Raw genomic sequence first — 72,089 nt, forward strand, 5'->3', positions numbered from 1 at the left:
GTTTTTATAAAAAGTTTCGCATTTTTTTATTTTTTTCGTAATTTTTCATATTCAACAATAGTTATTTTAATTTTTTTCTATTAAAAACCTATTCTTTTTGCACATTGTTTTAATAATAATTTTATAAAGACAAAAATGAGACTTTACTTGTTAAAATCGGTTTATATTCGAAAAAGATCAAAAAAATTTACCTTGTAAATTAAAAATTGTACAAACAATTTTTTTTGTGTTTTTATTCATATGCGCTGAGGGAGAAAATACTATAAAAGGTATTAATGAAAAGTTGAATAACTTTTACAATTTTCATCCGATTAAAAAAATTAAAATACTGTTTTCTTAAGACCTAAAATTACTTTATACATAGTTATAAATTTTTATAAGCTATCATAGCAAAATAAGCAATGAAAAGCAACTAAAATCAAAAAAGTTTATATATTTTTTTTTTAATTTCTGAGTTGCTCAACATTTTTGCATGCCAATTGTTTATAGGCACAAAAAGGCAGCTAATTTTCGTATATGTATCTTTTAGATAATAAGTTGAACTTTAATTCTATGTTAAAACTAGATCGGCGACAAACGGCGTCAATAGTTAAAATCCTAGTCAAAGTTGCGTAAGTAAGCCAAAAACATTATATATTTTAAATGAATAAATTTAAAATCTGCTAACAATATATACAAAACTCTTTACAAATCTGTGGTCACAAGCAATAATCGCCTAATTCAAAAAACATGTTTTTGAGAAAAAGCAATTTATAGTTATAAAAGCGTTTCTGAGAAAAATAAAAGAATGCATTAGAAAAAGTAGAATGCAGAATCAAAGTTTCTTACCCTTACAATGATAAAATGAAAAATTATAACAAAAGCTTTATTTATTAGAGAAATATTTAATAAAAACAAATATCATCGCTTAATGCAACGCAGAAATACTAAATTGAAAGTGCTAATGTCTGATTAGGCGTTTGTTGAAAACAAGTGTTTTGATTGTTGCTTGGCATATGTTGAGTTAAGCTGTTATTACATATTTAAATATTGACATGTCAAGTAATTAAGACAATTTGCAATAATCGCTTATCTTTAGTTTGGCTATTATTTATGAAAATTTATTTTGTGAAAAATAACAATAACAACTAAAGTCTTTATAAGCTATTTAAACAAAATAAAATATAATTGAATGTTTTCTTAAGTATATTTTGGCGTTTATTGTAAATGCAATAGTCTTCCTTAGAACTTAAGCCAATATGTTTCTAATTAATAACTTTTTAAATAAGAAAGTTAGGAAGGTAGGGATTTCTCGTATACATACAGTTCTATGAACAGTATAATGTAGCATATATAACTCAAATCTTTCTTAAGTCGACTTAGGTGGTTATTGCTTATGACCACAGAAATATAGAATCTGGACAAGATACCCTTTCCAACAAGGTATAATAATCCTAAAAAATAATTATAAATATTAAAAATACACCCTTGAATATGGTATAATTTTAACACCCCAAATTTTTAAAGTCAAAAGTAGAGTGTTGTGTCGCCATTTTCGAATACTTCTTGACATAATAACTATAATTTCTGCAAATAATTATTGCTTGACATCTTAACTTTACGATAGAACTTGTTTTATGGTTAATTTCAATTATTTTCAGAAATGAATTATGAGATGCATACTTCTTATATAATCCACTTTGCAACATGTTGAGATGGGCATATACATATATATACCCGAAATGGACATGAACAATGAACTCGAACCAAATTAAACTTACTTTCAAATTATAAAAACAAAAGTTCGAATAATTACAAAAAATCTCTAAATAATTTTTTATTACGTCGAATAAATCAATCAATTTTAAAATAATTACTTTAAAAACATATTTTTTAAGCCTAAATATAAGAGGAAATAGCCTATGTTTGATTAATTAGTTTCGATATGACAACATTTAAAATACAAAAATCAAATCATGTCTCCAAATAAAAAAAAAAATGCTCTATAAAAACACCGCCATGCTTCATCAGAGATATCAGTTGAGTTTTCAATTCTTAGCAAACATAAACACCATGAACTTCAACAAATATTTCGCTTTCTTGGCCATTTTGGTCTTGTGCATTTTGGGTCAACAAGCTACCGAAGCTCATCATCATCGTTTTGGAAAAATCGGACATGAATTGGTAATGATATTAAAAAATGTATTAATGAAATAAATAATTAATTCATTTGTATTATTATATATTTTTCTACAGGACAAGGGTGCCAAGAAGGTAGAAAAAGTAGCTTCCAGTGTCAATAAAGTGAAATCTGTGATTGCTAATGGTAAAACTGTGATTGAGGCTGGTGCCGCTGTTGCTGGAGCTGTGGCAGCTGCTTAATTTCAATTGGGAAAATCGACATTTATTTTAGATTATTATACAAATAGTGGGTAAATTGTGAAAAATAAAAATAAGGTTATTATTTTAACTTTAAAAAAGTAAAAATTTGTGTGTATCAATTTTTTATTTTTTTAATAATTTAAAAACTAGGCCCCTTTTTCAAAACAACAAGTGATGAAATATTCCTTATAGATTTTACACACAAATTAGTTAAAAGTTAGTCTTTATATTTTAAATTGCCTATAGATTCGATATTCGGAAAAGTGTGGCACAATGTGGACTTAAACTGGCGTCACCTAAAGACAGCTAGCCTATATGCAGTTAGTGACAATACAAAGCAGTATTTTTTTTGAAAACTATAATCCGTTATTTCAGTTTTCAAAAACTTGACTTTTTACCGAATAATTATGCATACATATTTGAAAAGCTAAAAATTTACTCAAAAAAGGGTAACGCATATTTTTAGCACAAATTCATTTGCAAGTGTTTTGAAAGATCAAACAGCATTAAATAAAATTAAATATTTGTTTTCAATTGTCCTAAGTAAAAGGAGTTTTTTAAATAAATAAAATAATTGAAATATATTTTATTTAATGGTTACGTTTTTTCGTCAAATATTTGCGATGTTATAAATCTTTTACATTTTGCCAATGCAAATTTAAACTGGTGAGACAGATTAAATAAACTGTCGTCTTTTCGGATAAATCAAATTACAATTTAAAAGGCATTAAAGGGAGACCATTTGGAAGACGACCAAAAAGAAATAGACTGCACTCCAAGTACACAAATGAAACAGTCAATTTTGGCGGTGACAATATTATTGTGTGGTGTTCATTTGCAGGGCAAGGGATGGGTCCAATTCATATCTTCAAATATACTATGATTTTAATCCGATACAGATCTACATATTTAAACGATGTTATGTATGTAATTTTTTGTCTTACAAAAAAAATTTCTAGTCTATATCTCAATTAAATTCAAAAATATGCCACTTTAAAATTAAGTCCTTCAAAAATATTCCACATTTCCTTCGGGGCTAGAGAAATACTTTGGGGATGAATAGGGAACACATCAAAGTTTCCAAAGCTGCTTTCCGTTTTCCAATGGTAAAAAAATTGGAATTTTTTTATACCAAAAAGGTTTTTTTTAATAAAAACAAGTAAGAAAGTATTGTCGGTCAAGCCCGACCATATAATATCCTACACCAAGTAAATGAGTAAAAATATTTTTCTTTTAAAATATCAATAATTTATATTTTTGAGTGATTTTTGGAAGTGGGCCTTATATGGGAGCTCATGACCAATTATGGACCGATCACCATAAAATTAGGTCGTGTGATTTATGTCTATATGAAAGTTATTTATGTTGAATTTTGTTAAAGTGATTTTCGGAAGCGGGTCTATATGGGAGCTATGACTAATTATGGACGGATCGTAACAAAATTTGGTGACATGAATTTTTTATATATAAAACTTATTTGGAGCGAAATTTGTGTAGATACATATATAAATTAAAGATTTATGACCGATAAAGTCCAATTTCGAGAGGACATTTGTATGGGGGCTAGGTGAAATAATGGACCGATTTTAGCCAGTTTCAATAGGCTTGGGCCGAAAAAATTATATGTATCAAATTTTATCGAAATATCTTCAAAATTGCGACCTGTACTCTGCGCACAAGGTTTACATGGACCGCCAGCCAACCAGCCAGACGGACGGACGGACATCACACATCTGCACAAACGTATAATACCCTCCCCACTATGGTGGTGTAGGGTATAAAAAGAGTTAAATCACCTTTCCGACAAAAAAATATAAAAAATCTAAAATTTTTTGAATTTTTTAATTGAAAATCTATTTTTGTAATCATAACCAATATTGCTCTAAAGTCTTTTGTTTATTATTGTTAATTTAGTTGTCTAACTAACAAAAAAATCGAAAAATTTTAAAATTTCAATTTTAAAATGACTATACTCGGAAATTATAAGAGATAAATAGCACAAGATCTAGCTGAGCGCTTTCTAAAAATATAAAAATCTTTGAAATCGGTTTGAAAAACAAAAAAATGGCACGTGTTTGAAAATTTTGTATGTTGAAGGTATCCTATTTTGAGCACCCATAGCGTCTACCCTGGAGAATTTGTAGGGCCCATTTTAATAACTTAAACTCAACTACTCATTGGCTACGCTTACGTCAAATTTTATCCCGATTGAACCAGCCGTTTAGAAATGCCAGAATTATTCCCAAATCTTTTTATTCCACAATCATTTTAATATCCTATACACTTTGTCAAACGTTTCTTTAATTTTTTGTATCCCTTCCAAAATTAATAAGATATGTCGAGGTCATATTTGTTAAGTTTCATTAAAATTGGCCCAAAAATATACAACATTTCGCTATCTTTCCAAGAAAAATTCCAAATATTGAAAAATTTTACCTTTGACCTGAAAGTTTAACGTTTTCCAGAGTTAGTAAAACTTTCGTAATATATTTAGAATTATCTGGACTATAATATTCTGAATAGGTTTTACTTAAAATTCATAACAGTAAGGAAATATACATAGCTCATTCGCCAAAAGATGGCCAAATAATTTTTTTTCTCGAAAATTTCAAAATTTAAATCGCAGGTACGGAAAAACTATAAGAGATATTTTCATAGTTTTTCCACATTTTTATTCCCTATTATATTCTCAAGAAATCCCAATGAGATGTTCAAAAAATTCTGAAATTTGTTTACCAAAATTTTTAAAAATCTGAAAAAAATGCATTTTTTCCCTTTATAAATGCATCTTAAAACTTCAGAGGGCTTGCGGCACATCTTAACCCCTTAAGAATGGCCAAAATCCTTTCGTTTATTAAGGGCCACCCTAGTGTATAGACCTCAACTGGGCGTCCATTTTCGTGCTTGAACGTACACAATGAAATTCAGTAAATCAGTTTTTTACCATGGAAATTTATGGTACAATGTTCAAGCTTAGCCTTGGTTTGAGTGATGGTTTTTTCCCGCAAAAAGTAATGCTTAATGACCAGGCGAAATTCAATTTTTCCATTTTCTCCTCGCGTCACAAGGTAGTCTACTATCAATGGCTGTCAAAAACAAACGGAACGTCGCAGCTTTGGCCTTTCAGTTAAGAGGCAGGAAATTCCAAAAGTCACGGACTAAGCAAACCCGAGGGTATTTATCCCCTTTTATGATAGGTTGCCAATTTGTCTTTGTTTTAAACTCAGGTATCAACTTAAGTCAAATTTGACTCCACAATGAATTTTCTGATTTGTAGAGAATTTAAAATGCATTACTTGTATTCTCTGTCAATATTTCTAAATCTTTAAGGAAAAAATTATTAAATTTCGTCACAAAAATAATAAAATTTTTTCAAAATCTTGTACAAATTGGTTGTGTAATATCAAGAATTTTTTTATTGCATAGATATGAACATGTTTTATTTTGGTCTGAATTAGGTGCTAGGAACAAAGTCGCCAAACCGCAAATGAATTAAGGCCACAAAATTTTATATAGAAAAAACCAACAACGAAATTTAGGGACTTAGATAATTTTTTGGGGATTTATTTCATTTCTAAAATTGGGGATTTAATAAGACCTGACAAAGGCCGACAATGCAAAAATAATTTTTCTAGACTAAGCCGGTTTTTGATACACCCCAGTGGAGAAAACCTTTGCGCCCGGCCGAAGGCCTGCAATGCAAAGAGTTTTTAGTATGAGAAGCCGTTTTTTTAATTTTGGTTTAGGTTTTAATTCATAATGAATTAAGCCCCCATTTTTGGGGACTTTGTTCGTAGCTCCAAATTATTAACCTTTGTAGAATTGCATTCAGTCAGAAAAACAAAAAACTTTAAAAGTATTGGACGTGAGGAGTATTTCTGTCATTGTTTTAAATTTAAGTCATTACACTTATAGCATAATTGATTGTTTTGAAAATTAAAGGTAATTAAGAGCCTCATGTACTTACTACCCTTTACAGAGGCCATACATTTCGTATAAGGGTGAATTGGAGAAAATGTTTTCTTTTAAATATCGAAAATATCTTAAGTAACAACAATTCTATTTCATTGCGACGACTAAATCAATCAATTTTAAAATAATTATTTAAAAACATATATTTTAAGCCTATAAGATTAATTAGTTTCAATATGACAACATGTAAAATACAAAAATCAAATCAAGTCTTCAAATAAAAAAAAAAAATGTTCTATAAAAACCCCACAATGCTTCATCAGAGATATCAGTTGAGTTTTCAATTCTTAGCAAACATAAACATAATGAACTTCAACAAATATTTCGCTTTCTTGGCCATTTTGGTCTTGTGCATTTTGGGTCAACAAGCTACCGAAGCTCATCATCATCATGGTTTTGGAAGAATCGGACATGAATTGGTAATGATATTAAAATAAATTTTATTAATGAAATAATTAATTAATTTTTATTATTATATTGCATATTTTGTTACAGGACAAGGGTGCCAAGAAGGTTGAAAAAGTAGCTTCCAGTGTCAATAAAGTGAAAACTGTGATCGAACATGGTAAAACTGTGATTGAGGCTGGTGCCGCTGTTGCTGGAGCTGTGGCAGCTGCTTAATTTCGATTGATAAAATGGAAATTTATGTTAGATTATTATAGGAATAGTGGATTAATTGTGAAAAAATAAAAATAAAGTTATTATTCTAACTTTAAAAAAGTAAAAATTTGTGAGTATCTGTTTTATATTTACTACACACAGAAAACAGATCAATTGGAAATCGGTTGTGATTGAAAATAATGAATATGATGAACCGAATTTTAATTGTTATATTTAAAATATTATAAATTCAACAGATTTTCTATATTCATAAGTGTTAAAACATAAATGTAATCGAATTAAGGTTGCAACAATTCATAACTTGGTTATTATAACCGATTTGTACATATTAAAATTGTATCGTATTAATTCGGCAACGAGAACAGAATTGAATTCAGCATTATAGTCTTTAGTTCCAAATATTAATGATACTAATCGAAAAAAATACAAATTCAGTGCACTCTACCGACAAAAAATTGTGTGTTGATTGTTTTGGTTTGACATTGATAAATAAATTATTTAAATAAAATTTATTCATTATTTTTTCAAATAACAAAAATATAATTAATAATAAACATATAAAATTAGTGTATTAGCAGATGGAAGAAAGGTAATACCAAATATACATTCTCAAAATATTGTGTCAGAAATAAATACGAGTTCTACAATTTTCATTGGGTTCTTAACAGCAATTATTCTGATACTACAGAAAGTACATACTTTCAAGGAAAAAGGAACTATGTACTCTGTGCTATCATCCATTCTGGATTGGTTTCTGTAAGTAAAACTATATGAAAAAACTACATGCATTGTTCGAGTAGAAAGTAATTTCTGATATATTATTATCTTATATCTCAATACATCTAGATTTGCCTTAGTTTTCACCATGACATTTCAAACCAGACAACATAAGAGACGTCATTCAAGATTATTCAAGCTATACCTTACAAATTACTATTCGCCTAAATGTATTATAAACTTTTGGTACTAAATATTTCTTTTATTGCAAATAAATAGTAGAAAAAGAAAAAATAGCGTTTAATTTAATGCATAAATGCAACAAAATATATTAATTATCCCTACTGAGAGATTCAGTTCTTTCTACCGAATTAGTATTTTTAAACAGTTGAGTGAACCATAAATTCAGCAATAGAATTGTATGAGTACCACATATTCAGTTATTGTAATCGAATTTAGTGATAGTACGTGTAACCGACAGAATTCGATTGGTGACAAATTCGGTTGTGAACACGAATCTGTTTTCTCTGTGTAGTAATTTATAAACTAGGAAACTTTTTCAAAACTAAAAGACAAACTCTAAACAACAAGTGAACAAATATTTCTTATGACGTTTCATACACAAAGTTCTTCTCAGCCGTACCCACCATGGACGCTGTAAAATGTCCCCCTAAAAGGCTGATTTTTGCGAAACCGAATTTTGCTAAATTCAACATACTTTTTATATAATTTGTATTTCTTTTGTAGTCCGAAATAAATTTATTGAGGAAACGATTCACTGCATTTCTAAAATCTAAAATTGTTGAAGAACAATTTCGGGAATGGTTAAAATAACATGGAATTTTCCCTTATGGCGGTAGAAGATTTTTACGGTTTGGTTGTGTTGGAAAAAATATGAGAAAAATATAACATAAAAAAGTTAAGGAACATTTTTAGAAATGCTATTTAAAAATAATCTAGTATTTGTCGTAACTTTAGAACATCGATCTTTAGATAATGTCACTTATGGATTGATTTTGTAAAGCGGTCAAAAAAATAATAAATTTTTATAATAGAATTTAAAAGATATTTAAGGTATATCAGAATGATGGCTTATAATCAGGAATATAACACGATCTTCTCAAACTTGTATGGAATTCCAGTAAATTTTTCGATGATATATGTTTTTCGCGAGTGTCATTCACAGATATCTTTAAGATTCGCTATAATATCTCGTAATCGAAATTTATTTATAAACTAGTTGACCGGGGCGGTAGCATTAACTAATGTTAGTTCTTCCAGTTTCTCGGAATTTTTGAATATTTTTCTTTACAAACCATCTCCTGAAAATTTCGTATTGTGATGCCATTATATACATGGACCATTTCATTATACCCTACACCACCATAGTGAGGAGGGTATTATGCGTTTGTGCAGATGTTTGTAACGCCCAAAAATATTACTCTAACATCCACCTTAAAGTATACCGATCGACTTAGAATCACTTTCTGAAACGATGTCCGTCCGTCTGGTCGGCTGGCTGGCTGTCCATGTAAACCTTGTGCGCAGAGTACAGGTCGCAATTTTGAAGATATTTCGATCAAATTTAGTACATATTATTTTTTCGGCCCAAGGACCAAACCTATTGAAACTTGCTGAAATCGGACCATTATTTCACCTAGCCCCCATACAAACGTCCTTCCGAAATTGGACTTTATCGGTCATAAATGTTTAATTTATAAATGTATCTCCACAAATTGCGCTCCAAATAAGTTTTATATATACAAAATTCATGTCACCAAATTTTGTTACGATCGGTCCATAATTAGTCATAGCTCCCATATAGACCCGCTTCCGAAAATCACTTTAACGTGCATAAATCACTTGAAAATGTTGGTATACTCACAAAATTCAACATAGTAAACTTTCATATAAACACAAATCACACGACCTAATTTCATGGTGATCGGTCTATAATTGGTCATAGCTCCCATATAAGGCCCACTTCCGAAAATCACTCAAAAATATAAATTATTGAAATTTTAAAAGAAAAATGTTTTTGCTCTTTTACTTAGTGTAGGGTATTATATGGTCGGGCTTGACCGACTGTTACCGCTAAGTTTGCGTTACCGAAAACTACCGTTACCGATATTTTATAAATAACTTTAAATTTAAAAAAAAAACAAATTTTTGATTTCAATAATTGAGTCTATTAAAATCCTCAAAATTTAAAATATAATAAAATACCACCCTTGTAAACTTATTTTTAATTTTTATAAATATTGTTAAGAATTTACTTCAGGATGTAATTACCGTTGTCACTAAAAAACCGCTAACGAACAAAGTGCAATTACAGTTACAGCTAAATTACCGTTACCGAAATAATCCAAATAATCTTGTATCCGTTTCGAATCGGTAGCCAACTTTGTTGTTAACCCTTCGTTGCAAGAAAAATTTAAAAATTGTCTAGTTTCGGCAGTATTAAATATATTAGCTGTGATAAAAACTACTGACAATAAACTGAGAAATTGGAATTTTGCAATTAAATGCATAATCCAGTAAACAGATTAAACTAGAAAATGGTACTCAATTAAGAGCTCAACTTCCGGTGGATTTTAAAACAGTAAACAGTTTTTAACATCTTCTTCTATATATGTATGGGGGATTTCAAGTCAAGTGAACCAACTTTTAAAATCAATGTCTTCCGATCGAAATGAAATTTGCACCAAGGTTAGACCTATTGGATAGTAATTCAGACACAATTTTTTAAAAACAAGATCGTACAAAAACTCTCGGAGTGATTTTTCTCATCCATGTAACTTATTACCTATTGTTCTTAGCAAAATATGTCCCACATAGTTTGGATAGTTATTTCTTCAATCTATCGAAAAAAAATATTTAGAGTTTGTCTTTTAGTTTTGAAAAAGTTTCCTAGTTTATAAATTACAAGTAAATATAAAACAGATACTCAAAAATTTTTACTTTTTTAAAGTTAGAATAATAACTTTATTTTTATTTTTTCATAATTAATCCACTATTCGTATAATAATCTAAAATAAATGTCCATTTTATCAATCGAAATTAAGCAGCTGCCACAGCACCAGCAACAGCGGCACCAGCCTCAATCACAGTTTTACCATGTTCAATCACAGTTTTCACTTTATTGACACTGGAAGCTACTTTTTCAACTTTCTTGGCTCCCTTGTCCTATAACAAAATATGCAATATAATAATAAAAATTAATTAATTATTTCATTAATAAAATTTATTTTAATATCATTACCAATTCATGTCCGATTCTTCCAAAACCATGATGATGATGAGCTTCGGTAGCTTGTTGACCCAAAATGCACAAGACCAAAATGGCCAAGAAAGCGAAATATTTGTTGAAATTCATGGTGTTTATGTGTGCTAAGAAATGAAAACTCAACTGATATCTCTGATGAAGCATTGCGGGGTTTTTATAGATCTTTTTTTTTTATTTGAAGACTTGATTTGATTTTTGTATTTTACATGTTGTCATATTGAAACTAATTAATCTTATAGGCTTAAAAAATATGTTTTTAAAATAATTATTTTAAAATTGATTGATTTAGTCGTCGCAATGAAAAAGAATTGTTATTGCTTAAGATATTTTCGATATTTTAAAGAATAAATTGTATCCAATTCACCCTTATACGAAATTTATGGCCTATGTAAAGGGTAGTAAGTACATAGGCTCTTAATTATCTTTAATTAAGAAAAAGAAAAATTATTTTTGCATTGTCGGCCTTTGTCAGGTCGTATTAAATCCCCAATTTTAGAAATAAAATAAATCCCCAAAAAAATTATCTAAGTCCCTAAATTTCGTTCTTGGTTTTTTCTATATAAAATGTTTGTGCCTTAATTCATTTGCGGTTTGGGGAACTTTGTTCGTAGCTCCTAATTCAGACCAAAATAAAATATATTCATATCTATGCAATAAAAAATTCTTGATATTACTCAACCAATTTGTACAAGATTTGGAAAAAATTTTATTATTTTTGTGACGAAATTTAATAATTTTCTCCTTAAGGATTTAGAAATATTGGCAGAGAATACAAGTAATGCATTTTAAACTCTCTAAAAATCAAAAAAATCACTGTGGAGTCAAATTTGACTTAAGTTGATGCCTGAGTTTAAATCAAAGGAATATTTACATCTTTATATATATAATTCTTCTGTACGTGTGTTAGTAACTGAACTCCTCCTTAACGGCTGGGCTGATTTCGGTGAAATTTGTTGTGTGTGTTTGAGTGGGTTCCTGGATGTTTTAGATTCACAATTGACCTATATAGGAACAATGGGCATGGCACCTCCCATACAAAGTAAAAATTCTGGAGTACTATTATAGTGAGAGTCTTCAAACTTTGTGTGAGATATGGCAGAACAACGTTTGCCGAGACAGCTAGTATTCCTATATATTCCCATACAAATATGAAGAAAATGACCTTTATTTTCCATATTATTACGATACAAAATATGTAACGTAATGTCTTATGTGTACAATGACATTCGGTATTTCTAATTAGAATGATGAGCTGAATCTTTTCAGTCTTTGTTTCGATCGTCATTTTATTTGTACGCTGACCATTAGGATTTTCACTTCTTATACACCTGCATTGTATCATAGGTATGTGTTATTGTTGCTGTTAGAACGGTACTTTTATGCAAACGATTAAATTTTTGATTTACTAATGACATTCGGTCTCTCTTATTGGAACGTTAAGCTGGCCACAATGTTTTTTTATATCTCGCTCGAATTCCTGTTCAACCACCTTGAAGGCAAAACAAAGTTTGCCAGGTCAGCCAGTTTTCATAAAAATTCCACGTTCCTGAGATATAATTTTTAATGAAAACATAAAAGTGGAAATATCTCGAAAACCAATTTAAAAATATTTGTGTTTAATGTGCCAAAGTTCTATAAAAAAGATGTGTTTTGCCCGAAGAGCTCTTTTTGGCTGTCGATTAGTGTTAGTGATAGTTTTTATTTATATTTCTAAAAAAGAATGGGGGTATATTTATGTTGACATTATTTTTGTAACATATGGAAATATATTGGTCGTAGAACCAAAAAGTGTAAATAGTATGGGTCCTTATAGAATTCTAAGACGAACTAACTATGTCAGTTCGTCTGTATGTTGTTGGACCTCCATAAAAGGACGAATGAGGATGATTTTTTTGAAAAAAAATTTTCGTTTTAAGACAGAAATGTTTGGTATTAAAAATGGATAAAATTGGACAAGAGTCCACTTCCTAAAATTACTTAAATACGAATCTCTTACAAGTATCTTTATCAGGTTGAAATTCGAAAATATCTAAGTAACAACAATTATTTTTCATTACTACATCAATCAATTTTAAATTAATTATTTTACAAACATATTTTTAAGCCTATACGTAAAAAGGTTTGATTAATTAGTTTCGATATGACAACATGTAAAATACAAAAATCAAATCAAGTTTTCAACTAAAAAAAATTGTTCTATAAAAACCCCGCCATGCTTCATTAGAGGTATCAGTTATCTTTTAAATTTTGACCAAACATAAACACCATGAACTTCAACAAATATTTCGCATTCTTGGCCATTTTGGTCTTGTGTATTTTGGGTCAACAAGCTACCGAAGCCCATCATCACTTCGGTAAAATCGGACATGAATTGGTAATGATATTAAAATAAATTTTATTATTTAAATAATTAATTTTTGTTGTTATAAATTTTGATACAGGACAAGGGTGCCAAGAAGGTTGAAAAAGTAGCTTCCAGTGTCAATAAAGTGAAATCTGTGATTGCTAATGGTAAAACCGTGATTGAGGCTGGTGCCGCTGTTGCTGGAGCTGTGGCAGCTGCTTAATTTCGATTGATAAAATAGACATTTATTTTAGATTATTATACAAACAGTGGATTAATTGTGAAAAAACAAAAATAAGGTTATTATTCTAACTTAAAAAAAGAAAACATGTTTGCGTATCAGTTGTATATTTATTTGTAACTAGCTGACCCGACAGAGTCCAAGTTAAAAAAATGCTTGTGTTCGATTTGTGAATTTGTGAGAAGCGGAGAAGGACATAGAATAAAATATACATAGAAGCGCTACTGAGAGACAAAAAACCTAAGTTTGTTGTCAAAAACCTAAGTTTTGCAATCAACAGAGTACATATAACTCACAGATCGTGCTCCTTTTCTTGATTAAACGCTTATTGGCCAAGTTATTAGCGAATTTAGATATTTTGAGTTTTTATATAAAAAATCGATTTCTGGTCAGAAATATGAGTGAACACAGATCGAGCTGCTTTTCTTGACTCAACGCTTATTGGCCATTTGCGTTTTTCTGAAAAAATCGATTTTTGGACAGAAATATGAGTGATCACAGATTTTGAGTTTTTATATAAAAAATCGATTTTTGGTCAGAAATATGAGTGATCACAGATCGAGCTCCTTTTCTTCATTAAACGCTTATTGCCCAAGTTATTAGCGAATTTAGATATTTTGAGTTTTTATATAAAAAAATAGATTTTTGTTCAGAAATATGAGTGATCACAGATCGAGCTCTTTTTCTTGATTAAACGCTTATTAGCCATAAGTTTTGAAGTTTTTATAAAAATCGATTTTTGGTCAGAAATATGTTTGATCACAGATCGAGCTGGTTTTCTTATTTAAACGATTATTGGCCAAGTTATTAGCGAATTTAGATATTTTGAGGTTTTATATAAAAAAAATCGATTTTTGGTCAGAAAGCTCCTTTTCTTAATTAAACGCTTATTGGCCAAGATATTAGCGATTTTATATATTTTGAGTTTTTATATAAAAAAATCGATTTTTGGCCAGAAATATGAGTGATCACAGATCGAGCTCCTTTTCTTGATTAAACGCTTATTGGACAAGTTATTGGCCAAGTTATTAGCGAATTTAGATATTTTGAGTATTTATATAAACAAATAGATTTTTGGCCAGAAATATGAGTGATCATAGATCGAGCTCCTTTTCTTGATTTAACGCTTATTGGCCAAGTTATTAGCGAATTTAGAAATTTTGAGTTTTTATGTTAAAAATTGATTTTTGGTCAGAAATATGAGTGATCACAGATCGAGCTCTTTTTCTTGATTAAACGCTTATTGGCCAAGTTATTAGCGAATTTAGATATTTTGAGTTTTTATATAAAAAATCGATTTTTGTTCAGAAATATGAGTGATCAGAGATCGAGCTCCTTTTCTTGATTCAACGCTTATTCGCCATAAGTTTTGAAGTTTTTATAAAAATCGATTTTTGGTCAGAAATATGAGTGATCACAGATGGTTTTCTTATTTAAACGATTATTGGCCAAGTTATTAGCGAATTTAGATATTTTGAGTTTTGGTCAGAAATATGAGTGGTCACATATCAAACTCTTTTTCTTGATTAAGTTGGCCAATAAACTTATTTGCGAATTTAAGCTATTGTGAGTTTTTGTATAAGTAATCGAATTTTGGTCTGAAATATGATTGATCACTAGAGTGCTCCAAGATTGTATGGACGAAAAAAACTTTCTAGGTACCGGCCGCACAGTGCTTTGTTCAATGGACAAAAATCAAAAACAAGATCATGTCTTTGATGTTAATGAAATTTATATTTTTCAATAGACAACTAAATAACTCATTTATGTAAAAAATACTTTTTTATAAATATCTTTTTTTGTCGTCACTAGAGGTCGCTAAAGTTAGTACATTTTCAACATAAATTTTATGGAGAAAAATATATTTTTTTTAAGGTTAACTAAAATCATTGTTAAAAGTTCGTTTAAAAAGATATAAACTCGCGATTGGCTGCAAATAAAAGAATATGAATGTAGAATTACGGAAAATTACTGCTTTTGTCAAAAAATGTTGAACAGTTTAATCTGCGCAATTTTTAATAATTAACATTTTTTTTATTGTAAGCCTGAAATTCTAAAACTTTGTTGGAATATTAGTAAAATACGTGTTAATCTATTTTGATTATGTTTTACTATAGAATAGCCATAAGTATTATCTATAAGAAAATGTAATCATTAGTTGTCCTTTCTCATGAAAACTATTAAAATTTTGTTTTTGTTTAAATGTATAAATTACCATTTCGTAAATTTTCAATTTGATGGTTTTGGGAAATAGCTCCAGATTTTTGGGTTTTTAAAAAATAATACCAGTTTTTTCTTTTAAATAACTAAGAAATATTGCGTTATTTAAAAAAAGTAGTTTAATGGCATAAAGTGTATTAATAGGTCTTTATTTGGTTCTTGATGTTGTATGTTTTTTTGCTGAAATCAAACAAAATTCCAAAGTTGGATTTAATTTTGAAAAAAAACGTGTTAATCCATTTTAATTTTTCTTTAATTTTTACTAATGCCTATCTCTTATTTATTATAATGTGAAATCATTATTTGTCCGTTTTGACTAGAACTTTAAAAAAAAATTGTTTTTGATGGCACCCATAAATAATACATTTTTACCGTAAATGTAAGTAACTCAATAATTTAATATAACCTACATATCCTTAGATTTAGATATTAATATGAGCTTCTGCTAATATTAGGAACACTTAAAGTATAGTCCAACATCCAGTTTCTAATATTACAGCTGAACCATAAGGCCATCAATATTTGAAAATGTCCGTCCATCCGTCCTTCCGAATTTAGAAAATATATAAAATATTTCAGTATTTTTTTTTTAAAAGGATATATGGCAGTTATGTAAATCCTTGCTAGAATTGAAATGTTAATAACTAAATTAATCTGATATTATAAGAGAACAATAATTTCTGAAAATTAATAATTTTATTCAGGTTCATAGGTTTTTTAAGGAAAAGGATGTATGGCAGCCACCCGAATCCTTGCTGCGATTGTAATAAATATTTTCACAAACAACAATAACTTTACTAAAATGATTATAATCAAATTGGTTCCAAAATAAGAAACGATTTTTACGAATTTTTTAAAAAAAAAATTAGATGTTATACAGGATATTGAAATCTTGATGTCTTGGAATTATGAATATCCTTCCGATAAAATTTTCATAAATTTGCATCTAATATTATAAGAGAACAATAATTTCTGAAAATTAATAATTTTATACAGGTTTATAAGTTTTTTAAGGAAAAGGATGTATGGCAGCCACCCGAATATGTGCTGCGATTGTAATAAAAATGTTCACAAACAACAATAACTTTATTAAAATGACTATAACCAAATTTTAAAATGTTAGGAGTATAACTGTGAATTTTATTAAAAATTATATGTTCAGGATATATGGGAGGTACCCGTGTCCTTTCACTGATTTTTTCAAGAATTATATTTTTTCTTAATCTTACCAAAAGGTAATATTCCACTAATTTTTATTCGTCTGCAACAACTCCTTCTATTTTTGTCCATTGCCTATATGAAAACAAAGCACTGTGGGCCGTCCCCCCCTCTAGAATTGTTCTATGTATTGTAGAAACACGTTGTGTAAAATATTAGGATGATAGGATAACGTTAACTGGTGGCGCAACGACGCTGAAGTTTTGAGGTGCATTTACAAGGGGAAAATATGAAATTTTTTCAGTTTTTGTAAAAATTTTGCCATTAAATAATGACCTTTACAATTTAATTTAAAAGAATCGAAATGTGTACGTAATTGTCGTTATAATAAGATATAAAAGACAAAAATTGGTGAAAAAATGTTAAAGTTATTAAAAAATCGCCAGGCCATTAACGTGTCTCAGGCCACTAGAACAAGAAATTTATGAACAAAATTAACATATTTTGAGAAATATTAAAATAAAAGCTTATTTTTACTTAAAATATATCCATATTTACTTGTATATGAGTTTTTGTCCTCGTAGGATACCGTTAACCTATTCGCAGGTATGACCAAAAAAATTAAATTTTTTTAACGGCAGTTTCAAAACTCCAATTTCAAATTTTTAAAAATTTTGTTAAACAAATTTCAGAATTTTTTGATCATCACATGGGGATTTATTGACAACATAATAGGGAATAAAAATGTGAAAAAAGTATGTCAATACCTCCTATAGTTTTTCCGTACCTGCGATATCAATTTTGCGATTTTCGAGAAAAACTAATTTTTTGGCCATATTTTGGGGAATGACCAGAATTTCCTTACTGTAATGATTTTAAAGTAAAAGCTATTCAGAATAATATAGTCCAGGTAATTTTAAATATAGTCTGAAAGTTTTACTAAAATCGGAAAACTTTAACCCTTAAATCGTGAAGGTCAAAGGTCAATTTTTTCAATATTTGGAATTTCTCATAGAAAGATAGCGAAATATTATATATTTTTGGGCCGATTTTGATGAAACTTAAGAAAAATATAAAATGAAGTCTAGTATTCACAATAACAGCACAAGAATGGAAATTAACCCTTAATAGCACTTGGGGTACAAATGACCCTCAACTTTTAAAATCACGAAAAACACATTCATTTTGACCCCAAGTACTCTTAAGGGTTAATTTCCATTTTTGTACTGTTATTGTGTATAGTAGACTTCATTTTATATTTTTCTTAAGTTTCATCAAAATCGGTCCAAAAATATATAATATTTCGCTATCTTTCCATGAGAAATTCCAAATATTGAAAAAATTGACTTTTGACCTTCACGTTTTAAGGGTTAAAGTTTTCCGATTTTAGTAAAACTTTCAGACTATATTTAAAATTACCTGGACTATATAATTCTGAATAGCTTCTACTTAAAAATCATTACAGTAAGGAAATTCTGGTCATTCCCCAAAATATGGCCAAAAAATTAGTTTTTCTCGAAAATCGCAAAATTTATATCGCAGGTACGGAAAAACTATAGGAGGTATTGACATACTTTTTTCACATTTTTATTCCCTATTATGTTGTTAATAAATCCCCATGTGATGATCAAAAAATTCTGAAATTTGTTTAACAAAATTTTTAAAAATTTGAATTTGGAGTTTTGAAACTGCCGTTAAAAAAATTTAATTTTTTTGGTCATACCTGCGAATAGGTTAACGGTATCCTACGAGGACAAAAACTCATATACAAGTAAATATGGATATATTTTAAGTAAAAATAAGCTTTTATTTTAATATTTCTCAAAATATGTTAATTTTGTTCATAAATTTCTTGTTCTAGTGGCATGAGACACGTTAATGGCCTGGCGATTTTTTAATAACTTTAACATTTTTTCACCAATTTTTGTCTTTTATATCTTATTATAACGACAATTACGTACACATTTCGATTCTTTTAAATTAAATTGTAAAAGTCATTATTTAATGGCAAAATTTTTACAAAAACTGAAAAAATTGCATATTTTCCCCTTGTAAATGCACCTCAAAACTTCAGCGTCGTTGCGCCACCAGTTAACGTTATCCTATCATCCTAATATTTTACACAATGTGTTTCTACAATACATAGAACAATTCTAGAGGGGGGGACGGTCAAAATTCGCAATTTTATTTTTTTGGAGCACTCTATTGATCACAGACCGATGTATTTTGCAGATAAGTGGGCGTATTAGTGGACGTGGACAATTTTGATTTATGTAAAAACTTTTGTGGACTATTTATTGCGAACATTAAAACAAAAATAGGTAAATCGGTCCAGGCGTCTTGCGATTTTAGATATATCGAAAAAAATTGGCGTGGTCAAGCTTTCTTTTAGTAAATCTTAAATTGGATTACTATTATCATTTAAACAACAAATTAGACAAATCGATGTAGCCGTTTTGCGATTTTAGATAAATCGAAAAAAGTGGAAGTAAAAGTTGGCGAGTTTGTGGCACACTTTTAATTGTCCACCAATATGGATGAAACATATATGGTTAAGATTCTTTTCTTTAGATATTCACAATATACAATTTTTTTTCAAAATTCTTTCCATAAAAGTGGTCGAATTTCCTAGTTAAAATTAAAAGGCCAACACATATTTTAAAGAAATCTAATAAAAACAACCAGATTTTTTACATTAATCAAGTTTAAATTTATCATTTAAGTAAAAAAAACTCAAAAAAACATCGTATTATATAATTTGAACACAAAATATCGTGAAATTTTAACATTTTATTTTGAGCTTTGATTGATCGTCTCGTTTTTAACGTCAACAGTAATCACCTAGCATAGTTATGTTCCAATGGCCTTTAAATCATTTTTCAAGCTTCATTACATGGTTGAACCAGGATGTAAATAAGAGCAGGATGAGAGGAGACACAGGTTAGACGGAAAATATAAAAATGAGAATAAAGAATAATTTATTTCGTACTGAAAAAGAATTACAAATTAGATAAAAAGTTCGGTTTAGCAAAAATCCCCCCTCTAGGGGCATATTTTACAACATCCGTGGTGGATCTGGCAGGGTAGAACTTTTAACATTATTGTGTGTAAAACGTCATAAGACGTCACTTGTTGTTTGGAGTTTGTCTTTTAATTTGGAAAAAGTCCTTAGTTTATAAATTATAAATACAAAACACACATTTTTACTTTTTTAAAGTTAAAATAATAACCTTATTTTTATTTTTTTCACAATTAATCCACTATTCGTATAATAATCTAAAATAAATGTCCATTTTCTCAATCGAAATTAAGCAGCTGCCACAGCACCAGCAACAGCGGCACCAGCCTCAATCACAGTTTTACCATTAGCAATCACAGATTTCACTTTATTGACACTGGAAGCTACTTTTTCAACCTTCTTGGCACCCTTGTCCTGTAACAAAATTTATAATAATAAAAATTAATTAATTATTTCATTAATAAAATTTATTTTAATATCATTACCAATTCATGTCCGATTTTACCAAAACGATGATGATGAGCTTCGGTAGCTTGTTGACCCAAAATGCACAAGACCAGAATGGCCAAGAAAGCGAAATATTTATTGAAGTTCATGGTGTTTATATTTGCTCAAAATTGAAAACTCAACTGATATCTCTGATGAAGCAAGGCGGGCTTTTTATAAAACAATTTTTATTTGGGAAACTTGATATAATTTTTATGTTTTTAATGTTGTCATATCGAAACTAATTAATCAAACATAGGCTATTTCCTCTTATATTTAGGCTTAAAATATTGATTGATCAAGTCGACGTAATGAAAACAAATTTTAGTTACTTAAGATATTTTCATTACTTCAAATCAAAGATATTCATATTCAAATAAAACATTGTATGTAAAACATTTTTATCCCTATTCATTCTCATATGAAATGTATAGCCTCTGAGAAGTATTACTCGATAACACCTACCAGAAAAATAGAATCCTTTCCCAGATATTTTTTATCGCAGTATGCCACATACGGTGGCATCGCTTTAATTTCACTTAAGCAAAAGCTTTATTTTAAAGATATTTTTTCAGTTTTCAACACAACATTTTGATTTTCCTCATATACTTATTTACGTCTTAATATTGGTCTCTATTTGAAATTGTTATATGACAATTGTAAATCAAATATTAGTTAATTTCATTACTATTTTCACTCGGACACATTTAAGGATTAATACGTACTCTTATCATGCTAAATTAATAATTGTTTATATTATAGAATAAACTCTTGATCTAGTTTCTTTGAGATCATTTTGTCTAAATTTTGGTTTATATGAAAATTTTTTTTTAATTTTAATTTGAGCATAAACTTTTTCGTCCAATCGATTAATCGACTTACAAATACTCTGCTCCAACATGCTGCTATTGCTGATCTATTATTTAAAGAAGTACTAATTCGACTATAATTTGCGACTGCTTTTTAGGGAATTAAATAGCGGAAATATATTTCAACGCTTTGTTCATATTAAGAACTATAATTGTTCCTTGTACAAATCTGAAACTATAAATTTTAGTGCATTTTACAAATTGACTCATTTTATTTTACTTAATTTTCGTCTAAATTGGATAACATCTATCTGTTTCCAAATATAACAATGTAACTTTTCAACTTTTCAAAACTACAGTTTAAAATTTAGTTCAACAATTCTAATTTGTTTTATATATTGGGTGTATGACTTATAAATGTTGGATTTACAATAGATGGGGTATCTTTTGATCGCGGATTTTGTTTTAAATAACTTGTATGTCATTTTGAAGGGTACATATCTGTCATTTATTCTAAGTTAGTTATTGAACAAAGTTTTTTTTTGCTTCGAAAATGTCGAATTTTGTGCCATATACGGGAAGTTTTGCTTTACTTTACTTTAGTTTGAAAGAATGTAGTGGTGATTTTGACATGGAAGACAAAGATCTCCCAGGTTAGCCAATGTTTAAAGACCAAGAATTGGAGGCATTACTCCATGAAGATTGTTGTAAAACTAAACAAGAGCTTGCTAAATCATTGGGCAATAATTAGAAAACAATTGCAGCGTTCATCCAAAAGCTGGGAAATTGGGTACCATACAAATTGAATCCGAGAGACCATGATAGACGATTTTGCATGTCCGAAATGATGCTTGAACACTATAAAAGAATATAATTTTTGCTTAATTTTAATGAGAAATCTCAAAAATTTTAAAATACTTTCTTTCGCCAAACAAGACAATTTCGTTCTTGAATGATTTCTGGTCGATTAATGATTTACGAATCTTCTAATATTTAATCTGCAACAAAACTTTGTGTTATTTTGTCGAATCGAATATCGTTCGATTTGTCTGAAATGTTTAACATTTGATTTTGGCATTCTTAAAATTTGGGCCTGTCTAATACATATAAAAATACGTAATTTTTTTTAATTTATTTATATTTATTCGACACATATATTATCCAATATAATCTTCATATAATGTTAATTATAATATTATTAACTCTATAAATAATAGAGGTCTACAACTTTTTTATATTTGAGTAAAAACTGTAGAAAATAGAAATTATGTTGTTGAAAGATTGCTAAACAATCTTATTTCTACCAAAACATTACATTAATATAAAATCAAGAATGATTATGTAAACCTTTTAACGAATATGAACTTTGAGTTCGAAAATCCATACTTAATATTATCTACAAAGTTATTGCTTATTTGGAAAGAAAAAGTTACACCCCCCAAAAAATTTATTATGATTCTTATTATTTAAGTCAAGAGTTATTTAGGTTTATTTATTTACTATTTTTAATTTTGTTCGATTTTTTTTAGTTTTTTAGATATGTCGGGCCTACGGTGGTTTTTTAAAATATCACCTATATTCGCGATAAAATTTTTAATACTATAAAAACAACTTCCTAACAGTCATGTCGTCCCTATAAAAAGTTACACGCATCCAAAGTTCGTATATGTAAAAATGGCCGTATTTTTTACGTTTTTTCCCAAAAAAGTCCCTATATATTTTCTTTTGTAGAAAAAAATTTTCTTTGAGACTATATAAAATTTGTACATGATTCGAAAAGAGATCCTAATGCAAAAGCGTAGAAAGTAAAACTTGGCTCACTTAAGCGGACCTAGTCGTCTCCAGACTTATCCAAACTTTGCCAATTAAAAAAAAAATTTTTGGTTTGAGCAAAAAATTCTAAAAAGGCAAAGCACCGATCCTCGAAAAAGCTCCATGCATGTATAGTCCTATATCTTATTTAAACACGTACAAAGTTATTTTACTATCATACAGTAAATAACGTCGCCGTAGGGTGTTTTCTAAAAAACTCAGTTTTTGGAACACATTTTCCCCGTATTAGGAATTTTGGTATTTGAAAATAAAAAGTGTTAAAGATTATAATTCCATAGCTTTAAGGACATTTGGATCTACACCATTTCCAAATTTTGTTATAATATCTTTAACCGTTAAAATTTTACATTAATTAAAATTTTATATTTTTGTTCATGGAAAATCCCAATATTAAATTTTTTTAGTTTCTAAGATAAATGAAGTCCGAAAAACTCATAAAATTATTTCATTTCACTAAATTGTTAATCTTCAAGTCCTAAGGTTTTCACCAATTCCAACTACTTATACAAAAAGCTTTTATTTGTTCCTCAGGAGCTCCACAAACCTTTCTCCCACTTGAAAAATTTTAACGTTTTTTTATATATTCCATGCAAAATGTGTTTTTTAAAAAACGTAAAAAATACGGCCATTTTTACATGTTCCAACTTTGGATGCGTGTAACTTTAACGACATAACTGTTAACAAGTTATTTTTATGGTATTCGAAATTTTAAAAAACAATTTCGAACCACCGTAGGCCCGACATAACTAAAAAACTTAAAAAAGATGGAACAAATTTAAAAAAAAAATAAATAAATAAACATAAATAACTCTTGACTTTTTATAGATCTTCTCTAGGGCTATTTATATTTTAAATAACAGCTCAATCGGATCATAAATAGATTTTTTGTGATTTTTTTAAAAAATGTGAGACCCAAGGTGACGTTTAATCTTGCGAATTAATCGTAAAGAGCTTTGGTATCTTTGGTGACCCCCATTGAAATTTTCCGCCAAAAATTTTCGTAGAATATTCGAATCCTTAAATGTCCTTTTTGAAAGGACTTTATTTGATTTTCTCAAAAAAAGGGTCAAATTGACCACTAAAGAGAGGAGCTAAAGGGTTAAGATCTTCCACAGAAATGATCCCCATAAAATTCCATAATATAACTCTGACCATATGAATTCTCTCAGATATTAACTTACAATATTTTTTTCAGTTAGTATACTGCTCCCTTCGATCAAAAAATGAAAACTTTGACCCACTGTAAAAAAAAATTCAGACCAAGTTTATTGTACACAAATGCTCTACTCAACATGACCTTTCAGAATTATGGGGGAATTAATCATAAATAAATACATAAATCTCTTAGCCATGAATTTGGAATAAGGATGAATTGAGAGAAAAATTAGAACAATGTTTTCTTTAAATGTAAATGTCTTAGATTTTAAATAACGAAAATATCTAAAGTAACAAAAGTTATTTTTAATTACGACGCGTCGCCTAAATCAATCATTTTAAAAATATATTTCTAAGCCTATAAGAGGAAACGGATTATGTTTGATTAATTAGTTTCGATATGACAACATTAAAAATAAAAAAAAATAAAATCATGTATCCAAATAAAAAATGTTCTATAAAAACCCCGGTATGCTTCATAAGAGGTATCAGTTGAGTTTTCAATTCTAAGCAAATAAACACCATGAACTTCAACAAATATTTCGCTTTCTTGGCCATTTTGGTCTTGTGCATTTTGGGTCAACAAGCAACCGAAGCTCATCATCATCGTTTTGGAAAAATCGGACATGAATTGGTAATGATATTAAAATAAATTTTATTAATGAAATAATTTAATAATTTTTATTATTATATATTTTGTTACAGGACAAGGGAGCCAAGAAGGTTGAAAAAGTAGCTTCCAGTGTCAATAAAGTGAAATCTGTGATTGCTAATGGTAAAACTGTGATTGAGGCTGGTGCCGCTGTTGCTGGAGCTGTGGCAGCTGCTTAATTTCGTTTGGGAAAATAGACATTTATTTTAGATTATTATACGAATAGTGGATTAAATGTGAAAAATAAAAATAAGGTTATTATTCTAACTTTTAAAAAGGAAACATGTTTGTGTATATGTTTTATATATATTTGTAATTTATAAACTAGGGACATTTTTCAACAATTAAATAAAAGGATAAATAACAAGTGAACAAATATTTCTTTGGACATTTCACACACAAACAAGTTTAAATTCACTTTTAACCGTAGCTTCACTGAAGAATCCTCCATGGAAAAGGTTGCAGAAATATTAATTAATTTTTGGAAAATCCGCATAGTAACGACCAATTTTTTATCTTATTTATGCATATGTTTATGGGGAGAATCAAACATTTTGGAGAATCGTTGAGAATAAAATCAGATGACTTGTATTTCTTTTGTGTTTCGAAACGAAAAAAAAAAATCAGCGACACATATCGGTAGACCATAGAAAAAATACTGAATCCTAATTCGCAGGATACTAATCTTTATGTTTTGCATGAGGAACCCTTTTCGGCTGTAGAGCAGTGTAAGTAATAGTTTTTATATCCACAAAATTATGGGAAAATCGTTTCCTAAAATTACTTAAATACACAAGAAAAGGAAGTGAAACATATATTTCCAAAAATGATTTTAAAAACATTATATATATTCCAAGAGATACGCTGTTGTGCCAAATTCAAAACTAGGTCAAAATTATTTGTTTGAATCCAAAAATTATATTTAAAAAGTTCTTTATTATATATTTTTCGAGTTGGACAACAAAATTAACATTAAAAACTTGCAAATTGTGCATTTTTATACTCTAGAAAATGTCAAAAAATGTATTGAAATTCATTTGCAGAACTCTGATAAGTTTTCTCGACCCTTTAGACATGCAAAATTAAACTGATTTATTGAACATTTTAAATATATTAACCCTCCGTTAGTCGCAATCATTTTCAATCGAGACTAGTCGCAATGTATCAAACTGATATCAATAACAAGTAAGAGAGCTATATTCGGCTGTGCCGAATTTTATATACCCTTCACCAAAATATACTTTAAAATAAAAATTTTAAATATTTTTAGGTAAACAAAATTTAATTTTTTCCAGTTGTTTTTTAAAATTTTTTTTAATTATTTTTTTTAAATTTAAAATTTTTTTTTTAATTTAAAAAAATTTTTTTTTTTAATAGTTAGGAAAAAAAAAATTTTATGAAAAAAAAAATTCGGGTTAAAAAATATTTTTTCCGATTTTGACCCATTGTAGGTCCAACTTTACGTCGTTGCACAGGTCTTTGAAATATCTATCTTCAGATATTCATATTGTCTATATTAATGATTTAGTAATCCAGATATGGGTCAAAAATAGGTCAAAAATCGAGGTTGTCCTGGTTTTTTCCTTATATCTCAGCCATTTGTGGACCGATTTTAAATAGCAACCGAGCCGGAAGAATTTCGGAGATATTGATGTATTATTCGTGTATGGAAGTATTTGGGGGCTTCAGTAAGTTGATTTCAACACACAGACGGACAGACGGACATATATATATCGACTCCGCTATCTATAACGAGTCAGAATATATATACTTTGTGGAGTCGCAACTGAAAAATGTAGAAATTACAAACGGAATGACAAACTTATATATACCCTTGCCACTCATGGTGAAGGGTATAAAAAAGGCGCGTTTCAAAAATAATCTCTTCACTTTTTATTTCGAAAACATAAAAACAATATTAAATGCAATGTAAAATATTATTTTATCAAAAAATAGCTTAAAATTTAGGGTGTTAAAAAAATATTTACAATAAAAAAATGTTTGCCTGTATTAACCAGATCTGTTGCGAGTAACGGAGGGTTAAATTACACAGGTCAACCGCAAAAAAAGGCTTCACTAACCACTATATGGATTTGATGCATCATGGTTACCTAAGTACAAGAATGGTAAATTTTTTTGAATTCTATGGAAGGATTTTAAAAAAAAATTTTTTTCTTCTAAAATTGTGAATTTTTTTAGATGTTTCTCCACGTAATTTATGATAACTCAAAAGGTGTTAGTCCGATATTATTGAGAAAAACATAGAAAAGTTAAAATATACATAGCCTTTAATCCGTTTATATATTGCGTTTTAATCGGCTGAGTAGTTTCCGAGTTATAATAACATATTGAAGCAAAAAATATATTTTTTACGTGGAAATAGAAAATTTTGGTGTTTTAAAAAACTCATGAAAAATCGAAAACGGCATAAATTGTTCAGGTTTATTACTTCGTCGCAAAGCCGCATATAATAGCAATAAAATGAGATATCGAACATAAAAATCGATTAATTCTTTTCGAATTTATTCACAATTAAGTGAATTCGTTCATTTTCACAAAATTTTACTTTTTTGTGTGATATACATAAAATTGAGTAGTTAATGTTCTTCTTTCGATTGATTGAATCCTGAAAACATTTTTCCCATGCTGTGTACACAATTTCACATACATATACATTGCGTTTCAATTGGCTCAGTAGTTTCGGAGTTATAAAAAAAGCAATTTTTTGTTTTAAACAAATCATGAAAAATCTAAAACGATTTCGTTGAGACTTTAAAACTTCGTCCTTCAAAAATATTGCACTTTTTCATATTTTAGTAGAGTTTCCAAAAAATCGAAGAATTTCAAAACCGTAGTTTCGGTTTTAAAAAATTGAAAACCGATCGGTTTCGGTTTTTTTGGTTTTGTTATAATTCATTAAATATTAAGTGTTATGGAAACAAAATTAGTTGATAATATAGGAAATTCTATGCAAAGTTAAAATTCAAACTTGACGGATGTTGTACTGTTCAGAATTTGTATATAAAACAAAACAAATTTTTAAAATTTTTGAAATTTTGTTTTTGCATTCCACATAAATATCACTTTGGTGACGTGATTTACAAAATTAGGTTTTTGTTACAAACATTAGATATGTATTATTTTTTAAAAATTAATTTGAATTTTAATTGTCAGGAAATACTCGTATTTCCTGATCAGATTTTTTAAATGAGTTTGTGTCTTTCTTTATTAACAGGTTTCCTTGCCTAGCCTGCGTAAGATAGCCTGTTAGATCATAATATATTTTTACATCGATTTGTATTTAGAGAAATTGAATGAATCATTGGATGAAAATTTTTGTTTTTCATTTTTAAATTTTGAATTATTCTAATAAAAATAGTTAAAAGTAAAAACCGAAGAATAATTGTCGGTTTCGGTTTTCGGACTTGATAAACTGCGGTTTCGGTTAAAACCGAACACGAAACTCTATAATTTAGTATAAATTGTCAGAATTTTTCACTTGTTGTTGAATAAAAACTGCAATATTTTTGAAAGATCGGATCGGCTTAAATATTAATTAACTTCTTATTTTGTTTTTAAAATATTATTTTTTTATAATATTATTGCCTTTAATATTGATCTTGAATATTAAGGAATCTTAAGGTTCGTTTACATTGTTCAACTATTTGGTAAAAATTCCTAACAAATGTTTATTTGGTTTAAATTCATATTCGGCAAAAACGGAAAGGTTAGCTACTGATTGAAGTAGTATCAAGGACTTTATGGTACTTTTCCCTCTAAAGATACTCACAAAGGGATACTTAAATACTATTTTTTGCTTGCACCTAATAAAACCTTATTCAGTATAAAATAATATTGAAACAATCAAAACTATTAGGTGTTAAACGCTAATTACTTTTTAAGCCTTTAAGTGAAAGTATTTATTTATTAAATTTATTGCATAATTGATTAATTACTTTCTTTCTTTCTTTAGAATTGATAACACGACAATAGAAATTAAATTGAGCAACTTGTTATAAAATTCACTATATAAAGTGCAGTTTACCAAAGAAAAGTTATCAGTTGAGTCTTCAAATCTTTACTAGCAACTACACCATGAACTTCAACAAGTATTTCGCATTCTTTGCCATCTTGGTCTTGTGCATTTTGGGTCAACAAGCTACCGAAGCTCATCATCATCATGGTTTTGGAAGAATTGGACATGAATTGGTACGAAGAATTAATTGTTAAACTAGATATTTGAATAGTATAATCCCTAATTTGTACTCATGTTTTTATGTTTTCTTACAGGACAAGGGTGTCAAGAAAGTTGCCAAAGTAGCTTCCGATGTTAGCAAAGGTAAGACCGTCATTGAGGCTGGTTCCGCTATTGCAGGTGCTGTGGCTGCTGCTTAAATTTGATGGCCAAAATTGATATTTTTTCAGTTTTACGTATATTCTAAGCAGTAGTTGAAATAATTAATTAATTAAATAAAAATAAATGTATTATTAATTCATTTGAAACCATAATTGTGTATAACATTTTTAATTTAATACCAAATCTATAGATATATTTAGTTCCAAACAATTGCACTATAATGTCATATTAATGTCAATTGTTTTAATTACTCTAGTCCTTTTAATGCCCAATTATTTCAATTTATCAACGAATATTTAAAAATCTGTCAGAAAAATTTATATTTTAATCGAGATTTATGACCACATCGAAAACAGAATATATTATTTAAACTTAGTTTCATGAACTGTCACAGAATCCCTAAAAGGCGTAAATTTACCCTTCTAGAGCATGGTAACTCTTTCCGGTTTAGTGGTCACTTTTCTAACCACCTTTTCTTGAGTCTTTAAATAATTGTTAGTGACATCTATTGGCATTTTGCTAAACAATTAAATTTCATAAAATCATCGTTTTATGTTTTTTGGCAAAACTAATTGTTACTATGTTATTTTTTTCCCAAAAACACTAAGTCTAGTTGTGGATTAACTAATAGTTATACTGACAGTTTTCAAACAAAAATAATTTTAAAGGACAGTATAACTATTAGTTAGCACCTAACCGGACTTTGTGTTAATGGGGGCTAGGTTTGTTTGGTTGGCTTTTGCTAACAAAGTAATATTTTATACTATACTCTTTGATTAATAACGTAACTAATAGAGTGGTTAGATTACAAACCACTGTGACTGAAATAGGGTTTATATAATGTGTTATTCTACATCAATGAACGTTAAATTGAAGATATTCTGTTCAAAGGTATACCATGTGTGTGAAGTTAGCTCCGTCAGTTAGCTCCGTTTTTTAACATTACCTATGTTAATGTGTAAACTAACATACTTCGTACTCAAAGACGGTTAGGTTAACAGAGCTGCATTATTTTCAGCTCATTTAACATTTTATGATATAAAATCAAAATAAAATGGTTTTACCGATCATTCAGTTTAAATATATAATCACAATTTTTTTAAAAATTAGATAAAAAAAAATTAAATATTTATTTATGAACTATCGTTGATTTCTTTGCTTTTAGCGTATTTTTATACCAGATACATGAGAGACACATGGACATGAAAAAAAATTAAAAAATTCTAAATTTTGGTAAAACTAGTCATAATAGGGTGGAAAGGCTTGATTTCAGAAATGTACAGTTTACATTCAGAATTTTTTTCATATTAATTTAAAAATAGTGAAATTTCACATTTTGTTAAAAGGGCAGATGTAAATTTGGAAAAAATGGTTAAATTTTGGAATTGTGCTCGATCTTGCCCTAATACGGTGGAATGCCATTACTTCAGAGAGTTCAGAACTGTTTAGCATATATTTAGAATTTATTTCAGATCGGAGTAATTACACTTTTAAAATAGTGAAATTTCACATTTTGTTAAAAGGGGCACATTGAAATTTTGAAAAAATGGTTAAATTTTGAAATTGTGCTCGATCTAGTCCTAATGGAGTGGAAAGCCATCACTTCAGAGAATTCAGAACTGTTTAGCTTATCTTCAGAATTTATTTCAGATCGGAGATATATAATTTTCCATATAGTGAAATTTCACATTTTGTTAAAAGGGGCACATTGAAATTTTGAAAAAATGGTTAAATTTTGAAATTGTGCTCGATCTTGCCCTAATGGGTTGGAAAGCCATCACTTCAGAGAGTTCAGAACTGTTTAGTTTATATTCAGAATTTATTTCAGATCGGAGTAATTTGACTTTTCAAATTTCACATTTTGTTAAAAGGGGCACATTGAAATTTTGAAAAAATGGTTAAATTTTGAAATTGTGCTCGATCTTGCCCTAATGGAGTGGAGAGCCATCACTTCAGAGAGTTCAGAACTGTTTAGTTTATATTCAGAATTTATTTCAGATCGGAGTAATTTGACTTTTCAAATAGTGAAATTTCACATTTTGTTAAAAGGGGCACATTGAAATTTTGAAAAAATGGTTAAATTTTGAAATTGTGCTCGATCTAGTCCTAATGGATTGGAAAGCCATTACTTCAGAGAGTTCAGAACTGTTCACCGTATATTCAGAATTTATTTCAGATCGGAGATATATAATTTTCCATATAGTGAAATTTCACATTTTTTTTAAAAGGGGCACATGGAAATTTGGAAAAAATGGTTAAATTTTGAAATTGTGCTCGATCTAGTCCTAATGGGTTGGAAAGCCATTACTTCAGAGAGTTCAGAACTGTATAGTCTATATTCAGAATTTATTTCAGATCGGAGATATATAATTTTCCATATAGTGAAATTTCACATTTTGTTAAAAGGGGCACATTGAAATTTTGAAAAAATGGTTAAATTTTGAAATTGTGCTCGATCTTGCCCTAATGGGTTGGAAAGCCATCACTTCAGAGAGTTCAGAACTGTTTAGTTTATATTCAGAATTTTTTTCAGATCGGAGTAATTTGACTTTTCAAATAGTGAAATTTCACATTTTGTTAAAAGGGGCACATTGAAATTTTGAAAAAATGGTTAAATTTTGAAATTGTGCTCGATTTTGCCCTAATGGGTTGGAAAGCCATTACTTCAGAGAGTTCAGAACTGTTTAGTTTATATTCAGAATTTATTTGAGATCGGAGTAATTTGACTTTTCAAATAGTGAAATTTCACATTTTGTTAAAAGGGGCACATTGAAATTTTGAAAAAATGGTTAAATTTTGAAATTGTGCTCGATCTTGCCCTAATGGTTTGGAAAGCCATCACTTCAGAGAGTTCAGAACTGTTTAGTTTATATTCAGAATTTATTTCAGATCGGAGTAATTTGACTTTTCAAATAGTGAAATTTCACATTTTGTTACAAGGGGCACATTGAAATTTGGAAAAAATGGTTGAATTTTGGAATTGTGCTCGATCTAGTCCTAATGGGTTGGAAAGCCATTACATCAGAGAGTTCAGAACTGTTTAGTTTATATTCAGAATTTATTTCAGATCGGAGTAATTTGACTTTTCAAATAGTGAAATTTCACATTTTGTTAAAAGGGGCACATTGAAATTTTTAAAAAATGGTTAAATTTTGAAATTGTGCTCGATCTAGTCCTAATGGAGAGGAAAGCCATCACTTCAGAGAATTCAAAACTGTTTAGTTTATCTTCAGAATTTATTTCAGATCGGAGATATATAATTTTCCATATAGTGAAATTTCACATTTTTTTTAAAAGGCGCCCATGGAAATTTGGAAAAAATGGTTAAATTTTGGAATTGTGCTCGATCTAGTCCTAATGAGTTGGAAAGCCATTGCGTCAGAGAGTTCAGAACTGTCAACCGTATATTCAGAATTTATTTCAGATCGGAGATATATAATTTTCCATATAGTGAAATTTCACATTTTTTTAAAAGGGGCACATGGAAATTTGGAAAAAATGGTTAAATTTTGGAATTGTGCTCGATCTAGTTCTAATGGGTTGGAAAGCCATTGCTTCAGAGAGTTCAGAACTGTATATCTTATATTCAGAATTTATTTCAGATCGGAGTAATTTGTCTTTTCATATAGTGAAGTTTCACATTTTGTTAAAAGGGGCACATTGAAATTTTGAAAAAATGGTTAAATTTTGAAATTGTGCTCGATCTTGCCCTAATGAGTTGGAAACCCATCACTTCAGAGAGTTCAGAACTGTTTAGTTTATATTCAGAATTTATTTCAGGTCGGAGTAATTTGTCTTTTCATATAGTGAAGTTTCACATTTTGTTAAAAGGGGCACATTGAAATTTTGAAAAAATGGTTAAATTTTGAAATTGTGCTCGATCTTGCCCTAATGAGTTGGAAACCCATCACTTCAGAGAGTTCAGAACTGTTTAGTTTATATTCAGAATTTATTTCAGATCGGAGTAATTTGACTTTTCAAATAGTGAAATTTCACATTTTGTTAAAAGGGGCACATTGAAATTTTGAAAAAATGGTTAAATTTTGAAATTGTGCTCGATTTTGGCCTAATGGGTTGGAAAGCCATCACTTCAGAGAGTTCAGAACTGTTTAGTTTGTATTCAGAATTTATTTCAGATCGGAGTAATTTGACTTTTCAAATAGTGAAATTTCACATTTTGTTACAAGGGGCACATTGAAATTTGGAAAAAATGGTTGAATTTTGGAATTGTGCTCGATCTAGTCCTAATGGGTTGGAAAGCCATTACTTCAGAGAGTTCAGAACTGTTTAGTTTATATTCAGAATTTATTTCAGATCGGAGTAAATTGACTTTTCAAATAGTGAAATTTCACATTTTGTTAAAAGGGGCACATTGAAATTTTTAAAAAATGGTTAAATTTTGAAATTGTGCTCGATCTAGTCCTAATGGAGTGGAAAGCCATCACTTCAGAGAATTCAGAACTGTTTAGTTTATCTTCAGAATTTATTTCAGATCGGAGATATACAATTTTCCATATAGTGAAATTTCAAATTTTTTTTAAAAGGCGCCCTGGAAATTTGGAAAAAATTGTTAAATTTTGGAATTGTGCTCGATCTAGTCCTAATGAGTTGGAAAGCCATTGCGTCAGAGAGTTCAGAACTGTCAACCGTATATTCAGAATTTATTTCAGATCGGAGATATATAATTTTCCATATAGCGAAATTTCACATTTTTTTAAAAGGGGCACATGGAAATTTGGAAAAAATGGTTAAATTTTGGAATTGTGCTCGATCTAGTCCTAATGGGTTGGAAAGCCATTGCTTCAGAGAGTTCAGAACTGTATAGCTTATATTCAGAATTTATTTCAGATCGGAGTAATTTGTCTTTTCATATAGTGAAGTTTCACATTTTGTTATTGACATTGAAATTTTGAAAAAATGGTTAAATTTTGAAATTGTGCTCGATATAGTCCTAATGGATTGGAAAGCCATTGCTTCAGAGAATTCAGAACTGTTCACCGTATATTCAGAATTTATTTCAGATCGGAGATATATAATTTTCCATATAGTGAAATTTCACATTTTTTTTAAAAGGGGCACATGGAAATTTGGAAAAAATGGTTAAATTTTGGAATTGTGCTCGATCTAGTCCTAATGGGTTGGAAAGCCATTACTTCAGAGAGTTCAGAACTGTATAGTCTATATTCAGAATTTATTTCAGATGGGAGATATATAATTTTCCATATAGTGAAATTTCACATTTTGTTAAAAGGGGCACATTGAAATTTTGAAAAAATGGTTAAATTTTGAAATTGTGCTCGATCTTGCCCTAATGGATTGGAAAGCCATTGCTTCAGAGAGTTCAGAACTGTTCACCGTATATTCAGAATTTATTTCAGATCGGAGATATATAATTTTCCATATAGTGAAATTTCACATTTTGTTAAAAGGGGCACATTGAAATTTTAAAAAAATGGTTAAATTTTGAAATTGTGCTCGATCTTGCCCTAATGGGTTGGAAAGCCATCACTTCAGAGAGTTCAGAACTGTTTAGTTTATATTCAGAATTTATTTCAGATCGGAGTAATTTGACTTTTCAAATAGTGAAATTTCACATTTTGTTCCAAGGGGCACATTGAAATTTGGAAAAAATGGTTGAATTTTGGAATTGTGCTCGATCTAGTCCTAATGGGTTGGAAAGCCATTACTTCAGAGAGTTCAGAACTGTTTAGTTTATATTCCGGATTTATTTCAGATCGGAGTAATTTGACTTTTCAAATAGTGAAGTTTCACATTTTGTTAAAAGGGGCACATTGAAATTTTGAAAAAATTGTTAAATTTTGAAATTGTGCTCGATCTAGTCCTAATGGGTTGGAAAGCCATTACTTCAGAGAGTTCAGAACTGTATAGTCTATATTCAGAATTTATTTCAGATCGGAGATATATAATTTTCCATATAGTGAAATTTCACATTTTGTTAAAAGGGGCACATTGAAATTTTGAAAAAATGGTTAAATTTTGAAATTGTGCTCGATCTTGCCCTAATGGATTGGAAAGCCATTGCTTCAGAGAGTTCAGAACTGTTCACCGTATATTCAGAATTTATTTCAGATCGGAGATATATAATTTTCCATATAGTGAAATTTCACTTTTTTTTTAAAAGTCAAATTACTTCGATCTGAAATAAATTCTGAATATAAACTAAACAGTTCTGAACTCTCTGAAGTGATGGCTTTCCAACTCATTAGGGCAAGATCGAGCACAATTTCAAAATTTAACAATTTTTTCAAAATTTCAATGTGCCCCTTTTAACAAAATGTGAAACTTCACTATTTGAAAAGTCAAATTACTCCGATCTGAAATAAATCCGGAATATAAACTAAACAGTTCTGAACTCTCTGAAGTAATGGCTTTCCAACCCATTAGGACTAGATCGAGCACAATTCCAAAATTCAACCATTTTTTCCAAATTTCAATGTGCCCCTTGTAACAAAATGTGAAATTTCACTATTTGAAAAGTCAAATTACTCCGATCTGAAATAAATTCTGAATATAAACTAAACAGTTCTGAACTCTCTGAAGTGATGGCTTTCCAACCCATTAGGGCAAGATCGAGCACAATTTCAAAATTTAACCATTTTTTCAAAATTTCAATGTGCCCCTTTTAACAAAATGTGAAATTTCACTATTTGAAAAGTAAAATTACTCCGATCTGAAATAAATTCTGAATATAAACTAAACAGTTCTGAACTCTCTGAAGTGATGGCTTTCCAACCCATTAGGGCAAGATCGAGCACAATTTCAAAATTTAACCATTTTTTCAAAATTTCAATGTGCCCCTTTTAACAAAATGTGAAATTTCACTATTTGAAAAGTCAAATTACTCCGACCTGAAATAAATTCTGAATATAAACTAAACAGTTCTGAACTCTCTGAAGTGATGGCTTTCCACTCCATTAGGGCAAGATCGAGCACAATTTCAAAATTTAACCATTTTTTCAAAATTTCAATGTGCCCCTTTTAACAAAATGTGAAATTTCACTATATGGAAAATTATATATCTCCGATCTGAAATAAATTCTGAATATAAACTAAACAGTTCTGAACTCTCTGAAGTGATGGCTTTCCACTCCATTAGGGCAAGATCGAGCACAATTTTAAAATTTAACCATTTTTTCAAAATTTCAATGTGCCCCTTTTAACAAAATGTGAAATTTCACTAAGGAGTGAGATCGAAAAATTCTTAACACACGTTTTTCATTACATTTTTTAACCCAAGTATTATTTGAATTTTTTTTTGATCAAGTTACCTTTGAAAAACATGTCAGTTATTATGTGTAATGTCAATTATATTAATTTTTTTGTTAATCTGATTAAAATGAGTGACCAGAAAAAAGTGCGTACTGAAATTATTAAATATTTTCAACAAAACCCAACTTGGTCTTACAAAAAGTTGGCCAAGCATACAAAGGTCTGCCGTCAAACTGTTTCCAATGTTATTAAACAGTACCGGGAGAACTTGTCAGTTGATAGAAAACCTGGTTCAGGTAGAAGGAATGGTCCACATGATGTTTCTAAAGCCAAAAAAATAGAACGCATTTTCAAAAGAGCTCCCAACACATCCGGTAGGAAAGCAGCCCGGTTAGCTCAGTGCTCGGACTATTTGGTACGAAAAGTTAAAGCTAATGCAGGTTTAAAAACATACAAGGCTCAAAAAGTTCCTGACAGGAACGCTACTAAAAATTTAGAGGCCAAAAACAGAGCACGGAAATTGAAGTCAAGTTTTATAAAAAAATATTCTTGCTGCATAATGGATGACGAAACGTATGTTCTGGCAGATTTTTCGCAACTTCCAGGTCAAAAATTTTATGTTGCTGATGCTCGAGGGAATGTTGAAGAAAAGTTTAGGACCCAAAAGCAGACAAAATTTCCCAGAAAGTTCTTGGTATGGCAAGCAATATGCAGTTGCGGCAAAAGAAGCCACTCATTTGTTACAACGGGCTCTATAAATACCGAAATTTACATCAAGGAATGTTTACAAAAAAGGCTGCTTCCATTCATAAGACTTCATAATGTGTCCACTTATTTTTGGCCTGACTTGGCATCCTGTCACTATGGCAAACAAGCCCTTGAGTGGTACAAGAACAATAATGTGGTATTTGTACCAAGAGAGGCAAATCCTCCAAACTGCCCGGAGCTAAGGCCAGTGGAGAGATATTGGGCTCTTGTTAAAAGAGAATTGAAGAGTACAAAAAAGGTGTCCAAAAGTGTGGTAGATTTTAAACGGAGATGGACTACATGTTCGAGCAAAGTGACAGAAAGCACTATAAAAACGTTAATGGAAGGGTTTCCGAAAAAGGTTCAAAATTTCATCACTAGTGATTAAAACTATAAAAATAATTTTTTTTGTAAATTGTAATAATAATTTCAATCAAATAAAAAAAAAATTAAAGCTGTAAGTTTAGTGGTTTCTTTTTTATAAACATATATGTATGTTAAGAATTTTTCGATCTCACTCCTTATTTGAAAAGTCAAATTACTCCGATCTGAAAAAAATTCTGAATATAAACTAAACAGTTCTGAACTCTCTGAAGTGATGGGTTTCCAACTCATTAGGGCAAGATCGAGCACAATTTCAAAATTTAACCATTTTTTCAAAATTTCAATGTGCCCCTTTTAACAAAATGTGAAACTTCACTATATGAAAAGACAAATTACTCCGATCTGAAATAAATTCTGAATATAAGATATACAGTTCTGAACTCTCTGAAGCAATGGCTTTCCAACCCATTAGGACTAGATCGAGCACAATTCCAAAATTTAACCATTTTTTCCAAATTTCCATGTGCCCCTTTTAAAAAAATGTGAAATTTCACTATATGGAAAATTATATATCTCCGATCTGAAATAAATTCTGAATATACGGTTGACAGTTCTGAACTCTCTGACGCAATGGCTTTCCAACTCATTAGGACTAGATCGAGCACAATTCCAAAATTTAACCATTTTTTCCAAATATCCATGGGCGCCTTTTAAAAAAAATGTGAAATTTCACTATATGGAAAATTATATATCTCCGATCTGAAATAAATTCTGAAGATAAACTAAACAGTTTTGAATTCTCTGAAGTGATGGCTTTCCACTCCATTAGGACTAGATCGAGCACAATTTCAAAATTTAACCATTTTTTAAAAATTTCAATGTGCCCCTTTTAACAAAATGTGAAATTTCACTATTTGAAAAGTCAAATTACTCCGATCTGAAATAAATTCTGAATATAAACTAAACAGTTCTGAACTCTCTGAAGTAATGGCTTTCCAACCCATTAGGACTAGATCGAGCACAATTCCAAAATTCAACCATTTTTTCCAAATTTCAATGTGCCCCTTGTAACAAAATGTGAAATTTCACTATTTGAAAAGTCAAATTACTCCGATCTGAAATAAATTCTGAATATAAACTAAACAGTTCTGAACTCTCTGAAGTGATGGCTTTCCAAACCATTAGGGCAAGATCGAGCACAATTTCAAAATTTAACCATTTTTTTAAAATTTCAATGTGCCCCTTTTAACAAAATGTGAAATTTCACTATTTGAAAAGTCAAATTACTCCGATCTCAAATAAATTCTGAATATAAACTAAACAGTTCTGAACTCTCTGAAGTAATGGCTTTCCAACCCATTAGGGCAAAATCGAGCACAATTTCAAAATTTAACCATTTTTTCAAAATTTCAATGTGCCCCTTTTAACAAAATGTGAAATTTCACTATTTGAAAAGTCAAATTACTCCGATCTGAAAAAAATTCTTAATATAAACTAAACAGTTCTGAACTCTCTGGAGTGATGGCTTTCCAACCCATTAGGGCAAGATCGAGCAAAATTTCAAAATTTAACCATTTTTTCAAAATTTCAATGTGCCCCTTTTAACAAAATGTGAAATTTCACTATATGGAAAATTATATATCTCCGATCTGAAATAAATTCTGAATATAGACTATACAGTTCTGAACTCTCTGAAGTAATGGCTTTCCAACCCATTAGGACTAGATCGAGCACAATTCCAAAATTTAACCATTTTTTCCAAATTTCCATGTGCCCCTTTTAAAAAAAATGTGAAATTTCACTATATGGAAAATTATATATCTCCGATCTGAAATAAATTCTGAATATACGGTGAACAGTTCTGAACTCTCTGAAGTAATGGCTTTCCAATCCATTAGGACTAGATCGAGCACAATTTCAAAATTTAACCATTTTTTCAAAATTTCAATGTGCCCCTTTTAACAAAATGTGAAATTTCACTATTTGAAAAGTCAAATTACTCCGATCTGAAATAAATTCTGAATATAAACTAAACAGTTCTGAACTCTCTGAAGTGATGGCTTTCCACTCCATTAGGGCAAGATCGAGCACAATTTCAAAATTTAACCATTTTTTCAAAATTTCAATGTGCCCCTTTTAACAAAATGTGAAATTTGAAAAGTCAAATTACTCCGATCTGAAATAAATTCTGAATATAAACTAAACAGTTCTGAACTCTCTGAAGTGATGGCTTTCCAACCCATTAGGGCAAGATCGAGCACAATTTCAAAATTTAACCATTTTTTCAAAATTTCAATGTGCCCCTTTTAACAAAATGTGAAATTTCACTATATGGAAAATTATATATCTCCGATCTGAAATAAATTCTGAAGATAAGCTAAACAGTTCTGAATTCTCTGAAGTGATGGCTTTCCACTCCATTAGGACTAGATCGAGCACAATTTCAAAATTTAACCATTTTTTCAAAATTTCAATGTGCCCCTTTTAACAAAATGTGAAATTTCACTATTTTAAAAGTGTAATTACTCCGATCTGAAATAAATTCTAAATATATGCTAAACAGTTCTGAACTCTCTGAAGTAATGGCATTCCACCGTATTAGGGCAAGATCGAGCACAATTCCAAAATTTAACCATTTTTTCCAAATTTACATCTGCCCTTTTAACAAAATGTGAAATTTCACTATTTTTAAATTAATATGAAAAAAATTCTGAATGTAAACTGTACATTTCTGAAATCAAGCCTTTCCACCCTATTATGACTAGTTTTACCAAAATTTAGAATTTTTTAATTTTTTTTCATGTCCATGTGTCTCTCATGTATCTGGTATAAAAATACGCTAAAAGCAAAGAAATCAACGATAGTTCATAAATAAATATTTAATTTTTTTTTATCTAATTTTTAAAAAAATTGTGATTATATATTTAAACTGAATGATCGGTAAAACCATTTTATTTTGATTTTATATCATAAAATGTTAAATGAGCTGAAAATAATGCAGCTCTGTTAACCTAACAGTCTTTGAGTACGAAGTATGTTAGTTTACACATTAACATAGGTAATGTTAAAAAACGGAGCTAACTGACGGAGCTAACTTCACACACATAGGTATACCTTCGGATAAGAATGTGTCTGAAACCGAACACGAAACTCTATAATTTAGTATAAAATGTCAGAATTTTTCACTTGTTGTTGAATAAAAACTGCAATATTTTTGAAGGATCAGATTGGACCAGCCGTTTAGAAATGTCAGATTTATTTCCAAAAAATTTTGATTCTGCTCCACTATGCATTGTTTGTTCAACAGATTTAGCTTTCTTACAATTAAAATTTATTCAGTTTAGATAAACTCTTCTCTTGAATTTTTTTTATTTGACATTTTTATCAGATAGAAAAAGTCAGTTGATTAAAATTGCACAAAATTTAAAAAGATGGTTTCATGAAACACGTCGCGTAAATTTGCACAAATAGGAAACTAGCATTTAAATGAGTACTAGGGTATTCATTCGACTAACGATCGTTCGATTAATCGAATAATTTCTTACGAATAATTATTCGAATAATTTAAAAATGGCCATTTTCGAATAACGAATAATTCGAACAATTTTATGTAGAATAATCGAATAAAACGAATAAAAGTTCATATATATTTATATTTATTAAATTGCTTAAAATTTTTCATAATTTCACAAAAATTGTATTGTTTCTGAAATTCGACAAATAACTAAAGACAAAGAGATTTTCTATCACTGTAGATGAATATTCCGATAGCTCCTTCTATAAAAATATAAATGAACTTACAATTCTAAAAACAAATCTTTAAAAATTTTTAATTTAGGACTTGAACCAATGAAAATAAATGGTACGGAAGTTCGTCTTATACATGTTTTGAACATCACACAGTGGTATGAGAATTAAAAAAGAGGGAAATAAATCTGTAACTTCTAAACCAATACGCCGATTTGAATGAAATTTCACATGCGCAAAGAGGAAGTGTGGTCGAGTTTAAGTTTTGACCCCACCAGGAGCGGGACCAGGGGTTCCCAAAGTAGGGCACTCGGGTATGTTCAATTTTTAAAATGATCGGCGTAAGGGTTTAGAAGTTACAGATTTATTTCCTTCTTTTTTTATTCTCATACCACTGTGCATCGTTGAACATCTTTGTCTAACATGGTAATAAACTTTTTGTGTATTTGTAAATGCGTGTATCAATCATGCACTGACTTCAAATTAGCCACAAATTAGCCAAGATTCGGCAACGTTGATAGAACTTGATGTATAATATAAATCATGTTATAAATAATTTAGAAATAGTATTAAAAATTCTTAAGAAGGCAAGCTAAATAATATATATTTATTCTTTAAAATCTTTTTTATTTAAGACCCAACTTTAATGGTTTTAGAATATAGAAATTCATAGACTTTTTCAAAAATATTCAGGGATTAATGTTGTATTATTTAACTGAAGTACATATGTATTTGGTTTAAAAAGTGTTTTTTTTTTTTTTGCAAACAATTACCAAGTTTAATATAACAATTTCAGACACCGATTTTATAACAAAATAATCTCTAATTAGCAATAGTGAAATTTTTATGTTATTTTCATAATGCTTCAAAATAAGACAATCAATCAATTTTAAATTTATACTGTTAAAAACACAATTTAAGCCTATTGTAGTGATGATTAATTAGTTTCGAAATGATAAAATTTACAAAACAAGAATCAAATCATATCACTTGTCAAACAAAATTTACTATAAAAACTATATTCTACGTTAGAAAAGGTATCAGTTGAGTTTTCAATTCTTAGCAAACATAAACATCATGAACTTCAACAAATATTTCGCTTTCTTGGCCATTTTGGTTTTGTGCATTTTGGGTCAACAAGCTACCGAAGCCCATCATCATTTCGGTAAAATCGGACATGAATTGGTAATGATATTAAAATAAATTTTATTATTTAAATAATTAATTTTTATTATTATATATTTTGTTACAGGACAAGGGTGCCAAAAAGGTTGAAAAAGTAGCTTCCAGTGTCAATAAAGTGAAATCTGTGATTGCTAATGGTAAAACTGTGATTGAGGCTGGTGCTGCTGTTGCCGGTGTTGTGGCAGCTGCTTAATTTTAATTCCAAAGATGTATATTTCCCATAGTTTTTAGTACAAATAATTGATTATTTTAATAAAAGTAATTTAATTATTATTTCAATTAGAAATTTTAAGAATTATTTTTAACACTAGAAGATCGCTTTCTGGCTTGTGGGGAATACAATGCCAAACATACATATTGGGGTGCGCGATTGGTGTATCCAAGAGGTAGATAGCTGTACAATGCTCTAGTTCATTGGTAGGCAAATAGAGGCATTTAATTTGTGTAAATGTATGGATAAAAAATAAAATATCCGCAACAACATCAAGCAACTGATTGAACTATTTGTATTTTTACGCTCTATTACGCTCTATTGTTTACATTCGGGTTGTGTATGTGTAAATTTACGAAAATCTTCGTAACCTGAACAATATGAACGCCTACCAATGCTCTAGTTGATCGCAAAAATTGCTTAGATTTCGTGTCTCATGGACACCCAACTTATTGGCCAACTGATCCTGGAAAAATTGCTGATCTGATAGACTTAATCACATTCGAAATACAATATTCACAGAAATGTCTTATGATCTATATTCTGACCATTCTCCTGTAGTAGTTACTTATTTAAAACAAATTGGTTATAAAATGGGAAACATATCAGCAGTTATATCCACATAAATCCTAATTTACAGTCTGAGTAAAATTTTGATAAAAAACTTCATGTCATTGATAATTTCGGCACTGGAACACACTAAGTACAAAAACCCTAATACGCTTATTTCAAATTCGGATATTGAAAGACTTCTATTCGAAAAGAAAAGACTCAGAAGAGAATGTCAACAGCAGCACGAAAACTGAAAAGAACCCTTCATTTAGAAGAGGATCGTATAAACGAAAAATATATTAAAAGTTTGACGAGTACAAAATACACATATTTCTCTCTTTGGAAGGCAACGAGGAACATTAATTCACCGGTACACAGTGGGGCAGGATCAAAATTTTTTGGAAATAAATCTGGCACGGACGTAGCCAAGGAATATTCAAGTTTAACTTATTAAAATGGCCACTACAAATGATCCAGGGGCGGCGCTATGGGGGCTAAAATTAGGGTATCTTCGACATGAAAAAATTTTAAACACGTGCAATTTTTTCGTTTCCAATCCGATTTCAAAGATTTTTATATTTTTGGAAAGCGCTTGTCTAGGTCTTGAACATGCTTGCGTGTGCTATTTATCTCTTATAATTTCCGAGTTATAGGCATTTCAAAATTGAAACTTTAAAATTTGGCCATACCTAGGTTCGCTTCTTTAAAAATATAGGTCGGAGTTTTGGACCTAATGGACTCAAGTTTTTTGTTTTTGTTAGACAACTAAATTATTAATAACATACAAAAGATTTCAGAGCAATATCAAGTATGGATCCAAAAATAAACGATTTTCAATTTAAGTATTCAAAAAATAGTATTTTTTTATTAAAAATAAACTTTCTTTAAGAATATATAACAATTTTATATTTTCCTGTAAGGTATTTTTACGAAGAATATTTTGGTGTAAAAAACATGTAAAATTTTTTGAGTATGTCACCCCTACGCCTTTCGGAATGTGACCTATATTTTATAGAAATTTCACTTTTTTGTCACATGTTCTAAAATCGCAAAGCTGGGATCAAAAAACGGGAAGCAGTTTTATAAACCTTGGTGTGTTCCCTATTTATACTCAAAGTATTTTCCCAGCCCAGAAGGAAATGTGGACCCCATGGGCAAAATTGTCAAAATGTAATTTTTGGGATTTTTGCTCCAATTTTGAAGAACTGAGGGATTCACTTTGACATTTTTTTTACATTTTGTTATTTCGAATTACAAGTTTAAAAAACGTTGAAATATTTGTATCAAAATTTCAATAAAATTGCAGATATTAGGAACAATTTGATGCACATTTATTCCGAGTTATATTTTTTTGTTTAGATAAGTTAATTTTTGGTCTGACAAAAAAAATTCAAGTCAATATCTCAATTAGATTCAAAAATATGCCACTTTAAAACTCCGTTTTTCACTTTAAATTTATACAAATTTTTTAGTATGAAAAAGTAAATTATTTTGTATATTTGAAATCGGATAGGAAATAAAAAAATTGCACGTGTTTAAAAATGTTTCATGTCAAAGGTACCCTACTTTGAGCCACCATAGTGCCGCCCCTGGATCATTTGTAGGGGCCATTTTAATAAGTTAAACTCGAATACTCCTTGGCTACGTCCAAGTCAATGTTTATTTCCAAAAAAATTTGAGTGGGGCAGAATCAAATGCGGTAGAGACACAAATCGCTTTAAGAAATGATGACGGTACCTGAGCACGAAGTGCCATAGGAAAAGCCACACAAGCAAATAATTTCGAGCTCGAAGAATTGCCAGTTTAATAACGAAGGAAATAAATCTGTAACTTCTAAATGGTTAGGCCGGTTTGAATAAAATGCGCAAAGAGGAAGTGTTGTTTACATATAGAATTTGGACTTCATGGTCCCACCACCTCGGGTAAGTTTAATTTTTAAAATTATACTATGTTTTCGTTTGCGTTCTGATTTCCAAAAAAATACATATATAGAATCGCATTGTCGAACACTACAAAAACCCTTGTCGTCCTGTATAAGACCGAGAAGACAGAGAATCTAAAATTCTTAGAACAATGACGGGAGCACCATGGTATAAAAGAAATGAAAACATCCACAGGGATTTGTAGGTGCCATTAGTGAAGGACGAGTTCAAGAAAGTCCGTGAAAAATATATTGTAAAATTGCAAAACCATCCTAACACGCTCGCAAGGCTACTTGTGCTGAGTAAAACCCGATCAAGCTTCCGCAGAGCAGATCTACCACCCCGCTAAAATGAATGCCATTTGTGCATAAAGGCTCTCTTGTTAGAGAGCAACTAGTTTTAATTTTAGTTATACAATGAGTTAATTTAAGAATTTTGGCATCGATTTGATAGTGCATATTTTTGTATATTATGTTCTTTACAGTTTATTTTAACATACTTAGCTTTTTATAGCATATTTCAGCACATTTTTTTTTATTATTATTGAGTTTTCTTATAGTAAAAAAAACTGAATTTACCATCTCAAAACTGACATTTTTAAAATCTTTACAAATATTTGATTTCCTGTAGAAGGATATTTCCAAGTTAATCAATTCAAGGCACGGTGGATTATATAAGCGGAATGCATCTCATAATTGATTTTTGCAAATGATTGAAATTAACCATAAAACAAGTTCTATCGTAAAGTTAAGATGTCAAGCAATAATTATTTGCAGAAATTATAGTTATTATGTCAACAGAAGTATTCGAAAATGGCGACAGAACACTCTACTTTCGACTTTAAAGAATTGGAGAGTTAAAATTATACCATATATGATTGTAATACCTTGTTGGAAAGGGTATCTTGTCCAGATTCTATCTTTGTAATGAGTTTTGTATATATTGTTAGCAGATTTGAAATTTATTCATTTAAAATATATAATACTAGCATGCAACCCGCTACTTCGTTAGCGAAAAAATGTGGAAATAACAAAACAACTACGTAAATTATTTTAAAATGTTTATTATAGAAATTTTAATTATTGCGTAAAGTAAATACACCTTACAATTGTTTGTAGTCCATGATATTTTGAAGTATTAAAGCATCTCAAAACTGCTTGCGTAATTGAAAATTCATAATAATAATTGCAAATATTAATAGTAGATAGATAAAGATATACTAATTTAATAATGTGTGTGATGTTAAATTTCGAAATTTATAACCCTAGACACAAACCAGTTGAGTTAACAGAGTTATGTTTAAAAGTTTACATGACACCGTTAAACATTGTAAATCAAGGAAAGTGTATTCAAAATGGAATAATAACCACACGGTTGAACCTAATGTACCACTAATGATTGAAACGGGAACTAATCTCCCGTTTTTTCCAAAAACTATAAATGTCAAACATAGTTTTATACTTTTGCGGAATTTTTAAAATTTAATTATTATGGATGGACGAATCTAAATTCATGGAAAACGGGAGATGATGGGCAGATGGAACTTGCTGGAATTAATAGCCAAGGTGTTTTTCTATCATAACCCATGGTCATAACCCTTAACAGTGCGAGTTTTGATAGAGAAATTAAAATTTTTCGGAAATGGGCGGATGAATGATGGGCGGATGAATCTTGCTGGAATATTTAGGTAGGGTGTTGGTCTATCATGGTCCGTGGTCATAACCTTTAACAGTGCGAGTTCTGCTAGAGAAATTTAAATTTTTCGAAAATTTAAATTTTTTTGAGGATGATTCTAAATTCTTTTATAACGGGAGAAGATGGGCAGAAGGAACTTGCTTGAATTTATAGCCAAGGTGTTTTTCTATCATAACCCATGGTCATAACCCTTAACAGTGCAAGTTTTGGGAGGAAGAATTTAAATTTTTTGGAAATGGTAGAAGATGGGCGGATGAATCTTGCTGGAATATTTAGGTAGGGTGTTGGTTTATCATGGTCCGTGGCATAACCGTTAACAGTGCGAGTTCTGATAAAGAAATTTAAATTTTTCGAAAATTTAAATTTTGTTTGAGGATGAATCTAAATTTCTTGGAAATGGGAGAAGATGGTCTATCATGGTCCGTGGTCATAACCTTTAACAGTGCGAGTTCTGATAGAGAAATTTAAATGTTTCGAAAATTTAAATTTTTTGGAGGATGAATCTAAAATCCTGTATAACGGGAGAAGATGGGAAAATTAAATTTTTCGAAAATTAAAATGTTTTTGGAGGATGAATCTAAATTTCTTGGAAATGGGAGAAGATAGGTGGAATGAACTTGCTGGAATTTATAGATAAACTGTCCCACTATGATAATCTGTGGTCATAATATTTAACAGAGCGAGTTTTGATAATAATTTTTTAATTTTGACCAAAATCAAAATTTAATATACTTGGGAGGCTGAATCCGAATTCTAGGAAAACGGGAAAAGATGGGCGGATGGAACATGATGGAATTTATAGATAGGCTGTTAGTCTATCATCGTCCATGGTCATAACCTTTAACAGTGCGAGTTCAGAGAAATTAAATTTTTACGAAAATTTAATTTGGAGAATGAATCTAAATTTCTTGGAAATGGGAGAAGATTGGCAGATGAATCTTGCTGGAATAGTTAGATAGGGTGTTGGTCTATCATGGTCCGTGGTCATAATCTATACCAGTGCGAGTTCTGATAAAGAAATTTAATTTTTTCTAAAATTTAAATTTTTTGTTTTGTAGTTTTTTATCAAATAAAACTATAACATTTCAAATAGCATTAAACCAACTATATTTACAACACTGTTATTAATATTTTCCCTCATAAATTCCCATATACATTTCATATAACTGTATGTTGAATAAATTTTAAATTTATTGAATAAGGTGAAAATAATAATTTTTATAAAAAAGGTTAAGGTTTGTGTCTGTACTATTGGAATTTTCAACACCATTAGAATTCAACTAATGGTGAATAGGGTGAAAAACTATATATTTTAAAATAAAATTAGTATTCTAAACATGAAAATAAACATTCTGGTGTAGGCTAAGGGTTTAGACTACTGAACTGTAGCCGAACTACATCGGTTCGAATCTCAGTGGAGGCAAAACAATTTTATTGAAAAAAAAAATAAAACTACTTGAATAGAATAGTAGAAATGAATTTCAAAAAAGTACCAATATAAGTGTACTGAAATTTGGCCCTTTTTACCCATTTGTATTTGACTTCCGAATAGCATGTTGTGGATTCTTTTTTGTGTGGTTGGAAGAATATTTTATCTTTTTTTTATTTTTAAATTGAATAAATAATATCAAATCTCCGTTTTTATCCCGTTTTTTGTCCCCTTTTTGTCCCCCGTGAAGAAATAATTTTCAAAAAAGTACCTAGTAATACGTACTATTTGAAAATAATAGTTCATGGAATTGTTAGTGAGAAAATACATTTTGATAAAAAAGTACCAAAAAAGAAAACAATTTTGAGGCCTTAGGAATTCGAATTTCAAAAAAGTACCAAAAAGATTTCTAGTTTTTATTGATCTGAGCCAGATACATTCAATATAATATTTCTATGTTTATTTATGTAGGAGATATACATGTTAACAGAGGGTTCTACGGGGACTATTTTTACCCCATATGGCCACTTGAATTTTGAATTTCAAAAAAGTACCAAACACCTGTCGGCTCTTTTTTTGATTACAGGCGGACGCATTTAAAATATTATTTCTAAGTTTATTTGTTTTGGAGATATAGAGGTACAGGTTTTACCCGTTTTTGCCCCATTTGTCCCCCTTAACGACCGAATTTCAAAAAATCCCTTCTTAGTGGATCTACATATTGTAAAAGGAACCCATTACCCGAATTTCAAGTTTCTAGCTTTAGCGGTTTGGGCTGTGCGATGATGAATGAATCAGTCAGTCAGTCAGTCAGTCACGTTACTCTTTTATATATATAGATTTTTGGCTTACCTACGCAACTTTGACTAGGATTTTAACTATTGGCGCCGATCTAGTTTTAATATAGAATTAAAGCTTAACTTATTATCCAAAATATATGTCAACATTAGCTGCCTTTTGGTGCCTATTAACAAATGGCATGCAAAAATGTTGAGCATCTCAGAAATTAAAAAAAAAATATTAACTTTTTTAGAATTTAGTTGCTTTTCATTGCTTATTTTGCTATGATAGCTTACTCAAATTCATAACTACAATTTTTGATTTACAAGATAAATTTTTTCGAACTTTTTTCAAAAAAGTTTAAAACTTTTGCAAATATAAACCGATTTTAATATGTAAAGACTCATGTTTGTCTATATAAAATTATCTTTAAAACACCATGCAAAAAAAAAAGTTTTCATAGAAAAAAATTCAAATAACTATTCTTGAATTTTAAAAATTACGAAAAAAAATAAAAAATACGAAACTTTTTATATAAACTTACATTATTTCATAAAATATGCAGACATTTATGAAAGACTAATTCGATGCCTCTCCATAATTGTTTAAAATTTTAATATCGGTCTAAAAATAAGTGAGTTGGAAGTACTATAGACTATCACTTTTATAAAAAAAACTCCAAAAAAATCATAAAATGTATTTTTAACCGTTCATAACTTTTTTTTAATAATTCGAAAATCCATATTAAAGCATATAGTCCCACCTACTCAACAAGAATAAAATCTTAAAAAAATCCTCATCCATTCAAAAGTTACAGATTTTTGATCCGAAAATTACCAAAATTTTCCACTTTGCAAGGTTTTGGTTAGAATTTTAAAGAATTTTTTTTAAGAATCACAAACTGCGAATCCTTCAAACACTTAGAGTCTTGGCGGGAATCGAACCTGCTTCCCACAAACTCATAGCGTAGTTTAATATCATCAGCCCCTTTTTAGCTAAATATTTAACATTATTATATCCAAAAAAGATGGGGGTTATATTTATTTTGTCATTTCGTATGTAACAAATCAAAATATTTGCCGCAGACTCACCTTAGTATAAGACAATCTAGCTATGTCCGTCCGTCTGTCTGTTTAAAACACAATAGTGCTCAAACGAATGGAGCTAGCTGTTTGAAATTTTCCACAAATATTCTCTGTTAATAAAGGTTGTTTTGTGAGGATCGCTCAATAATTGACCCTATATCAGATAAATATTTTATTGTCACATTCTGATGGTTCCTTGTTTTTTCCTTTAAACTCCTTAGTGCACTTTCTAATTTCAAAATGATTTTTATGAAAAATGTTAGTAGTATTTAAAATTGTTTTATTATACATTTTAATATATTTTTCAATTAATCTTTTTATGAATTACAATTTAAGCAGCAGCCACAGCGCCTGCAATAGCGGAACCAGCCTCAATGACGGTCTTAGCTTTGCTAACATCGGAAGCTACTTTGGCAACTTTTTTGACACCCTTGTCCTGTAACAAAACATAAAAAATATAAATTAATAATACACTAACTTAATATTTATTCTAAATATGTGTTACCAATTCATGTCCGATTCTTCCAAAACCATGATGATGATGAGCTTCGGTAGCTTGTTGACCCAAAATGCACAAGACCAAAATGGCCAAGAAAGCAAAATATTTGTTGAAGTTCATGGTGTTTATGTTTGCTAAGAATTGAAGACTCAACTGATACTATTTCTGTGGTAAATGACAGTTTATATACAAAATTTTATAATTAGTAGTGCAATTTGTTTTGAGTAGCTGTGTTATCAATTCGATAATAATTAATCAATTATAAAGTGAAACGACTATTTTCACTTAAAGGCTTAAATATTCATTAACTTCTTATTTTGTTTTTAAAATATTATTTTAAACTGCATTTCTGCATTTGGAGTAAAATACTTCAAAGTTTATTGCCTTTAATATTGATCTTGAATATTAAGGAATCTTAAGGTTCATTTACATTGTTCAACTATTTGGGAATATTCTCAACAAATGTTTATTTGGTTTAAATTCATATTCGGCAAAAACGGAAAGGTTAGCTACTGATTGAAGTAGTATCAAGGACTTTATGGTACTTTTCGCTCTAAAGATACTCACAAAGGGATACTTAAATACTCTTTTTTGGTTACACCTAATAAAACCATATCCAGTATAAAATAATATTGAAACAATCAAAACTATTAGGTGTTAAACACTAATTACTTTTTAAGCCTTTAAGTGAAAGTATTTATTTATTAAATTTATTGCATAATTGATTAATTACTTTCTTTCTTTTGAATTGATAACACGACAATTCAAATTAAATTGCGCAACTTGTTATAAAATTCAGTATATAAATTGAAGTTTACCAAAGAAAAGATATCAGTTGAGTCTTCAAATCTTTACTAGCAACTACACCATGAACTTCAACAAGTATTTCGCATTCTTGGCCATCTTGGTCTTGTGCATTCTGGGTCAACAAGCTACCGAAGCTCATCATCATCATGGTTTTGGAAGAATTGGACATGAATTGGTACGAATAATTAATTGTTTAACTAGATATTTGAATAGTATAATCCCTAATTTGTACTCATGTTTTTATGTTTTCTTACAGGACAAGGGTGTCAAGAAAGTTGCCAAAGTAGCTTCCGATGTTAGCAAAGCTAAGACTGTCATTGAGGCTGGTTCCGCTATTGCAGGTGCTGTGGCTGCTGCTTAAATTTGATGGCCAAAATGGATATTTTTTTCTGTTTTACGTATATTCTAAGTAGTAGTTGAAATAATTAATTAATTAAATAAAAATAAATATATTATTAATTCATTGGAAAACATAATTGTGTTTGACATTTTTAATTTAAAACCAAACCTATAGATATATTTAGTTCCAAACAATTGCACTATAATGTCATATTAATGTCAATTGTTTTAATTAATCTAGTCCTTTGAAATGTAAAAAGAGGAAATATAGTTTCCTTTGCCCAATTATTTAAATTTATCAACGAATATTTAACAAATCTGTCAGAAAATTTTATATTTTAATCAAGATTTATGACCACATCGAAAACAGAATATATTATTTAAACTTAGTTTCATGAACTGTCACAGAATCCCTAAAAGGAGTAAATTTACCCTTCTAGAGCATGGTAACTCTTTCCGGTTTAGTGGTCACTTTTCTAACCACTTTTTCTGGAGTCTTTAAACAATTTTTAGTGACATCTATTGACATTTTGCTAAATAGTTACACTTTTTTTAAGTCATCGTTTTATTTTTTTTGGCAAAACTTATTGTAAACCGCTGTTTTTCTAAGGAGTATTTCCCGCATTCAATAGAAAAAGGTCAGTATTTATTATTCATCAAATTCAGTGTTACTTTGTTATTTATTGTTTGATTGGTTGGCTTGTAATAAAAAGTTCTTTTTTGAAAATTTAAAAATTTAAGGAAATTGATTTTTTCTAGAAGATTTCAACCCAAATATAAAAATACCAGGGACCGTAACAGTTATAAGTGATATCAAAAAAGTTATTTTATAACAGTTTTATTTTTTCCGTCAGCAAATAAAACTCATTTTATGTAAATTGACACCTAAAGCTTGACGCTGGTCAGATCATTACAATTTGTAAAGCCCCTTGCATGCAATTGAATAATTTTTCATTAAAATAAAATCAAGTGGGATTTTAATTTGTTATTGTTTGATTCCTATTATCAAATTGTTGTTGTTTTTTTCTTAAACAAATAAATTACTACAAACATTATATCAGATAGACTCAATAAAGAAAAAAAGTAGAAAATAAACGAAAAGAGTTTTATTTTCTGATGGGAAAAATAAAACTCCTCAAATGACTTTTATTTTATGACGGAAAAAATAAAGGACCTCAAATTATTTTTTTTTTGATTACGGCTTTTACGTTGAAAAATAACTGTTAACTGTGGAGTTAAGTTATTTTTTAAATATCACCATAGATTCTGAAAGAACTCGTCAATACGACCTATAACAGTATAGGTCTCCGTTGACTCAAACATAGAGATTTTTTGATTTAAAAATTTCTGATAACCGTTATTTGCGTTCCCTAAAAATACCAAAAAATCAATTTGTAAAAAATTTCGAAAAAGTACCTTTTGTTCATATATAATGTAAGTAATAGAGTGGTTAGATTACCAAGCACTGTGACTGAAATAGGTTTTATATAATGTGTTACTCAAAATAATATTACATATGTTGTTTTGTAAGGATATTTTGTTCGAAGTTATACCTTCGGATGGGAATGTGTCTGCAGTCTTGAACCCGACATAGAAGAGAATTATTAGGAGCAAGTCGCTCTATTCAAAATATGAAGGAGATTTTGATTCGGATGATGATATGCCTCTATAAAATTTGGCTAATACTTCTGTTAGTGACTTAAACTGCTGTGGTTGAATCAAAATGGTGAAAAAATTGACGATTGGAAGAGCCAGTTGATTATACATAAGTTGGGGTTATACTAGTGTTGCCAGTTTTATTTTTGCAAAAAGCGGGACAGTTTTAAAAATAGAAAAATAGATACCATACAAAAAATAAAAAAAATATATTGGAAAATATTGCGAGCCAAAATAACTGCACATCTTTTGAGGCCAAGAACGAATCATGCCAATATCGGATACTCTGGTCCAAAGTGAAGCGTATTGCTGAGAAAACGTTCTGCTTCAATCAAAACAAATAGAAGTCGGGCGGGGCAATGTTTGGACTATAAAGCGGATGAGGAAAAACTTCCCAACCACTTTATTTTAAGGGGTTTTTAACAGGTACTGCAGCATTTCCGACATAAAAAATCGTGTTTCAACGTGTTTCAGCTTCAATTCGTATTTCCCTGCTTTTGGATGAGTCCTGCTTCCTGCAAACGTTTTTAAATTGCTGACTGAGTAGCTCACAATGGTTTCGTAGCTCTTGTTGAGTTTGACAACTATCTTCATTGAGTAACGCCTCCAATTCTTGGGTATTTCAGTCACGGACAACCAGCCAGAAGATGGACATAATGATTTTTCATTATTCTGAGTAGATTGATCATTACTCTTTTCTAAATAAATATTTGCTCACAGGAAATACATACATATAAGTTCCATTTAATTGTTTGATTTTTTTTATACATTTTCAACATAATGATGTTCTTTAAAACTAGATATGAAATAAGTAGTTATTAGTTTTGGAAAATCCAAAAAAGCATGAAACATTTAAAGTGTAATGAGATACTAAGAAGTTTAGAGGAAAAAAATTATTTTCTTTTGATCACATGATATTGAAGCAAAATATTGTCCTTGAACAAAAGCTATCTCAACAAAAGTACCTTCCGTTTTCTCAATTACAAATCAGTGTATGGCTAATACTGATCAAACATGATTTATTAATATTCACAGAAAAAACTATTTTTTAAACCGTTACAATTCAAATATTTGTCACATATTGAACTAGTTTCAATTATTTCATAATTAAATCAAGTATTCATTTGCTCAAAAACAAAATTTCTTGATATTTTCTATTGAATTTTGAGTTTTGAATTTGATTATTTTGACAATTGAATATACAATTTTCGTTATTGGTTGAATTTCAAATACAAAAATTATTGAATAGATAATTTTCGTAATTGAAAACACATTTTTGTTATTTTTTGTGTTTCGGTTACGAAAATTATCTATTTAATAATTTTTATATTTGAAATTCAACCACTAACGAAAATTGTATATTCAATTGTCAAAATAATCAAATTCAAAACCCAAAATTCAATAGAAAATATCAAGAAATTTTGTTTTTGAGCAAATGAATACTTGATTCAATTATGAAATAATTGAAACCAGTTACGAATCTGTTTTGGATTTTATCATCAATAAAAAACCTATTGTTTTGCTACGACCAATTATGGGACTTATTATTGCTGAATATTGCATTTGTGTATCATGGATTTGTATGGAGGCTGGGAGAAATCAAGGAACGATTCTTACAAGAGCTTCTACAAGTATTTCGGTATTGACAATGACATACTGTTGTAATTTTCAAAACAAAATCTAGAGCGTGTTTTTATATTGACTTTATATTGCTTTTCTAATTTTTTAAAAATTGTGGTTTCTTTTAAATGTAGCTTTTTGTAATGATTCAATAAGGATAAAGCTATTTCTAACTAATGAAAAAATTAACAAAAAAAAAAAATACATTCAATTATATTTTTTTAAATTATAGGTCTTATCAGCTACTGACCCAAATTTTTAAATTTGAATTGCAATTGATATTTTTGATGATCTGAAGAACATCAGATAATTTTAAATTTATTGCTTTAATATTTGGTTGGAATATTTCTATAAAAATTTGAAAAAAGTATTAATTGCATTTTAAGCCTTTAAGTGAAAATAGTGATACGTAACACTTGATGTTTGATTAATTACTTTGCAATTGATAAAAAAAATAGAATAAAAAACAACAATACAATGGTAAACTGCGTTTTAAATATATTCTATATAAACTTCGTCATATTTAGAAGAAAGTATCAGTTTAGTTTTCAATTCTTTACGAGCAACAACACCATGAACTTCAACAAATATTTTGCTTTCTTGGCCATTTTGGTCTTGTGCATTTTGGGTCAACAAGCTACCGAAGCTCATCATCATCATGGTTTTGGAAGAATTGGTCATGAATTGGTAACACATATTTAGAATAAATATTAAGTTAGTGTATGTATTATTAATTTATATTTTTTATGTTTTGTTACAGGACAAAGGTGTGAAAAAAGTTGCCAAAGTAGCTTCCGATGTTAGTAAAGCTAAAACTGTGATTGAGGCTGGTTCTGCTATTGCCGGTGCTGTCGCAGCTGCCTAATTTTAGGAGACTAAATGGAATATTTCTTTTTGATTTGATGTATAGAAAAACTAATAAAATAAAAAACTAAATGCAATTAGATATTGCATAGAAAAAATTATGTTTCATATTTTTAATTAACAACAATTTTGAAAGATCGAAATAGACACTTTGTGCAGGAATGTCGAATCTTTTTAAGCTAACATATATTCAAAATAGATCTCTGCTAAATTATTAGTCAATTGATCGTATTAAAATATTTAAGGCCTTATTTATAATCAATTTTTAAAATTATTACAGGTTTATAAAATTAATTTTGTATGGTAATTTTGATTTATAAACCTTTTATAAAATTAAAAATTGATTATGAATAAGGGGGTTAAAGTACTAAGTATCTATAGAATAATACGGTAGTGAAGGTTTAAATATAACCACGCAAAAATAAATTAAATTGCAGTACAAAATTGTTTTCTAATTCACTTCATAAAGCTCGCTATCACTAGTGATCACTTACTGGTGATCATTGAGAATGTGGATCTCTTATATGGGAGCTACAATTATGGAACTATATTCACAAAATCTAAAAGCATTTAGTTTAGTTATTACCAGGGAAACCAAAATATGTAAATGCATGTTTTTTCTGGTGAGTCTAATGAGCACATGGATAAGATATTTACACGTTTCAGAACTATTTAAGAATTTTGGCATCGATTTGTTAGTGCATATTTTTGCATATTTTATCCTTAAATGCATATTTTTGCATATACTTGTTTTAAGAGCATATTTATGTCATATTTTTGCGTTTTTAGATCATATTTTACTGTTTAATAGCATATTTTGACTTTATCAACAACAAATTTTGTCTTACTTATTTTTCGCTGTTGTGTTACAGGTTTTTACTTCCTTTGTTAAAAATTCAAAATTGAAAAATAGAAGGCTTTTCGCCCCAAAAAAAATTAAAAAAAAAATTTTTTTTTTTAAATTTAAAAAAAATAAAAAAAAATTTAAAAAAAACAATTCCAACATTTTTTTTCCAAAAACTGAAAAAAATTTTGTTCATTTAAAAATATTAAAATTTTTTATTTTGAAGTATAATTTGGTGAGGGTATATAAGATTCGGCACAGCCGAATATAGCTCTCTTACTTATTTTAATATAAAATAAGCAATATTTTAATAATAGCGCCATCCAAATATCAAAATTTAGTTCTAATTCAAACTTAACCGTTCTAAGTGTTAAAGAAATATTGTCTTTTAAATTTGCTCCTATAATATCAGTTGATGTCGAAAGAACATTTTCTATGTATAGAAATGTTTTCAGGTTCAATAGACAACGATTTTTGTTTGAAAATTTAAGTCAATATTTTGTAATTTATTGCAATAATAACCTTAATTGAAGAATTGCTTTATATTTATATAAAATGTCATCAAAAAATACCTCTCGGGGCCTTTTCATAGCTTATTGTTTTATGTTGTATTTATTTTTGTTATATTTGTTTTAGTTTTTGTTATTTTTGTTTATTTTATGTTACTTTACCTTTTTAGAAATGAATTGTATTGATTTTTTTAAATAAAGGTATATTTTTTGGATAAAAATTATGTAAAAGTTTGTTTTTTTAAGAGCATAATTTTTAAATTTTAAGAGCATATTTTAAAGTTTTTACTGCCGTCGGTCCTGGAATTCCCGACTCAGAAAGTGATCCTGCGTAGAATGGTATACTTTAAGGTTGGTGTTGGTGCAATAATTTTGCACGTTACAAACATCCGCACCACGTTACAAATACCCTCCCCACTATGGTGGCGTAGGGTATAATTATGAGCAATTGTATGAAAAATTCTACTTCGATTATTCTACATAAAATTATTCGTTATTTGAAAAACGAAATTACGAATAATTATTCCTTAAAAATTGTTCGATTATTCGATTAATTAGTCATCAAGTGACAGAATATTAGCATTTTAACTGATTACTTGGTAATGCAAGTTTATGCTGGTTCGACATGAGTAGAATGAAAGAATATTCTTTTTTTATAGTAATTTTTCAAATCCATGAAAGTTTTCAACATATTTCACACAAATTTTATCAAACCATTGACCCAACTTAATATATTATAACACCATATGGCGTAGGGTATTGCAAAGAAGAAAAAAGGTTGAGAATAAACAAGAAGATAAATTAAACACGCGTATGAGCTTTAAAAACTCAACATGCAGCCAGCATATGTTTTGCACATTGATGATGTTTGCTAATGATAATGATGACGAGAACGTCCGTAATAACGATGATGATCATCGTCATCACCAGAGCTGAGATTTTCATGCACTTAAAAACGGAAATATGCTCAAAAATATGCACTCTAAATCGAAAAACAGAAATAAATTCAATATCAAATTTAAAATATTCACAAAAATATACATTAATAGAAAATTATGAAAAGTAATTTTCACTTAATACATATGTAAAAGCATTTTACTGCCAAAATATTTTAATACCAAGAATTGGAGGCATTACTCTATGAAGATTGTTGTAAAAATCATCAAGAGCTTGCAAAATAATTGGGTGCTATTCAAGCTGCAATTTTAAAACGTTTGCTAGTAGCAGTATTCATCCAAAAACAGGGAAAATGGGTACCATCGAATTAATACCAAGGTACCTTGAAAGAAAGATATTTTCCATGTCCGAAATGATGTTTGAACACAATAAAAGAAAATCCTTTATGTACCGAATCATTTGGTGGGAGCAAATGGTCCTATTTATTATGAGCTGCTGATATCTGGGCAGACCATCATATCGAACCTGTATCGAATGCAGCTGATTCGTTTGAAATGACATTAAACCGTAATATTCCATGATGACATGTTGCAATACTTATTTAAAACTATTTAGAATGAAGTGGTTGTAAAGCTTTGCCTCCCCCGCCTTATAGTCTAGAACTTGTCGCGTAGATGATTCTAAAATTAGCATTGCTAAGTGTTGTTGTTCTTGTTGTTACATACATTAAGGTGGACTTTATATTTTTTATTTTCGATTTTTAAAAAACGAAAGGCAGTTTTGTGTGAGGTTACGATAAAAAAATTGACAAAAGTTTGAGCTCGATCAGTTAAAAATTGTCGTGCGAATTACTTTTGCAATTTAATATAAAAGACTCGAAATGTCTACGTAATTGTAGCTGTAATTGTAGCTGTAATGAGATATAAAAGACAAAAATTGGTTAACAAATTTTAAAGTTATTAAAATTATCTCTGGTCTCAGGCCACTAGAGCAAGAAATGTAGGAACAAAATTAACATATTTTGAGAGATATTAAAATAAAGGCAAATTATACCCTTCACCTTCGTGAGAAGGTATATATAAGTTTGTCATTCCGTTTGTAATTTCTACAGTTTTCATTTCCAACCCTATAAAGTATATAATATATTCTGGATCCTTATAGATAGCGGAGTCGATTAAGCCATGTCCGTCTGTCTGTTGAAATCAATTTTCTGAAGACCCCAGATATCTTTGGGATCCAATTCTTCAATAATTCTGTCAGATATGCTTTCGAGAAGTTTCCTATTTAAAATCAGCAATATCGGTCCAGAATCGACTTTTTTTTTAGCTATTTATGGCCTACATATATCTGGATTACTATGTCATTAATATAGACAACATGGATATCTAATGATAGATATTTCAAAGACCTTTGCAATGACGTATATAAAACCATAGGACCTACAATGGGTAAAAAGCGGAAAAAATATTTTTTAACCAGATTTTTTTTTTCACCAAAAGTTTTTTTTCGCTAAATATTAAAAAAAATTTTAATTTAAAAAAAAAAATTAAAAAAACAATTCAAAAAATTAAAAAACTGAAAAAAAATAAATTTTGTTTACCTAAAATATTTAAAATTTTTATTTTGAAGTATAATTTGGTGAAGGGTATATAAGATTCCGCACAGCCGAAGATAGCTCTCTTACTTGTTTTTACATAAAATTTATCAGGATACCGTTAACCTATTCGCTGATATGACCAAAAAAATTAAATTTTTTTAACTGCAGTTTCAAAACTCCATTTTAAAATTTTTGTTAAACAAATTTCAGAATTTTTTGATTATTACATTGGGATTTATTAAGAATATAATTGGGAATATAATTAAATAAAAATTATGAAAATATCTACTAAGTTTTTCCGTAACTGCGATTTAAATTTTGCGATTTTCGGGAAAAACTAATTTGTTGGCCATATTTTGGCAAATGATACAAATTTCCTTACTGTTATGCATTTTAAGTAAAACTTATACGGAGTATTATAGGCCAGATAATTCTAAATATACTCTGAAAGTTTTACTAAAAGCTTACAACGCTAACCCTTAAATGGTGAAGATAAAATGTAAAATTTTTCAATATTTGGAATTTCTAAATTAATGATAGCGAAATATTATACATTGTAATGAATGTTGCGAAAAATTATACATTAAGGTCTTAAATTTACAATAACAGTACAAAAAAGGAAATTAACCCTTAAGAGAACTTTGGGTCCAAATGAGTCTAATCTTTTAAAACACAGTCAATTTGAAGGTGTCCCAATTTACGTGTGTCTCAATTTATTTGCCCGTACGGCTACTATTTGTTTCGAACGATGCAGAACGCTCTCTATGGTATACGCTTCACTTTGGAACAAAGAATTCGATATTGGCTTGATTCGTTCTTGGCCTCAAAAGATGAACCATTTTATTGCCTCCGAATCAATATGTTGGCAGAAAGATTGGAAAAGGTCATATCTAATAATGGCCAATACTTTGAACAAATTTATATTGAACAAATGTTTCAAAGTAAAAGCTAAACATTTGAAAAAATTCCGCATTTTTAAGTCATACACCCAATAGATTTCGGGCAGTGGTAAAATGGGGTATTAATAAACCATTTATTTTATACACAAATAGTTTCTTTTCGATTGGCCAGGACGCAAATTAAAATAAATGTAAAATATGCAATAAAAATCTTAAAATAAGCAAATTATATGCCCATAAAAGCAAAATATACCATATTGTTGCGTATTATCTGATACCAAAAGTAATTGGTCAAAATTTATTTCGGGTTACTGACAACAAATATGCATTTGCATAAAAATCGCAGCCCTGGTCATCATCATTATTACTTTAAACATGTTTAAACTCTACAAAAACAAAATGCAAAAAAAATTTAATAATGCAAAAACAACAACAACCAACAAGAACATACATAATAACAACAAAGTGTACATAATGCAATTTTTTATGCAATGTTATTGTTGTTGTACTAAAAGCTTTGTATGTAATACATGCATCATGCATGATGCATGCAGCATAAAAACAGTGAGCAAGCTGCAGATTTTGTTGGTGTGCAGCAAGTACAAGCGTTTTTTTCAGTTTTTTTATTAACATTTTATAGTAAATGTTGTTGTTATTATAGTGATGCATTTTTTCGAAAACAAACAACAAAATCAACACAGGAAAAGGGTTGTCAGGCCATAAAGTATTATTGCATTTTATGTTTGTATGGGTGAATATCCACGTATGTATGGATGCATTTAAAGAGTATAAAAAATGCTGCGTGTATGCACACGTTTTGCAAATAAAAGCGAAAATGTTTTAAAATAAAAAAAAAATCGATTTTTTTTTTGTATTTTAGAAAACAAACACCCAACGTCACACAGTGGGGTCGAGAGAAAAAAAATAAATCTGAATATTCTAAACTACTGGAACGAATCGATATGAGGACATATATTTTAAAGAAATTAAATTTGTGACCAACCTCTTAGAATAGAAGGTGAGATACAAATCTATTTACTTGTATAAACATGGACAGTAGTCCGCACCTCAAAAAAAAATAAGTACCCCCCTAATATAAAATATTTCTGCAAAGCAGTTATGAAAAAATTGTTTTTATTATTTTTTTGGAAGGTCTCGAGAAGACCAAAATTTTTCTCTAAGGGCCATTAATCATAAGTACCCCGCTGTTTAAAAAATTCTCCTATTGCCTGAATATATCTTTATAACGATTTAAAAATTTCTTATTAATCATTTTTGAGGCCTGTTCATAACAAAAAGTATATACAAATATTAAACATTTTTTTTAAAAAGTCTTTGAGGAATATTATAATCAGTTATGCTCCATACCTCACCTTCTATTATAACAGGCTGCACTCTAATAAATTTTCCTACATTAATAGTAGGTAACTTTTCTCCTACTATAACACTATACAACAAAATCAATTTTTTTCCAAAATTACAAGGTCCGACCAATAAATTTTGATAGAGGAGACAAAAAAAATGACACGTGTATCGGCGTTTTGAAAGTTAACATCTGAATTTCATTTGAGGGCGGGTTAAAGTTTCCCAACTCTGGCACATTCTTATTGTTAATCTTCATAAGAAACTTATGATCCTTACATTTTAGGTATAAAATGTGTTCCACAAAGTTATGTAAAATGTTACGGAGAATATTTTTGTAGAATATGTTAACCCTCTAAATCCTCAAGGAATGGGTATTTTTTGTCCTTCTTTTAAAAAAGTGAAACAAACACCATTAAAACAGGGATTTAAGGGGTTAAAATGTTCCGCAAAAATATTATCCGTGAAATTTTACTATAAGTCATTAAATACACAAAACGGAAAATTCAACCAGAAAGTCAGAAATAAGACACAACAAAAGAGAGCTAACGGTTAATTTCGTATTTATTACGAATTTGGATAGGAAGTCTTCATTAATTACATATTTTTAGCTCTAGGCAATTCCACTTTATTACCATACGCATATTTCAGCTATAAGCGTTCTTCAATGGGTGCGCATGTTAAATTTTTGGGGTACTTTAAAATAAAATTCTTAATAAATTCGAAATTAACCCTAAGCTCTCTTTTGTTGTGTCTTATTTCTGGCTTTCTGGTTGAATTTTCCGTTTTGTTGTATTCAGGGACTGACAGTAAAATTTCACGGAAAATATTTTTGCGGAACATTTTAACCCATTAAATCCTTGTTTTAATGGAGTTTGTTGCTCTTTTTTAAAAGAACGACAAAAAAGACCCATGCCTTGAGGAGTTAGAGGGTTAACATATTCTACAAAAATGTTATCCGTAACATTTGGCATAAATTTGCTGAATACATTTTATACCTAAAATGTTCTTTAAAATAAAATTCTTAATAAATGCGAAATTAACCCTCGGCTCTTTGGTTATGTCTTATTTCTGACTTTCTGGTTGAATTTTCCGTGTTGGTGTATTTAGGGACTTAAAAATTTTACGAATAATATTTTTGCGGAACATTTTAACCCCATAAATTCCTGTTGTAATGGTGTTTTTTGCCCATTTTTAAAAGAAGGACAAAAAAGACCCATGCCTTGAGGATTTAGAGGGTTGACATATTCTACAAAAATATTCTCCGTAACATTTTACATAATTCTGCTGAACACATTTTATACCTAAAATGTAAGGATCACATGGTTTCTTATGACGATTAACAATAAGAATGTGGCAGAGTTGGGTAACTTTAGCCACCCCCCCTTAAAATGAAATTCAGATGTAAACTTTCAAAACGCCGATACACGTGTCTTTTTTTTTTGTCTTCTTTATCAAAATTTATTGGTCGGCCCTCGTAATTCTTTTTGGTGTTGTATAGTGTAATTAGTGTAAAAGTACATGTTGTGTGTAAATTCAAAAAAAAAAAAAAAATAATACTTTTTGTTTTTTTAGAAATAAAATATTGACAATTTGTATATTAAACGTTTAATGAAAGATTACACACTTTGTGTGTAAAACTTCTATTTATGCACAATATATATAATTTTTAACATAAAATGCCTATTATATTATAAACACTCCAAATACTATATTTTGTTTGAATTTTTGCAGATAAAATTATGTAATTGATTTTGATAAACAAATAAATGAGTAAATTTACGCATATTGTGCAATTTTACTTGAAAACTTACTTATTTTATAGTAGTAAATATATGTACATGCATTTTTTAGATTGTGATCACAAATTTAATTTTCTTAAATCCTATGTCCTCACCTACGATTCGCTCATACATCATTTTACGATCGAACCAGTAGTTTAGAAGATCCAATTTAATTAACACTTCTTTCGATTGACACCACTGTGCAAAAAATGCATAAAACTGGTTTTTGAATCTTTTTTTAAGTTTAATTCTGAAGGAGTGTGCTTGTATTTTGGAAAACATATTAAAACGTATGATAAATTTTGCCCAAAAACAGTGCAGTATCCCTGAGATCGTAGCTGTAGCTATGCCGTTAATGGTCATACTTATTTTTGGAAGGAAATTAAAAGTTTTATAGTAATGTTGTTATTCCCAAAATATGTAAATGCACTTTTTAAATGCAGTAGACTGTGCCAGCCAGACAGCGGGTGGCATCTTTTCTAATTATGTCTACAGATTCAGATTTAATGTGACAGCAGAATTTTCAAATAAGTTACGTAGAAATATTTGGTATAAAAGTGTCATCTGATTGCAATAATGCCTCAAAGAGATTTCATAGACAATTTTAGTTAAATATTAGTATAATATTAACAATATAACTCAAAAAATTAAATTTTTAAAATTCTCAGAAAGTCTCTATTCTATACCTCTGAAAAGTTTTCATTTAGACAATTTTTTAGTTTAAAAGTTATGAACCAAAACGTAATATTCATATGAACACTTTAACAAACACAAAACAGCAACGATTTTATTAAAAAGGACACGCAAAATAATATGTGTCTTCAAACTAAATACTGATCCTATTAAAATGTAGTGTATAAAAATACGAGACGTAATTGTCAAAAACCAAACTCTTGCAGTAACAAAATATACGTTACTCAATTCACAAAAGTACCTTTTTTAGCCGTTATCATATCAGTTCCAAAGATCATCATGTGAGTTTGTGTGATTGGAACCATATTTACCATATCTTTAACTAGCTCACCGCCTGGCTTCGCTCAGTTGCTATTTAATAATGTTAGTTCTTCAAGTTTTCCCAAAAAAAATATCTTATTAAGAAAAATGAGAAGTGAAAAGTAGGAAATATATGAAAAATTAAAATTTTCGAATTTTTGAATGTTTAAAAAATCTATTTTTTTTTTATTTTTTTATGAGATTTACGCCCCTTGTTGTCTGTTTTTGGAACTATTTTTAGGGATTCAAAAAAAATCAATTGTATTAATTTTTAATGCAGAATCGACTGGTGAAATCAGATTTGCAATATATTCAACCAATTTTGCTCTACAGAAAAATATGCTCAAAATCCACGTCTTTAGTTTCGTTGAACCACCACAAGGAGTGAAAATTTTCCAAAAAAAAGTCGCCATTATTTTTATTTACGCAAAAACCTTCAGAAAAATGATGATACCCGAAAAACAAATGAAGTGACCTGGTCACAAACGAGCTCTAATGTTTATGAAGCAAATAAATTTTAATAAAAGGTACCAAAAGGGTTATAATTTTTTAACCTCGAAAATTCGTATTTCAAAAAAGTACCAACAATAATTCTACTCATTATTGTTTTGGGCCATATGAAGTGAAAACTTTATTTTTATGTTTAATTACACTATACAACAAAATCAAATTTTTTCCAAAATTACAAGGTCCGACCAATAAATTTTGATAGAGGAGACAAAATAAAAGACACTTGTTGTATCGGCGTTTTGAAAGTTTACATCTGAATTTCATTTGAGGGCGGGTTAAAGTTCCCCAACTCTGGCACATTCTTATTGTTAATCTCATAAGAAACCATGTGATCCTTACATTTTATGTATAAAATGTGTTCCGCAAAGTTATGTAAAATGTTACGGAGAATAATTTTGTAGAATATGTTAACCCTCTAAATCCTCAAAGCTTGGGTCTTTTTTGTCCTTCTTTTAAAAAAGTGCAAAAACCACCATTAAAAAATGATACGTGAAATTTTACTATTAGTCCCTGAATACTTCAAAACGGAAAATTCAACCAGAAAGTCAGAAAAAAGACATAACAAAAGAGAGCATAGGGTTAATTTCGCATTTATTAAGAATTTTATTTTAAAGAACATTTTAGGTATAAAATATATTGAGTAAATTTATGTAAAATGTTACGAAGAACATTTTTGTAGAATATGTTAACCTTCTAAATCCTCAAGGCATTTGTCTTTTTTGTCCTTCTTTTAAAAGAGAGCAACAAACACCATTAAAACAGGCATTTAAGGGGTTAAAATGTTCCGCAAAAATATTATCCGTGACATTTTACTATAAGTCCCTAAATACACCAAAACGGAAAATTCAACCAGAAAGTCAGAAATAAGACACAACAAAAGAGAGCTTACGGTTAATTTCGTATTTATTAAGGTTTCGTATTTATAATTATTTCGTATTTATTAAGGTTGGATCACCGACTTTGCAATATAAAACAGATATTTGCTAAAGGCCAGCAACGCGGACCGGGTTCAGCTAGTTTTATATGTTCTTTCAATATTGATATAAGAGATATAAGATTTTAAACTTTAAACAGTGACCGAAATGAGTTTATGTGATCTAGTATCTCAATTAGCAACTTTTGGAAAACATTTTTGAGAGATTTTTCTCGATTACGAACCCTACTGATGACTTACACAAACCTACTTGTAGTTATTAGGAATCCCTTCTCCAAGGCATCGAAATGTTAGAATTAAATTGAAATATGTCTTCAGAAAGATAAACATTATTTGAATACAAATTGCAAAACCAACAAATTTAAATTAAACATTCACTGAGAGGCAGACAGACTGACTGACACATAAAGAATTGCTATGGAAATATTTTGAACGGGAAACCTTGTATTACATCATAAATACAAATTAAATAAATTCAATTGTTAAGACATCATTAAACAACAATTCAATATATAAAGTTTTGAATTCTTTTAATATTTATACCCTACACCATCATACACCAGTTAGTGCTGATGTTTGTAAAGCCCCAAAAATATTAGTCGATCGACTCAGAATAATTTTGTGAGTCGATTTAACTATGGCCGTATTTAACTTTAACGAGAAAAAAATTCACATATAAAATTTAACACAAATAAGTTTCATATAGAAGTAAATCACGCGACCTAATATAATTGGTCATAGCTCCACTTCCGAAAATTACTCCTGAAAAAAAATTTATTGAAATTTTAAAAGAAAAATTAATAATATTTTACTGGCATTCAAGTTGAAAGCAAGTATAATTCAAGCCTTGCATTATAGTCAAGCATTTGAATTACACTTTATTTCAAAATCATTCTCCAGTCAAAAGGCAACATAAATTCAAGCCATATGTTTTTTGTTAGAAAAATATTTAATTTTTTCAAATATTTTTCAAGTTTAAAATGTTAAACTAAACTTCAAGTTCTTGAATTTTTGGGGCTATGGTGCTTATTGGGTATAAATTATATATATAGTCTGGATCGTTATTGATATCGGAGTCCATATAGCCATGTCAGTCTGTCTGTTGAAATCAACTTTCCGAAGTCCCCAAATAACTTTCATACATGATTGATACATCAATATATCCGCTGTACTCTAACTTAGGTTGCTATTTAAAATCTAGAAAATCGACCCACAAATGGCTGAAATATAAGCAAAAACACCCGACTACCTAAATTTTTCACCAAATTTATTTTCACCGTCAAAAATAGTTTTAAATATTAATCGTAAAGTATTCATTGGTGAGGGTATATAAGATTCGGCACAGACGAATATAGCACTCTTACTCGCTTGTTTTTATTATTTTGAAATTTGAAACTTCTAAACAAGGTCAGTTCTTGTTATGTTACTCAATTTAAGAACGAGAAGAAGCAAAAAATAAACTTGAGGGAGTCAAAACCAAAACACACAAAAACTGTTCCAGAAGAATTTAATAAAATAAAATAATATAAAAGGGGGGATCTAAACAACACTTCAAGAATACAAACTATAAAGAAAATATAAAAAGCAGTAAATCAAAATTGAAAACACGTGATTATGTTTATCATTAGAGGATCAAATTTCAACAACAAAAATACTAATAAATTTTAAATACAATATATAGTTACGTACCCGTATGATGAAAAAAAAACAACGAAAACAAATGTTTGAACAAGACCCAGCTAGTAGTAGAAAAACTTTACCTTAGAATTAATTTGTAAATAAAAGAGGAATCATAATAATAATAATAATAAAAAATACTTATGTACCTTGATAAAAATTAGGTCATACCATAATTTAGCTTAAAGAAAAAACTATAATTTCATAAATACAAACAAATACTTGAGGTAGAGCTCACAAAGTACACATATGTTGGTGCTGGTATTTCTGTAGTGGAAAAGGTAGACATACGATTATTATTAACCCTTTAAACAACCTAAAACGGAAACTGTCCATAAAATACCAACAACAAAAATTTACAAATGCAGATGTGTTTTGTAAACAACTGAAATTAAATACACACGTGTATAATTATTAAATTATTATTATCTTTATATGTAAAAAATGTTGTGAAAATTATGAAAATTAAATTAAGTGAATTATATAGTGATAAAACGATCAAAGGTACCTACATACATATTTCATTCTTATGAACTTACGTCACTTTTACATATGTACATGTGTTTAACAGTAATTAAATGTAAATGTTATTAACGTGGTTATTTACAAACATATATATTGTAATTCTTATGAATAAATATAAATGTGTGGTAAATTTGGAAGATATTTTTTCATAAAGTACCTACTGGAAATATGAGAGATAACACTTCCATAAGAAATGATTAGAAACTGTATTAATTAGTCCTCATAACTATATTTTCTAACTGGAATCCGGAAATCTAGGACATATGATTACACCCTGCAACAATTTTAATATTTTATCTCAGTATTCAGATTTTCATCATCGGGTCAGATGTCCTTTATCCTTTCTGAATAAAAAGTTTTAGAAAAATTATATTCAATAAATATATTTGATCTCAAAACGGGTCTTAGACAGTTGACGGCACAACAGAAAATTATTGGGTGTAAAATGCGGGATTTACAAATGATGGCGTATCTTTTGAACGACGTTATTGGTTTTAATAATTTACATATGGGCAATTCCACGAGAATGACTACCACGACTGAAAACCCAAAAACCCTTGCAACTTTTTTTCAAGATGATTTGAATAGGAGAAAACACTAAAATATTACTATGTGTAAGTATTTATAGCTAATGACAACATTTTATTGGCAGAAATAACTGTTTAAACTGACTATATTTAATTTTTTTATTTAATTGGCATGTTTTAGGATAACATTGCGGTTAAAACTAAGCTCCCAATTAGAATATAGTATGAAATGAATTTGACTCTGATTGTTTATTTGCTATTATAAAATTGTTTATTGAAACCGAAGATATATTTTCTAATCATTTTCTTAGTTTTTGTATACATATATTTACAGAACATACATATATTGTTTTATTATAAGAGAAAAATCTTTCACGTACGGTATGTCACGTACGATATTAAATTTTATTTATTATAAAATCATCCAAAGATTGTTTTTTATTTAAATATGACGGATTGTAAAGGAAAAATATTTCGTTTAGTTAAAAGAAAACATAACGCCTCTCACGATTCGAAAATGTTTGCATATTTCTACATGTACCTCAAAATGACTTCCGTTTTATGTCACGTACAATAAAACCTTATTTCGCTCGATATTTTGGACAACAGTGTTTCGAAAGAACTTTTTATTATTTTAAAGTAAAGTACTCTCTGAATGGAACATAAAGACCAAACTATTTTTCAGATACTCTTATTTTTGCAAAATCTATTCCACTCTATACGCGTACAAATGTCACGTACGATGATATGGAATTGCCCATATAGTATGTCACTTTGAAGGGTAAATACATTTTTTTTACTTAAATAATGTCGAAATTTGTACCAACGAATCATAATATGCGGGAAGTTTTGCTTTACTTCTATCATTTAAAAAAAGTGCCGTTGAAGCACACCGATTGCTCACCAAAGCTTGTGGTGAATGTGTTCCATCGGTTTCAGAAGTGGTGATTTTGACACGGAAGACAAAAAAGTTTGAAGACCAAGAATTGGAGGCCTGGAAAATGGCATTTACTAAATTCGGCCTTCAGTCTAAATGCGATTGGTGCATGGTCACGCCAGTATAATCGGAAGTATAGAGAATCTTCCAGATAACATCGAGGAAATTCGGTTTCTCAATTCCATATAATATTGACCTTCACATGAAACAGCGAGTCTCTCAGTCTATACGGACGGTTCTTGGAAGGCAGATCGAGTTGGCGGAGGTGTCTACAATTAGGGAATTTTTTAGAATTACAAATGAATGTAGCAGTATTCAAGCTGAAATATCGGCTATTAATAGTCAAGCCGCAATAAAATCTCTGACAGTACACAACATCGAACACAGTCCTGGAATGTCGGGTAACCTTAAATAGGATGGTGAGACATTCAACAGACGCACTCATGTTGGTAAGTGGACACGGATATATTTTGGGCCACTGTGTTGATGATTTGGCGAAAATAGGCACAATGATGCCTGACCATGCGCACATGTGCCATAGACTTCCTATGCGGGATTTCGTTGACATAGTAACTTTTAATATGAGCACGCTCAGACAAGATGGGAACCCAACCGTACGATTAGCAGAATGATATGGGCCCCACTAAACCGAGGGCGGACAATATATCTTCTTGGCCTGACACGCTCACAATTAAGCAATGTAGTAGCAGTGATAACCGGACACTGCATATTTGGCAACCATGCGAGGAGACTTGTACTGTCCTATAACGACTTCTGTAGAAGTTGTCAAAATGAAGTGGAGGATGAGACCATTTTTCATCTTCTTTGTCATTGCCAGGCATTAGGAGATCTACGCATCATATTTCTAGGCCATAGTACCATAAATAGTCTTTTTGAGCTATCGGACATGAAGTTAGAATGCATCATTGCCTTCATTAGGAATAGCAATTGGCTACTCAAGCTAGATACGAGAATCTCCACGGAGTTACCTAGTATCCGTCAAATGACTGGTGCATTCTATTCTCCTCACTTCTCCTCCTCTGACAACCGTCCTCTTTATTTCTTCTACTTCTTTATTGTACCTGACTTTCCCCTTTCCCTTTCATCTACATATATATGGCCCTCTTTCATTTCTATTTTCAGTTAACACTAAAGTGACCTACCATTTTACCCTAGTGAGCTGTTCTCTTTCCTGCTTCTGTCATGCGGCTGTCTGTTAACCTAACCTAAGAATTTAAGGCATTACCTTGTGCATTTCTTCAGCAAACATATTGTTTTAATAAATCGTTTCATATTCCTAAACAACACGTTAATGTTTTTCGTCATTCTCAACTTAGTTAAGTTTCAAAATGGTCTCCATTTACATGGCTAAACCAGCGATATTATACGAAGTCATCGCTCTTCTGGTCTCCATTTTATTAGATAATGGTATAATCTTGGAATGTGATGACAATATCTGGGGCAGAATTGAAATCAATGATCGGAGAGCGCATATCTTTTAAATCTCTGAGGGCAATGAATAGGGTTCCTGCAAGGCTTTCTTCCTGACAGTGATTCACAGAAGGCTATATTGTCACCTAAAATGCAAAAGGGAGTAACAACCAAAAAATTAAAAATTGAGTTTTTAATGGATATTGGTACACCAAGGCACACGTCCTCTTTATTGAAGAAAGAAAATCATATTTGTAACCACAACACTTTATATCTGGGGCAGAATTGAAATCAATGAATGAGGAGCGCATACATATCTTTTAAATCTCTGAGGGCAACGAATAGAAAGAAAATCATGTTTGTAACCACAACACTTTAAATATTATTATGTTTTTGGTATCTCCTGTAAAATTTAAAAAAGTGGTGATAGGTCCTTTTGCATTTTAGGTGACGATAAGCTTTATACTTTATACAAATTTCCATTTCAATTTAAATTTGTTTTATTTACAATTTTCCTATTGGGTTCAAAGACATTTCAAATTAAAAAGCCCAGCAAATGATAAGAAAACGTAGTAGATATGTATATTGTGTTATTTATAGTATTTTAAATCGTGCTATTATAATAAAATTTACCAAAACCTTATAATTATTAACAATTAATAAACAAAGGAATTATAATTATTAATTAATTTTGTTTTTTACTTATTTCTATTTCGGCTAAAATGATAAAACCACAATGT

The 72,089-nt window shown here is 29.4% G+C and overlaps 2 protein-coding genes and 3 long non-coding RNA genes across 5 annotated transcripts; all 5 read left to right on the forward strand.

The window, feature by feature from the left end:
* The first annotated feature begins 6,618 nt into the window (after positions 1 to 6,618).
* On the forward strand, positions 6,619 to 56,024 carry LOC135956062 (uncharacterized). Its single transcript, XR_010576338.1, has 2 exons — positions 6,619 to 6,752; positions 55,820 to 56,024. It is a non-coding gene; the product is annotated as an uncharacterized LOC135956062 (long non-coding RNA).
* On the forward strand, positions 13,077 to 13,634 carry LOC135962932 (uncharacterized). The gene is made up of 2 exons (XM_065514778.1): positions 13,077 to 13,331; positions 13,399 to 13,634. The coding sequence occupies exons 1-2, from the start codon at positions 13,224 to 13,226 to the stop codon at positions 13,522 to 13,524; spliced, it is 234 nt and encodes a 77-aa protein (XP_065370850.1). The 5' UTR covers positions 13,077 to 13,223; the 3' UTR covers positions 13,525 to 13,634.
* Positions 28,937 to 29,377, forward strand: LOC135955879 (uncharacterized). The gene is made up of 2 exons (XR_010576315.1): positions 28,937 to 29,083; positions 29,165 to 29,377. It is a non-coding gene; the product is annotated as an uncharacterized LOC135955879 (long non-coding RNA).
* On the forward strand, positions 42,357 to 42,657 carry LOC135964134 (uncharacterized). The gene is made up of 2 exons (XM_065516216.1): positions 42,357 to 42,464; positions 42,532 to 42,657. Exons 1-2 carry the CDS (start codon positions 42,357 to 42,359, stop codon positions 42,655 to 42,657), a joined length of 234 nt encoding a protein of 77 aa, XP_065372288.1.
* On the forward strand, positions 51,474 to 51,920 carry LOC135956009 (uncharacterized). The gene is made up of 2 exons (XR_010576331.1): positions 51,474 to 51,619; positions 51,701 to 51,920. It is a non-coding gene; the product is annotated as an uncharacterized LOC135956009 (long non-coding RNA).
* Positions 56,025 to 72,089: the final 16,065 nt, after the last annotated feature.

Source organism: Calliphora vicina, chromosome 1 (assembly GCF_958450345.1).
Source record: "Calliphora vicina chromosome 1, idCalVici1.1, whole genome shotgun sequence".
In the NCBI taxonomy this organism is placed as follows: Eukaryota; Metazoa; Arthropoda; class Insecta; order Diptera; family Calliphoridae; genus Calliphora; species Calliphora vicina.

Bases quoted from the DNA above. Each gene is read 5' to 3' on its own strand.
- LOC135962932 (XM_065514778.1), top strand. From the start codon at position 13,224: ATGAACTTCAACAAATATTTCGCATTCTTGGCCATTTTGGTCTTGTGT. The intron at 13,332-13,398 runs GTAATGATATTA...ATTTTGATACAG, and splicing joins GTAAAATCGGACATGAATTG to GACAAGGGTGCCAAGAAGGT.
- LOC135964134 (XM_065516216.1), top strand. From the start codon at position 42,357: ATGAACTTCAACAAATATTTCGCTTTCTTGGCCATTTTGGTTTTGTGC. The intron at 42,465-42,531 runs GTAATGATATTA...ATTTTGTTACAG, and splicing joins GTAAAATCGGACATGAATTG to GACAAGGGTGCCAAAAAGGT.